General features: G+C 33.5%; 5 protein-coding genes across 5 annotated transcripts; 4 read left to right on the top strand and 1 right to left on the bottom strand.

Annotated features, from left to right (window-relative positions):
• Positions 1-5,336: 5,336 nt before the first annotated feature.
• On the top strand, positions 5,337-7,792 carry LOC114711458 (protein DETOXIFICATION 55-like). The gene is made up of 2 exons (XM_028895869.1): positions 5,337-5,480; positions 6,038-7,792. The coding sequence occupies exons 1-2, from the start codon at positions 5,427-5,429 to the stop codon at positions 7,535-7,537; spliced, it is 1,554 nt and encodes a 517-aa protein (XP_028751702.1). The 5' UTR covers positions 5,337-5,426; the 3' UTR covers positions 7,538-7,792.
• A 14,150-nt stretch (positions 7,793-21,942) lies between these two features.
• On the top strand, positions 21,943-23,057 carry LOC114711452 (FCS-Like Zinc finger 15-like). Its single transcript, XM_028895861.1, has 2 exons — positions 21,943-22,266; positions 22,396-23,057. Exons 1-2 carry the CDS (start codon positions 22,040-22,042, stop codon positions 22,607-22,609), a joined length of 441 nt encoding a protein of 146 aa, XP_028751694.1. The 5' UTR covers positions 21,943-22,039; the 3' UTR covers positions 22,610-23,057.
• Positions 23,058-25,726: 2,669 nt separating this feature from the next.
• On the bottom strand, positions 25,727-30,512 carry LOC114711319 (dynein light chain 2, cytoplasmic-like). The gene is made up of 3 exons (XM_028895698.1): positions 30,148-30,512; positions 29,909-30,014; positions 25,727-26,008 (listed from the first exon to the last, which is right to left on the bottom strand). The coding sequence occupies exons 1-3, from the start codon at positions 30,322-30,324 to the stop codon at positions 25,926-25,928; spliced, it is 366 nt and encodes a 121-aa protein (XP_028751531.1). The 5' UTR covers positions 30,325-30,512; the 3' UTR covers positions 25,727-25,925.
• A 6,984-nt stretch (positions 30,513-37,496) lies between these two features.
• Positions 37,497-44,706, top strand: LOC114711426 (peroxisomal fatty acid beta-oxidation multifunctional protein MFP2). The gene is made up of 18 exons (XM_028895825.1): positions 37,497-37,847; positions 39,203-39,274; positions 39,555-39,620; positions 39,721-39,774; positions 39,862-39,929; positions 40,011-40,092; positions 40,539-40,594; positions 40,734-41,036; positions 41,120-41,206; positions 41,891-42,065; positions 42,182-42,303; positions 42,406-42,569; positions 42,656-42,910; positions 42,989-43,110; positions 43,244-43,365; positions 43,458-43,606; positions 43,687-43,825; positions 44,459-44,706. The coding sequence occupies exons 1-18, from the start codon at positions 37,745-37,747 to the stop codon at positions 44,492-44,494; spliced, it is 2,175 nt and encodes a 724-aa protein (XP_028751658.1). The 5' UTR covers positions 37,497-37,744; the 3' UTR covers positions 44,495-44,706.
• A 4,029-nt stretch (positions 44,707-48,735) lies between these two features.
• Positions 48,736-50,374, top strand: LOC114711453 (uncharacterized serine-rich protein C215.13-like). The gene has a single exon (XM_028895862.1). The coding sequence runs from the start codon at positions 48,772-48,774 to the stop codon at positions 49,957-49,959; it is 1,188 nt and encodes a 395-aa protein (XP_028751695.1). The 5' UTR covers positions 48,736-48,771; the 3' UTR covers positions 49,960-50,374.
• The last annotated feature ends 7,434 nt before the right edge of the window (positions 50,375-57,808 follow it).

Here is a 57,808-nt window from a genome sequence, read left to right as displayed (position 1 = left end):
ATGTAATATCATCTTTAAAATAACATTACTAATTATATATATTAACTATAACATGAAACCTTTAATATGTGTAATTATTATAGGGACTACTTTAAAAAATAAATAAATATGAGAGACAAAATAGATTAAGATTTTATATTTAAAACTAAATTAAAAGTTAAAATAGCTTTTATATTAAAAACCGTAGATATTATATATATGATTATGTATTTATATATGTGCTCTATATACCATACTAGAATGGTTAATTCAATGAATATGACTCATTTTTCAAAATAGCTAGCTAGCTAGAGGACGCTAATTTACACAAAGCAAGCAACGTTCAAACCAACGAGTTGACCACAAACCAGGAAGCATTTGAATATAAATATAGTATCACAACAATATGGTGGTAGCTAGCCAATTTTCTGTGTTTGTGTTTGATGATGATGATGGAATATAGCACTTTTCACCCACTGAATTGTTTGACCAAAAGAAATTCCCCCTTTTTTAATCAAAAAGATGCAACAATAGCATTTTGGTATCATAAACAATAACTAAAAAAAAAGTGGTAATATTTTTAGACTTATAGCTTTGGTCTTTTTAACTGTAGCCAATTCTGATTCCTGCTACTAAAGCCTGAAGATTTAATTAGTCAAAACACCCAAGGAGTACTAGCCAACCTTAACAACCTATCATACAAAGATATGATGTTTTAAACGTTGTGTGAACTTTGAAGCAATTTAAATACTTCACACATATCAAACTAAGAAACACCAATATGCCTGATTTATATTAAAAACATATTATCAATATAATGTCGGGTACTGTTTAAACACTAAATGTGTTAAGTGTGTGAATTTATATAATATTGTTGAAGCATCTTAATCTTGAAGTCATTGGATTGAAAATTTGAAACTCAACAGCAAATGAGGTGATGGAAGAACTGTTACAACCTGTTGTTACTCATAGAGGGGAGAAGGAAGTAAAGCTGTCGGTTGTTGGAATTTTTGCATACAAAGCGTAAGAATTAGGGACACAAACAGTGGACAACGTTACTGTGTACAAAACATATACATTGAAAACTAGAACTATGAGGTAGATGTGACGCTTGTTGGATGTTTGTATATATATTTTATGATCAATCCTAATTGGTTCTTTAGCCACAACCACCAGTGCATGATTAATGGATGAGAGATATGAAATGGGGCTTTCGAAACGGGAGATATGGAAATCTCATGTCAATAATTGTGAATCAGATTCGTGCAAAGATTAAAAGTAGCGAATTGTCGACAAGATAATTGAGGTGTGTGGGGAATGATGAGGCTGATGAATCCCTGTAGGTAGGGCATTTGGTGCAACTAGATTTCACATGCTTGGTTCTATTAACAGCTAGCTTGTAATGTGTCATCTTCTCCTTTCAACAGTTTAGTAAACAGGGACACAGAAACACAATCAGAGAGAGAAGAAAGTACACCAGAGAGAGAGAGAGAGAGTAATAGCACATGATGAACGAAATCTGATATATGATGCTTGATTGTATATGTGAAGATGGTGCTGCAGAAAATCACGGGAGAAGACAATGTTTGACTGTAGTAGTGTCTTCACATATGGCATTCGGTGTTCTAAACCAACTTTTTTATGTCTATGAAATATTTTTTCAGAAACAATCAGTTATCTAAAATTTAAGGTATTCGTTGTTACTGAGAAAAATATTTTAAGGATAACATTGTACCAAAAATTACGTAGGATAACGGGGTAATACTAGAAAAATACTTTATGACACTAAAAATTAGTTTAGAATACTAAAAGGTATTGAAAAAAATACTTCTTAACTAACCTTGGGATCAACAAGCAAATTAAAAATTTAGTATAGGAAGTCCGTTATGAATTTATTCCTTTTTTTTTTTGAAATTCAGCCTTTAGTTAATTTAGTTGAAAGTATTAAGCAATTGTGTTCCTTATGTTCTTTAAAAATTACTCTTTCGGTGTTGTACGTTTGGGGTTCCACTTGTCAAGGAAATAAATAAATTAGGTCTTAACTAAGAATGATAACTTTTGACTTTTGCAATACAAGGACTTTTATTATATGCAACAAAAGTAATTAGGTGGAAGCAGCAGTCAAACAAGGGTAAATCCTAGAGATATCTAATCGTAGCATGCTGTTGTTCTAGAGGGGGGCAAAAGATGGAGTTGAAATCTAGTAAAAAATTTTTGTCGACGATCCATTTAAAGTAGAAACACGGAGTTTAAAAAAAGAGAAGGTACAGAATGTGCTTCTAGTTCAAAAACAAAAAGAATTGTGCCTGCTGGTTCAAAGAAACACGCTAAGGAAAAGTTGTAATGATTCTAGTCGGTGGTAAAATGTTTGACAATAAGGAGCACTTTCTTCCGTGGTAACTGGTAACATTGAATCTGAAGAATCTATGATACATAGATGGCTTTTAGACTTTTATATTTTGGACTCCTTCAAAATCCACTCACATCAACTTTGAACTTGCCAAAAACTTATAGTCTAGTGTCATAAAAGCTCTTTTGTAAATAGGAAGTCGTATATATATTCACCAGCATAGCCAGAACTTATTTGGGGTAGGTGATTGAGATAGCATATATATAAAGTTTACATAATATACATCCATAACCGTGCAGTTTCTAGGCATGCTTGTGTCATAAAGCAACCTCAGTCCCCAAAAAAAAAAAAAAAATCTTTCCACCCACCGCCCCATCTTCCTATCAATGATGGATTTGTGTAAAATCACTCTGAATCGCTTTAGTTTCTGTTGGCTATCGAGCACCTAATACAACCCTTTTCTTTTATCCGGATTAGGACCGGCTATAAAAATCATATATAGAGACATCTTAATGAAAATTGAAGAGTTATATATGTGCTACTACGACTCCCCGTAAGTATCAGCAGCTTGTTTCTTATATCAGCTGACACCACTGATCAACAAAAAATACCATGCAGCAGCAAGTAATAATATGTTGATGATGATTTATGCGTATGTACATACATGTCTGCGCTGGCGTTGTACAATGATGCTGTTTGTCTGAGATGATAATAAGGAATAAGAGTGTAGAGGATATGTGGAGGTGGTTTTTTGGTACCCAAAAAGCACGAACTGGTTCTGCCACAATAATTTCAAAAGGAAGAAACAAACAATATAAATCCATAGGATTTACGTACTGTGGAATTGCAAGCTGCTGGGTGTAGTAACTTTAATGGACAAGGTGCGTGCTTTAATAGGAAAGGTGGGGATGGCTTCTAACAGTTGTGTGATTTTGGATGTATCCTAAGCCTTTATGTGGCCACTGACATGTGCCATAAAAGCAAATTTTGCTTCCAATCCAATCTTATTATTTTCACAATGTCTACCTAATTAATTAATTATAAAGGTCCCCCAAGGCAAAAAAATCCCTAATGTTTCGTTGTTAGTTTTGAAGGCCCTACTGTCTCTGTAACTTACTGAAGTGACCTCGTCCTAACAAATTATTGGAAGTCATTAACTGCCATATTTATATATTCTAGATCTCCAAATTAAACCCCACCTTTTCCTACTTCATCAGTAAATGTTATTATCCTATTGTAATCATAATATTAGCTTCATCAAGGTCTTTTTAGGGTAGGTAGTAGTTAATCCCTGCATATAGTAGATTTTTAGGAGGATTACTGTAAACTCCTACATAATCAATCTACTAATCATTAAAAATTCTTATAACAAATAAAAAAAATATGCAACTTATCGTTATTTTCTGTACTGGATCTTGTCATTACATGCTACTCACTTGTTATGAGACTTTTTAGTAATTAGATTATTTATGTGGAATTACACGGCATATTATTAGTATGTCCTATAGGCAACAAAGACTAATCATCCCTCAAAATACAGATTCAATCATCCAAAAACATCACCACCTTGTTCACCCCTTTTACATGGTCTAGATTTTATTTGATGGTTTATGTTTTACGTTCTGTATTTTCAATAAAAATCGTAATTATTTTTTAAGCTAACAGTTATTCACAGCTAATTAAAACCCATCAAGATGAAATGACACGTTCATGTGAGCCAAGCCATAGATATTGGTTAAGCTAGGTATATATATTTTGATCACTTAATTAAGGAAAGTCAGTTTATACACGGAAAAGAAATTATAGATAGTGCAGTGACAAGTAGCTAATTAGGCATACACGTGTTATTAAAGTATGTGAGCTTAAGTGAGGAGCCGAAAAAAGCCAAACATGATCTGAGTATAAGAGCAATTGCGATCGCAAGCTCACATGCACAATCACAGACTGGTAGCTAGTGTTTCTGAAACGTGGATATCAGAATTTTTGGTATATCAGCAAATATTGCGTTGCTTTTTGGGCAGAGAAGATGCCTCTGTTCCCACTATTATGAAGAAAATTGACAACCGACGATGCCAACATATGATTCACGCGCGCGCACCACAACGTTTGAAGGATAAACATAAAGCACAGAGTTCAATGTCAAACTAAACCTATTCTTATGATTTTGCTATAATCATGCATGTTAATTGAAACTTAAAGTAATGTTAATTCAAAGGGGGTGTTGGGAAGGATTAGCTTCTTATAAGTACTTTCATGCAAGTTGAGATAAAACTCCTCTCATATTTATCTCATGCACCATTAAATTACTCCTAAAAAGCTAATTCAAAGCTATAAGGGCCGGTGATGACAACCAATGCAAAATTAATAAGATCAAAATCAACACAAAAATGGCAACATATAGAAACATATTTTGAAAAAAAAAAAAAACAACACACACACACACACACACACACACACACACACACATACACATCAATTCTGAGTAACCTTTTAGGTTCACAAAAGTAATATATAATTTATTAAACAAATGGGAAATGATCCTTATGTACATAAAAGAAAATGGAGGCTTTCTTTTAATTGAGTTTTTTCAAGTTTGGTTTTCAGCCTAACCTTGTTGTAATCGGACTCGGTCTTGTTTACAATTAAAAAAAAACTATAAAAAAACAAAATGGAGGCTTCATACACGATGCAAAGAATCAAATTTGACATGAAAGTATATATCTATGTTAGGGTCAAGATAAAGCAAGTACTTTATGATATAGATGAGATAAAGCTTTTGTGAGTTATAATTAATTAAAAAAGTGTAGAAATGCAATGGTAAAGCAAGGGATAGATGGATTCCCCACCATCTCCAAACCTTATATAAAGGCATAGATGGTTTGCTTCTCTTACCCACTTTGCTCCTCTCATCAGTCTACTTTTTCCTCATCAAATATTTAGTAGTGGCTTTTGTAGGTCATATGTGTGTCTGTGCACAAAGAACAGACACCCACTATCTCCTTCTTGTTCTTCATCATTAAACCACCCAAATACCACACATACGGAATCAAATCAAACAAACGCAAAAGCGAAAGCTAAGGATTTTATATATCAAGCGATGATGCTTGCAGCGGAGGAGAAATCCCAACAAGCATACGCGACATTTGCTGAGGTACGAGGCCTTACAATTCCCTTTCTATTAACTTGTTCCCATTCTTTCTTTTCTCCTTTTATCCCCACACAAGCCCACAACTTGCACTCTCCGGCCTGTCTCTCATAATAAATTACCGTTTTGTACCCTCCAAACTACTCATTTACTTGGTTTCTCTTAAAATTTAATCCCATCCTCTTACTTTAGTCATTCTAATCATGAGAATACGTATTATCGTTTATAGATCATCCGCTATATATATATATATATATATATATATTTAATTATGTCCATTTAGATATTGATGACATGCATGACTAGCTATAGCTTGACGTGAAGCTGTGATCATTAAACATCCAATTAATTAAATGAATATTGTTCATATAAGAGCTGATCATATAAGCGCTGATCTTTTAATCTAACTACGCCAGTCCCAGTATTTGTCGCTACATATATTTTGATGTCCTACCTCGCGTGTTTTGATTCGATTATATAGCTGAGATTTTATTTACTCATGATAGTTTAATTGTGTACACTGAATTCAAAATCTGATTCTTTGTTTGCAATGCGCTTTTTAGGTTGTGGAGGAGCTAAAGAGAGTGGGAGACATAGGGTTCCCAATAGCAGCAATGAGCCTGGTGAACTACCTCAAGAACATGATCCTAGTCGTGTGCATGGGCAAGTTGGGAAGTCTTGAGCTCGCCGCCGGTTCTCTAGCCATTGGCTTCACCAACATCACCGGTTACTCCGTCCTCTCTGGTCTCGCCGCCGGCATGGAGCCTCTCTGCGGCCAAGCCTTCGGTTCTAGAAACTTCTCCTTACTATCACTCACGCTTCACAGAACCATCCTCATGCTCTTATTAGCCTCCCTCCCAATTTCTCTCCTATGGATAAAGCTCGAACCTTTGATGCTCGGTCTCCACCAAAACCCAGACATATCCTCAGTGGCTAGCCTCTATTGTCGCTACGCCCTCCCAGACCTCATCGCCAATAGCTTCCTTCACCCACTTCGCATCTATTTACGTAGTAAAGGCACAACTTGGCCTCTATTGTGGTGTACTTCATTAGCCACACTTGTTCATATCCCAATTATCATCTTTTTGACCTTCAAACTCCAACTTGGAGTACCAGGAATCGCGATCTCATCTTTCGTCGCCAATTTCAACACCCTCTTCTTCCTCCTTCTCTACATGTCCTATCCACGAGCCGCCGCCTCCAGCAAGGTGGAGCCTTTAACTTTGTGCACACCTCTCGTGATGAAACACCGTTCGTCGGGGAGTGAATGGGGTATGCTTATAAGATTCTCCATACAAAGCTGCGTCGGAGTCTGTTTAGAGTGGTGGTGGTACGAGCTGATGACCATCCTCGCCGGGTACCTGAAAAACCCTCGCGCGGCTCTGGCCACGTCGGGGATAATAATCCAAACCACATCGCTCATGTACACTCTTCCGAACGCACTGAGCGCGTCGGCGTCAACAAGAGTCGGGAACGAGCTCGGAGCCGGTGAGCCACGAAAGGCGAGACTATCAAGCACGGTGGCCTTAGGGTTGGCAGCGGCTAGCTCGACGGTGGGGTTGGTGTGGACCACGGTGGGAAAAGAAAGATGGGGTAGGGTTTTTAGCAGTGACAGAGAAGTGTTAGAGTTAACGATGGCTGTTTTGCCTATAATTGGAGTGTGTGAGATAGGGAATTGTCCACAAACAACAGGATGTGGGATTCTGAGAGGGAGCGCGAGAACCGGGATAGGGGCAGGGATAAACCTGTACGCGTTTTACTTGGTGGGAGCACCGGTGGGGATAGTGTTGGGGTTTGTTTGGGAGCTAGGTTTGGTGGGTCTTTGTTATGGGCTATTTGCGGCTCAGATCGCCTGCGTGGTGTCTATTCTCTTTGTGGTGCACAACACTGATTGGGAAAAGGAATCCTTGAAGGCAAAATGTTTGGTGGGAGAGAATTATTATGCTTCTTCATCATCAGGACATCAACAACAACAACCAGTGAAATGTGACGAAGAAAGTACTGTGGTCACTTTTATCCAAGAGAAAAACAACAACAACAACAAGAACTCTGAACTACACTGAGACAAGAACAGCAAATTAATTGATCTGATCTTATCTTTCTGCAGTTTTATGTGCATTAATTATATTCATTCAAAAAGAATACAAATTCTCTGTTATGATTTATATACAATTACTTAATTTGTAGTTCTAGCTAGAGGATGGATTAATGGAAATTGATCACATGCTTGGCCGGCTCTCAGCATTAGTTAGTTGCTATTAACTATATTCAACTGTAATCGCAGGCAGTATTATTGTTTAATGTATTTAACAAACGTGATTAATGACATCGATCCTTTATTCTTCCTTTCTTTATTTCATTTCATCCAATAATTAAGTTATAATTGTAATTGTTATAATTACTAGTTATCTACTACAGTTCTTAATATAAGAGATAAATGATTAACTTGGAAATATTAAAAAAATTAGTTAAATTAGCTAAGTATAACAATTATGTGTTGACTTCCTAAATTAATCATCATATTTAATCATATGCAATAAAACTATCCCTTAATAGAAATTCTTACGCTCAATAGGGATATTTTAAAAAAAATCATTATAAATTTGAAAGACAAAGTTAATTGAGTTCTTATATTTAGGACTAAATCTAATTCCAATTAGTTCTTATGTTAAAAATCCAAGTAATATATATTTGCGTAACATAACCCATACACACACACACACACATATTTACATTTTTTCACTAAAACATGGATATCCTCATATTGAAGATAATTCTATTTAAGGTATTATTGAGCACTAAATTTGAGCACCTCTCCTAGCGGGGATTTAAACTTTGGTTTGTCACGTTATAAGGAGTTAGCCCTTTATGCTACATTCAATCCCATTGGTACACATATATTTATATTTATCAGAATGACCGTGTGTTTGGGCTGCTTCATGCATGATTAGCAAAATTTTATGTTTGAAACTTGCTAGGTAGATTCTTAATGTAAGATGAATCTTCCCGACATCAACACATGTCTACTTTAAGAGACCAAACTGTCTTTGTAAAAGAAATTTTTAGTTTGTGCCATCATGTGTGTTTGAGTGACATGATTGTGTAGATACATAATTGATTATTAATATTGAATTACTCTGTCAGATCCCTAATATCAGAGCTTGTTAGGAGTGTGAATTTGATCATAAATATACAATCTGAATCTATTGTCTCTCATATTTATTATATTTTAAAATTAAATTGCTTAACTATTATAAACCGATGCATATGATCAAGTGTTACACAGAAATATTTCGGGGAGATTAGGTCATAATCATTATGATTAACTAATTTATCTTATTTCTTTAACTTATTCAAATCCTTGTTTAAAAAAAAAGCTTTTTCAAATTAATTAAGTCTTATGTTAAAAATCAGAAAAAGTATCAACTTACGGAATGCCAATAATGATCATAAATAAAAACTACGTAGAAATCGGAATGTTTTAGACTTCTTTCTTGCGTGCGCACAAAATGCACCTAATAAAGGAGTAGAAATTGGGCAAATATGTAGATGATTTTTCATTGATTATTTTTTCCTTAACATATTTCCATTTGAGTGTGCAAAAATTGTGATATACATAAAAATTAAACATACTATCTCACCTAGCTCTTATATTACGAACCGAAGCAGTATATAATATGCAGAAATGAAAGAGCTTGAAGAAAGAAGATCGTGGAAGCATGTGTTTTTGTGGGGAGGAGGAGAGCCATGCATGTACCAAACACATGGAGAAGGAATATAAAGGTACTTTTGATTATTAATTTAACTAACCAGAGATATCATTGTCGCTGTATATATCTTGTGCTATTTAAGGTAAGGCCTAGTAAATATAGTGAGATGCTTCATATTCTAAACAAAGTAGTCTATGATTTTGCTTCCAATCTTATCGGCCTGTCCTTCTCCCCCACCATGCTCTTATATGCATCACTTCCCTCTGAAAAGACCACACATCCTTCCATAATAATCAACCAAGTTTGGCACTTGTACCAATTTATTTGTTGTAACATGCATGCATGGTCCTCAACCTACCAAAACATTTATTTATTTATTTATTTTGTTTATCTTTTCTTCTTCTTTTTATCTCACCTTTATTTATGAAAGACTGTGTAAAAGTTTGATGATTTCAACTATTTTCAAAAGGTAATTAAAAAGCGATGTAGGAAGGAGAGGCGGCCCCAACCCTATAGGCAATGGGTCAATGGCATGTCATGGGAATACCAAGAGAGACTCACCCCGTCTAGTCGTGTACCTATTTATTCTCCCTCGGTTTCATTCATATTTTATAATATAATCTAAAATATTAAGAAAAAATTGCAGTAAGATCTCGATCAAGATAATTAGATACAAAAAAGTCTATTAAAATCATCAAATTAATTTGAAGTTCTAAAGGACCTCATGATAAGATTATATTTGTTTAATTACTAACTTGTCTTTTTTTTTTAGTATGCATTAATAACGGAAAGAATAGTTATTAACAATTTAAAGCATAATGATTAACAACTATTGTGTTACATATTGACAACTCATACGTTTTATTTTTGTAATGCGCTAAAAAAATATATTGTTAATACCTGCTATGATAATTGTTAATCGTCACACCTAAGTTGTTAACGACCGCTCTTTCAGTTGTCAATACATATTTTTTAAAAAAAAGACAAGAATAATTTAGTAATTAAACAAATAGAATCTCTTGTAATGAGGTCACTTGAGACTTCAGATTAATTTAATAATTTCAAAAGACCTTTTTGTATTTAATTGTCTTGGGTAAGACGTTATTGCAATTTTTCTAGATATTAACTTATACATTAAAGTACCTCAACCTCAATTGATAAAAATATTAGGATTAACATGCAAATTTCCGAAAGTTTTTCTTATACAAATTTGTCCCAAAAATTCAAAATCGTAATAATATTGTCCTTACATTATTAAAATTAATGTTGATTGTTAAAATAATAACATTGACCGGTAATATTTTTAACAACAAAGGATAATATTGCTACGATTTTAAATTTTTTGCGTAAATTTATGTTCAAAAAAGGTTTTGGGTACTCAACGATTGTAAATAAAATCTTCCAAAAGAAATTTGGACATTAACCCAAAATATTATTATATTTTAATCCGTATGCAATAACCTTAAATGACAAATATAATAAAATAATGGTCAGGATCCTACAACGAACCCAATGACACTAAATACTTTTCTCAATCCTTTATTAAAATTGAGGTTGTGAATTCAAGACCAAAATAATAATAATAATAATAATAATAATAAAACACTAACGCGGAGTAATATTGGACGCACAACAGTTTGAACTCTTTAGCTTTATGTGTCTCTAAGCAGTAATTAAATACCCGCACTTAGCGTTATTATTCCATTTAAAAATTACTACTTCTTGGTAATAGGAGCATGAATTCGGATCAGCCGTAGACTGTAGTTGACGATTTATACTAAAAAAAAAATTAGGTAGTCAAAGAAGGGGGAAATTACATTAATTATATTTATTTTTAAAAAATATTATCTCATCAGTTTTTATCTTTTTTTTCTCTTAAATATAGAAACATAGAATGTGGATCATGTTATTCCCCAAGTCCGTTGGCCAAAAAAGGACATAAATTATTTTTCCCTCTTTTTCATCATTCTTTTAATTGAGCTGAATTGTTGGCAAAAAAGGACAATTGAATTCCCATTTTTCCCTCTTTTTCTTTTACATTTGAATTTGATAACGGAAAATTAGTTGCTTACAAAAAATTAATTATATAATTTTAATCGCTTTAAATCGATTAGTAAATTATTTTTAAATATTTTTAAAGAATCTTGCATATATGTGTGACCAGGACATGATCTCCGCCACCTTACTAGTTCCCAGGGCAACAGTAGGATAGAAAATTATGGGGAGAATTGCAATAATAAAGTTTCAAGTAAGAAAGTTTCAATAATAACATAAGAGTTTGTAATAACAGATTTTAGAGTAGTAAATGACAACTACTCATTTGTTATTAGAACTTACTGATAATTATTTTTGTTATTTAGGATCTCGTTGTAATTCCTCCAAAATTATATGTGCTCGACACAAAAAGTGCGCATATAGTTTTTGACTTTCTAATTCAAAAATCCATAACATTTACATTTTTTTTTCTATAAATGACTTGCAAAATAAAATTATGCAAAACTTGATAATTTTTTTATTGTTTTTAATTTTATTTATTTATACAGCATTATTAATTAACACATGAGCTTATGGTTTAAATAAACAAATTGTTAAACTGTGGATCAAGTATCAACTTCTTATAATTTTTATTTTCATAACTTTTCTACCTACCATCTTATTGCCCTGAGGCAAATTTGATTTGGTCTAGTGACTTGATTTTAAAAGGAGAAAGGGCAAAAAAAAAAAAAGGTTTTTAATATGTTTTTGCTTGTCTAAATGGACCTAATAGCACGTGTCCAAATGTTAAAGCCTCTGAACTCGTCAAGTTCAGTCCAAAATGCCAAACACGTCCGGGTCATAAATAAAAGGCCCGATTTTAGGTTCTTTGTGTCTTTTTTTTTTGGGCCAACAAGTGTACCATTTTCAATTTTACATATCCATCCACATGGAAGAAACGATGAGCGACAGTTCAGCTAGATTTTTGGCGTAATAATAATAATAATAATTCAGCTAGCTTACAGTGTCATCAGGATAAGCTAGGCATATGTACTCCTCTGGTCCTATTTATAAGGGAGAAGGAGAAATTTTTTTTATCCTATTTATAAGTCGCTTTATTAAATTTTTAGTGTGAACGTACTATTTCGTCCTTTATTTATTATAGTGTAAATAATTATCTTTTTTGAAAGATATATATTAAATAAGGGTAAAATTGAAAAGTTATTATATTTAACAGAGAGTTAATGTATTTTAAAGTTTTTCTTAATTTATGTGAAATATATTGAAAGTATCTTATAAATAAGATCAGAAAAGTAATAATTAGGCTAGGTTGGTTTTGTAGATTCCCCATTTAGGTATTTAGGGGGAAAACCTAATTGGTCTTTGTCTGCCAAAGCTGATCTCCTGTTTCTTCCTTAAATAAATCATTTGACATTTCTCATTCATCTCTTCAACCTAAAATAAGCTTGTCTTGACATGACAGATTGAAAAAAAATTCTAACCCAACGATTTAGTTGGTAAGGAGACAGCTCATAATTTATAAGGTTATGAGTTTAAATTTCACTGCTAATGTGAAAATCTTATTGATAGGTGATTTGTAAATATCTTTATAAGCGGTTTTTAATTTTAGAGACATGCTTGACCCTAAAAAGTCTTAGAACTCAACTCACATCAACTTTTTTCGTATAAATAAAATTCTAACATAACTCATTCCTATTATGATTAAATTTTTAAATTTGTAAATTAAGTTTTGTTGTTTTTATATTTTCATAAATTTATGATTAAATTGATCCTAAAACCTAAAAAAAATGCATAGTATGTCTTATATAATCATTCTATTAACTTGCGAGTCCGCCGGCTAACTTATGATGCTTTTAAATTCAGCTAAAAAAAAAATTGCTACTCTTAAATGGGTTGAAAATGTTTTAATACTTTTGAACGATTTGATGAGCTGACCCATCAAACCTAACTGATTTTATCAAGTTTACAAAAAATCTTGCATTCATGACAACGTCTTTCCATCCTCCTCCTCTTTGTATGTCCTTTGGAAAATTACACCGTCTTAGCCAACATAACTTTAGAACAATTACATCTTTGCACCAAAATACCCTTGCACCTGCAGCCTGTAAAGGACACACCAATCAATCAGTATATATACACTACGTGTACTATCCTTAATATAAGCGTTAGTTCATCAATTTGAATAGATTAAAAAATTATTTAAATCAATTATTTATAATAAATAGATATTGTCTTTCTTAAAATATCATTGCTAATTATATGTATTAGCTAGAATGACAACTTGATAAAATTTTTAATATGTAAAATTATTACAAATATTACTTTAAAAAATAGATAAATATAAAAGACAAAATAGATTAGAATATTATATTTATGACTAAATTAAAAATCAAACTAATTTTTATATTAAGAAAATAATATTATTTTGTGATAGTCAAATTTTGAAAAGTCAAAAGTTAGTGGGAACTGGGAAGGTTGAAGCGGTGAAAGGTTGTGCTGTAAAATCACAATCATTCAAAAAAAAAAAAATCACAATCCGGGTTTGGGTTTCTACTTTCCACACTTGAGAGGTAAAAAGAAGGCATCTTCTTTCTTGTCTTCCCTTGGGACACGCAAGCCCTTCTCCTGAGTACTGAGGGGCCACCAAACGCACAATGACATTTTTGTCCCTACCTTTGATGCAATTTTTTTCCCCATCTCTTTATGTGACTCACTGTATCGCCCTCTGAATTATTACAATTTGCATTATTGAAGGCCTTTCACTTTCAGTCTCGGGGTAGAGTTGGGACCTCAGACCCTCCAACACCATTTTAATTTTAAAGAAAAATTAATCTGATGTTTTTTTGCTTAAAAAAATCTAATCTTTAATTTTGTTATGTGCATATTTTGAAAAATTATAACGCATGAAAAGTGTTTTTTTGGGGAAAAAAAATTCTCCGTTTTCTCATCATTTGCCCTACCAAAAAGGGCCTTCTGGATCACGTCACCTCAAATTCTCCCATTATTTGTCTTCGGATCCGTCGCGCTCAAAATGCAGGCCCCCCACGCCCACTCTTGAGAGATTATTAAGAGTTCTCTGGCGGGCCAAAAAAAAAAAAAAGTTCACCTCATTTAAAATTGAAAAAATTACAAATAAAAACTCCTCAATATATAAAATTACAATTTGGGATCCTAAATTTAGAAAATAATAAATAAGAACCCGGTCTCACTTTTACAAATATGAAATATCTAAAATGCCCCTTAGCCAAATTGTGATTTGGTCTGCTGGAGTTATCATTCGCTAAAATAAACTTGTTATTTTCTATAGTCAACTCGTTATTTGGCATATCCTCAGCCAAGTTGTGATTTGGTCTACTGAAATTGTCATTCGTTAAAGTAAACTTGTCAATTCCCATAATCAATTTGTCATTTGGCTGAGAGGCATTTCAGACATTTCATCACGATTTCATATTTACAAAAATAGAACCGGGTCCTTATTTGCTATTTTTCAAATTGAGAGTCCCAAATCATAATTTTAAATATTGGGAGTCTTTATTGCAATTTTTCCTTTAAAATTATGTTTGGGAGAGAATTGTCTATAACAAGATGATACACATATATTTTTTTATTAGAGATATTATTAACGCTAAATACGAACTACTCTTTCAGTAAAAATTCAAAAAGATACTAACCCTGTCCACAGTTAAATTTCAAAATAATGCAAATTACCAATTCCTTGAATTTATATTGGCATACAAAATTTGTATAATGTATGGAAGTATAGAACCACCGAATCACTTTTCCGAATAATCTTAAACTAATTAACAATAAAAGATTTTCTGACACAGATGTTTATTAAGTCCAAACTACCTTATCCTCAGGGATAATTATTATAGGAGACACTCATATTTTATATAATTGATCCTTGTTGATCATGTCATCTTACTTCTTGTTGTTGTTATTGTATTTTAGATTTTGCTGTTATCACTTGAACAACCCTTTTTATGCAAGTGATAATAGAATAGCGTACGCATCTTCAACTGAAAAAAAATGTATTATTTAATGAAATTAATACATTTATGTCATCTCACATCACAAAATTGACACGAGTGAGATATTCAACAAAAAAAATTTATGTTTGTACTATATTATAGCTAATTCTTTGGAACAGACTTTAACTGTAAACGTGAGAATCACGCTATGCAACATAAAATCACAATTCTCGACTAAGCAGAGGTGAAGATATTCATGAAAATTTAGATTATATTTTATTTTTTTAAAATTATAAAAAATTTATTACTCAGATTTTTTTTTCCAAGAAGAGGATACAACATTCGGAATACCTTAAAAACACAAAGACAAAACATAGCATTCAGCAATATAATGCTTCAGCTTCACTCAAAAATGATGTTTTTCTTTTTTAATCATAAAAAACAAGTCTCTCCAAAGCTAAATCCAAATAGTTGTACCACAAATCTATAACCAATAAAAATTTATTTGGTTGGTAAGAATTTTACCTAGAATTTATAAAATTGTGAGTTCAAATCCCGCTATAAATATATATACATATTAGAACATTATTAATATATGTGATCTAAGTATTATTCCGACCCCAATGTATATGCCCCATATATAGCCAACTATTTTTAACAAAAAAAATGAAATACCATTTGTATAACTCATTAGAATATGCCATATGACTGGTCATTATCAGCAAAGTCTCAAATGTCTGCACATAATTTTTCTTCCATCGCTTAAACCACACTCAACTATCTCTATCTGGTCTGAGAACCTCTATTAATTACAAAAAGATTTACAAAAAAGCTTTTGAAGTGATAAAGCTTTATACTTCTCCACTTAATTAGAGGATCGTTTGCTTCAAAAGATCGATCTTCATCCACATGCAAGTTGTTCTTTTGTTTATTAGCGTCGTTATCCAAACTGCATGATTTTATAATGTAAAGACACACACACACACACACACGACACATCGTTTTCACTTCCAAGTAGATTGCTAGTAAGAATTAAAAAAAGAAGATATGATTAAGATAACGTTAAACAATTATTGACAAACAAGAAAGTTAAATCATCCACTAGATTAATTAATCAATGTAATATATATACGTGTATACACACCTTGTTTAATACTTCTCCGGTTCTTAATATAGAACCCAATTGTTGAGTTGGTTTTGGTCCTAAATATAAGACTCATTTATTATATTTATTAATTTTCTCTAAATTACCCCTATAAATACTCCATCAACCATAATCAAGTAGAAGAGGAATATGAGCTATCAAGAAAAATGATTATGATATTTTAGAAAAAACGTGTCATATTTCTTATAATTAACTAACTTACCTAACTTTCTTAATCTAATCAAATCAATTAAATAGGTCTTATATTAAGGACAGGAGGAGTATTATCTATATTCTTGATTAAGCGGCATCTTTCATTATCAACCACGGAGTGTGTGTGTTGGCAAATATATATATATATATATATATATATCTATATATCCGCTGGCAATATACATCCAAATTATATTGTGAATAATTAATGAATCTTTCGGAAAAATTAGACAAGGTCCAAGCTTAAACGAAGAATAGAGTTGCTTTTTTTTTTTTGTGTGTGTGTGTGTGTAACTTAGAATATCTCACTTAAGAGTCAAGACTAATCTCTATGGGATCAAAAATATTGAGGTTAAAATTCTCCCAACTAGTACAGTTTCTGGGATTTAAACTTGTATTTTTTTCTAACTAACTCAAAATCTGTCTCTAACAAGATAATAACGTTACGGTTGAAAATTAAATATTTCATTTAAGGATTAATTAGGAATTGAAGATAATGACGTGCGCGAAGGATATGACTTGGGAGACTGAAGATAAGGGAAAAAGAAGGAAAAGGGCAAAATGATGAAGAGGCTCTATGGTGTTCGAAACTGCCATTCGCGATACTCGGATTAGACCAAATTGAGGCTAGTCATTTTACTCCTTCGATCTTTAATATAAGACCTATTTAACTAATTTGATTAGATTAAGAAAGTTAGGTAAGTTAGTTAATTATAAGAAAAGTGACACATTTTTCCTAAAACACCATAATCATCTTTCTTAATATTTTATCTTCCTCTTCTACTTGACTATGTTTGAGGGGTATCAGTAAGGATAATTTAGAGAAAATTGATAAATATGAGAAATGAGTCTTATATTTAGGACCAAAATCAACTCAAGAATTAGATCCTATATTAAGGACCGGAGGAGTAATATTTTTTATTCCCACAATCATTCATAGAAAAATCGTTCGATCTTTTTTTTTCTTCTCCCTCCCCATCCAACCCAACTTAATGAAGGTTCCAAGAAATAAAAACTTTAATGATGAGTCATTATGAGAGAGGGAAGCGTTAAATGGCAAGTGAGGAAGAATAAAGCTGGGTTTACTAATTACGATGGCTTTTGATATGCCTTTTACTTTGTGTTTACTCTTCTTTTCCATCATCATCTTTTCCAGTTATCTTTCTGTTAAAGACCATATCTGTATTGGCTCTTCAAGGGCAAATCATTACTTCTAGGATAATATCTTATCTACCTCCCTTTATTTTCTATATTTATCTCTTGGAAAAAAATTGAAAAGTTACACCAACCACCATAAATTTTGCATGGCACGCGACTTTCTTAAGGTTAACTGCTCAATGCACGTACGTACGGTGACATTAATTTTCATGCGTACAAAATTTACGTATAAATATTTCTTTGTAGACCCGAACAAAATGGATGTAATTAATACTACTTTCTTCTGAGAATTCATTTAATTTTTATTTTAATCTTAAGATTATATTTTATTTTATCTCTCATATTTATTTTTTTAAGATAGTCTTTGTATTAATAGTAGTATTAACCAATACACTTGATTAGTAAGAATATTTTAGAAAAAAACAACATATATTTATTATAAATAACTAACCTAACTACTTTTATTAATTTACTCAAATTAATCAACTAGCTCTTATATTAAATACCCGTGGTATATTAATTAATATCCAAATGTATTTTAGATATGGACTAACTACAGTATATTTGGCGGTATGCTCTGTCTAAAACCTACAACTACAAGCACTAGAGCCCTCGTAAAAATGAATAAATAAAAGCATCAGCGCAACATTTTAAGAAAAAATTAGGGGTAAGTTGAAAAATTTAATTAGTAAATAGGACTTAAAGACTCTGTGTAACTTAACTTCTAGTATGTATAACTTAATTTCCTTTATGTGTAATTTATCTTTCCTTATGTGCAATAGTCTTTTTTTGTACAATGCGTAACTCAATTATATTTTGTGCAAATAAAATTCTTCTATGTGCGAGTTATCTTTCCTATATGCAAATTAACTTTTATATCCAAATAATTTTTTGTGCAAAACATCTTCCTTTTATGCAACTTACCTTTTTTTATGTGCATCTAATCTTCTCTTGTGTAATTAATCATTCTAGGCACTATTTGCTAATCAGAAAGGAGGGATTCATCCCCAATCTTTCCGTGCTTTAAATGCTGGGTGCGAATATTCAATTAGCTGCGTGGCAATGTCCAATTGGATCCACAAAATATGATTTTAAGAATGTACAAATGGAACAACCAGGATCTCCCAGTATCTTCAAATACTATAGTTAAAAGATTAAAAAAATTAAACAAATATCTCTATGTACTTGTTTTCCTGGGATCGCGTCTCATAAAATAACCCCAGTACGGCCGCTATAGATTAGCATCACGAAGTTATTGTGTCGAGAGGGCAGTACCTTTGATGCGCCTCACATGGCGTGATGGGGCATATTATAGAGTTTGTGTCCTTAAAAAAATAAATCAGGATTCTGCGTTCGGCAAATCATGAACGTGTTCTTAAAAAATGTTTTAATGTAAATCAGAGAAAAATTTCTTTGCATATTTAAATTATATACTATAAGATTACTTTTAAAATCATGATTTGGTTTTCATCTAAACATCATAAAATAAATTAGAAATATTTTATGACCATTAGGTGATAAACTAGAAAATACTTGCTAAGTAATTTATATTACATTATGTCCTTAATATAAAATCTAGTCATATTTAATTTGGTTTTAAATATAAAATTCTAATTCATTTTGTCTTCAGCATTCATTCGTTTTGTCTCCAAGTAATCACTATAATGATTTCACATGTTAATGAGTTTCCACTAAAGGATAATTTTAATACATATAATTAATGAGAATATTTTTGGAAAGACAATGTCTATATGTTACAAATAAATAATTTAACTAATTTTCTTAATATTTATAAATTAGTTATCTAATTCTTATATTAAGAACAAAAAAATGATATTCCTCGGATCCTAAATATAAGGGTCTTATATTTAGGACCGGAGGAGTATTAGTAGTTGTCAAATTTTATGTGTAGGCGTAGAAATAATCTTGTGGGATCCAAAAATACATAATCCAATGATAGATCAAATAGATAATAAAGGGGGCAAAGTGTATTCCAAGAGTTCAAAGAGCTCTTATTTGAAGCTCGATTATTCTCATTTAAATCCCAAAAGTTTTCTAAGATCAGACTAAATTCACTTGTTAATTAAAGAACACAATAAATAAAAAATAAAAAATCGCTCATGATTGACAGTCTCATATATATATATATATACTGAAAATTGAGATCGCATTCTAAACTTCACTGCCAAAAAGAGAGGATGCCAACCACAAAACGGACCATGAGGCCCCCAGGGTACAATAAGAGAATGTCAAGCCTCCACAAAACTATTATCAAAATTTGATATTTACAATGTGGCAAATGACTTTAAGTGACTTTAAATCTCTTTTTATAAATGAGGGGTTAGGGATTTGACATGGTTTGTAATTTCAAACTTGTACAATACTCCTCCGGTCCTTAATATAGGACCCAATTGTTGAGTTGGTTTTGGTCCTGAATATAAGACTCATTTCTCATGTTGATCAATTTTCTCTAAATTACCCCTAGAGATACTCCCTCAATCATAATCAAGTAAAAGAGGGAGAGGGGGTATTAAGAAAAATGATTATGGTGTTTTAGGAAAAACGTGTCACATTTCTTATAATTAACTAACTTACCTAACTTCTTTAATTTAATCAAATCAGTTAAATGGGTTTTATATTAAGGACCGGAGGAATACTATTTATCAAATTTGTTTGTTTTTTTTAATAATGCAGCAAATGACTTTTGTAGCCTAATGATACAAAAATTTTTTTAATAAGAGGTCATGAGTCTAATTTTGCTTGTACAAGATTATCATTATTTGAGCAAAACATACTTATAATAATAAGTTATCAAAATTTAATAAATCATATTGTTTGTATTTATATATAAATCAATTTAACATTTAAGATGCCAAGAATAGGATATGAAGTGGGGGGAATGGGGGAAGGAAAAGACAAAAGGGTGAAAGAGAAGGAGAGAAAGGGCTTGAGCAGGTCACCTAAAAGGTCACACAATGGTTAAATCAAATGCGACACAGCATTCACCTCGTTAGCCATGACAAGATCTGGAGACGCATATGTATGCACCCACTTGGCTTCTACCAAACACCCATCAATGCTACCCGACAAAATCTCCTCAACATATACTTTCACCAGTCCATACATATACTCCTTTTTTTTTTTACCTTATTTCTATTTGGCATGTTATTATTGCTGGTCGGATCAAACCCAAATACTGCATGTCGTGAATCACACTTAGGATGTGTTTGGCTCAATAAAAAGAAAGGGAGGGGAGATATTTTAATGGAGGGAAGGGATGGGGAGGAGAGTAGAAGAATTTTAATATTACCTTGTTTGGATTTTTTAAAAAAGAGTGGAATGGAGGAGTTTTAATATTACTTTGTTTAGTTCATGAGAGGAGAGAAGGAAAAAATATTTTAACATAAATAATTCTATCCTTATTTTATTTAAGAGATGGGTATAATAGTCACAACATGACAAAATATTGCCATTTCCTTTCAAAACCTCCCAATTTTGAAGGGGAGGTTGAGGAGGGAAGGAAGAGGATTTTTTTTTAATTTTCTCTTTCCTTCTAAAATTTGTGTGTTACTAAACAAGAAAAAATGATTAAAATCTTTCTTTCTCCTTTCCAAATCCCTCATACCAAATACGCCCGTAGAGGTATTGGGCCAGGAGGCCTTTGACTACATAGTGCATACATACGCTCTGAAGTAAATTTTTTTATTTGGAATCAGAATCAGCATATAATATACATATGATTGAAATGTCAGTATTGTTCATTATGTTTAGATAGAATTAGGGTTCAAGTTTAATATTAGCGTGTTTGTGTGGTGATATTTTTAATTATATAAAATTAAAAAAATCAATCCAATTATATAGATAAAAATGTTGGTTAAAATTGATAAAAAAAATAATTTGTTTATTTCTTACATACTAAGAAATAACACTTAAAAGTCATTAATTAAGTATGTCTTTCTTTTTTATGCTTTTTTCAGTAAAAATTAAATATGAGTAAAATTAAAAAAATATTATTAACAACTTTTCAATTCACTTATATTTAAAGATCAAATTTTTTTTCCGGAAAAGTGATTTTTAACTGGAAATATGTAGCGTATCACCTATTAAAAGGAATAAAGGACACCAAAAAAAAAAAAGGGACCTATACGTGGCACTCCCACAGCAAAATCAGTCAAATCGTCGTCTTCGCTAATCGTTCTTTCTCACTGCTCCATAGCTGTAGGGGTCCCACTCGTACTATCTCCTATTCCCTTTCTTCTTTCTCTCTGCTATTTATGTAATTCCCTTAAAATTGTTCTTCTTCCACCAGAGATTCAAACCCTCAGACCTGTGCGAGTGGTTCTGAGAGCGAGAGCGAAAACCAGATCATGAACGATGGTGGGTCTCAGTGTGGTACTGGAAGCCCAGAAAGTTAGTGTTCTCAGCGACAAGAAGAAAACTCAAGTCATTAACAAAGCCACCATCATGCTCGTCAACAACAAACCTTCTTCTTCGACAGTTTCGCCTCCGAGTTATTCCCATCATCAGGCACTGCCTTTTCTTGATCAGTGCTTTCTCTGCAGAAAGAGACTCTTGCCTGGAAAAGACATCTACATGTACAAGTATGCCTTGTTTCTGTTCGTACCCAGATCTTATATATACTATGAATAAATCACCCAGATCTGTCGAAAGGCTTATTCTGGTGTTTTTTTCCAGTTTGGTTTTGGATAATGGAACTTGAATTTTTACAGGGGAGACAGGGGGTTTTGCAGCGTGGAGTGCAGGTGCAAGCAGATATTCATGGACGAGGAAGAGAGTATTCAAAGAGAGGTTTGTTCTCTGGCAGCCATGAAAAGTCCCACATCGTCTGCTTCACCGTCGTCTTCGTCGTCGTCGTCTTCGCCGGCTTCTTCTCGCGGTCATCGGAAAGGACCCAGAAGCCGGGCCGGTGGGTATGCCTGCTGAGACAGTGAAAGAAGAACCACCTTGTTATTATCATCGAAGACACCGAAAAGTTTTTGTTTCTCTAGTTTAATGAGTTTTGTCTGTAATTTCACTTTTTTAACCCCGTGTCTTTTGTTTTCGTGAAATCTTTGTCCTGGTGCTTCCTAGTATGAAGCCAAAACGTCCTTTTTAAACTCTCTTTAATTTGGCACCAACCTGCAGAGAGAAAGCTCCTAACCTGTTAACTCTGCAGCACAGAAGCTACACAGCACCACTTTGGCCATGCCTCCCTCCTGCTAGGTAACCCAAAGGAGGAGTTAGTTAATATTGGAGATGTTTCCTACTGCTTTCGAGTGATATACTTCTGAGAGGGGCATTTATGGTATTTCACGACTACTGCATGTTAAAATTTTTGTTCCTAATTCTATATAATATGGTATATAGACATGTTACCCTGAGTTTGGTGTTATGTGATGTGTGTGTGTGTGTGTGTGTGTGTGTTCTGCACATGGATGGTTGTGCCGTATTTGCATGAGTGCGTGTGAGTGCGCAGTATAGTGTGATATGGGTGTATTTGCGTGTGCCTAGTATTGTGTCATCAATATTTGTATTCGTGATGTGAGCCCCTCATGCGTTTTGTTTTTTTGCGTGTGTGTGTGTGTGTGTGTGTGTGTTAACTTTCTAATGTTTAATGATTTGTTTGGTAACAATGTTATAATAATCTGGATGGGTGTGTGAAATACTATCTGATGCTTAATACGACGGTTCGATAGTTAATCTGACAATCCTTTGTTATCAATATAGATATTTTGAGGAAAGATAGAAGATGAAATACATTAAGGTTTTATATTTAAGATTAAATTTAGCCTTCCCAATTCATTTTTATATTAAAAATCAAATGTGGCATTAAAATAAAGTGATAAGAAACAAACAAGAGTTGAGGCTTTGAAACTAATTTAACTAAAATTGGAATTCAGGAGGCATGCGCATTTAGTGCTTTAGAGGTCTCGAACATGAAAGTTTTAAGTGTGGCGTAACTCCAACATTTATGATGCGACTAATTATTTATTTTTAAATTATTTGTAAACAACACTTTATGTTATAAGATATATGTGCGTGTATATTAAATATTACTGCTCTGATACTTAATATAATAGTAGTGCTTAATCAATTAATTTGAGTAGATTAAAAATATTAATTAAATTAGTTAATATAATATATATTTTTAAATATCATAAGCATCTTTTTTAATTTTTTTCTTTTTTCTATTTGATTATTATTGGGAAATATAAATAAGATTAATTTAAAAAATAAATTAATAAATATATGAAATAGATTCTACATATAAGATCAATATCATTTGTCTAGTTGGGTCATGCGTTAGCCACCGAATGAGTATTATATACTGATACTATGAGTTTTGTATTATTTGTTGATATTGATAAAAAGTCTACACTCGTAATTGTTTCAAATGGTGGAATGATGTAAAGTAATACTTAAGTAATACTTTAAGTATTACTCCCACGACATTTACCCGATAAACGACAGATATTTAACAGAACTTTAGCGAGCATTTATAATTTTTATTAAAAAGCTGGCTAAATATCATTTTTAGTTCATAAAATTTGACTTGTTATGGTCCTTACAATCTGAAATAAGTAATTTTGACCCCCTAAAACTTTAAATTAATGGTTTTTAGTTTATAAAATTTTGCTTTATTTAAATCTGTTTTAAATTTGACCAAAATTATTGGTTTTAAATTTCAAAAACCAAAATTAGAATAAAGTCAAATTTAAGGGAAAAAAAAGTTTTCTTTCTTTCTTTATTTATTTTACTTTTTTGGTGGAATATCAACCAGTCCATGACTTCATTAAAGATTAAACAACTAAGTGCACGCAATGGGATCCTGACGGCAGCATGCTAACGTGAGGAACTGGAAAGAGGTCACCATTCTCCTTTTTATTTTTTTTAAATAAAAATACTATTTTTATCTTTTAATTTTATACTCCTCTGATCTTTAATATAAGACCCAATTATTGAACTAGTTTTGGTTCTAAATATAAGACCCATTTCTTATATTTATCAATTTTCTCTAAATTATCCCTATGGATGCTCCCTCAACCATAATCAAATAGAAAAGGGAGAGAGTATTAAGAAAGATGATTATAGTCTTTTAAAAAAAACGTATCACATTTCTTATAATTAACTAACTTATCTAATTTTCTTAATCTAATCAAATTAGTTAAATAGATCTTATACTACCTCCGGTCCTAATTATAAGACCCAGTTGACTAATTTGAGGAAATTAAGGAAGTAAGTTAAGTTAGTTATTTGTAATAAATAAGTATTGTCATTCCTAAAATATCCTTGCTAATTAAGTGTATTGGCTAAAACTATCATTATTAGAAGGACTATTTTGAAAAAAAATACATAAATATGAGAGACAAAATGGATTGGGGTCTTATAATTAGGACCAAACAAAAAGTCAAACAGGGTCTTATAATAAGGACCGGAGGTAGTATTAAAGACCGGAAGAGTATTAGATTTTACCTTTAATCCCTTAATTTTATAAAAACATTTTTCAGTCATCCAACTCTAATACACGTTCACTGATTTGATATCCAGTTTTACATGAGTTTAGAAAGCGACTAGAAAATGGTGACATTAGTTTTCAAAAGGCACAAAATTTCTGAAATCATACAATTTTAATATTGATTTATATGATAACAATAGTAGCAATAGCAACATTAATATTGGAATTTAGGTACAGTTTGAGAACACTTGGAACAAAAAAAAACACAATTTTATCTCATAAAACATAAAGTGATCCAAGCATCCACTTGATCACGATCACTTAATACTATATCAAATTTCGAATCCAAGAAACCACCATAGCCCGAGCTCTGTCCGCCGCCAATCCATTGCCATTCCACTTAACAACAACGGGGCTCCAGCAGGAATAAAGCTAGGGAAAATTACATGCAGTAATCTTCAATTTTTCAAAAATGTACCCTTGAGAAAAACATAACAAGCGGTTTTTATGGACTCCAACAAAAATTCTCCTTACCCGTAAGTTAATTGGAAGACTCGACCAAACATGTGAAAATCCCACCACCAAATAAACAAATGCAACGAAGATGAACAAATGGGAGGACTAGAATTGAGAACTTGAAATTCAAAGCCAGACATCAGATCCAGTTTACATGAAAAATATACAAGCACAAAAATGTCCTGAAACGAGTTTGCGAGCCAGTGAATTCCATACATACAGGAGTTAAATATAGCAGCTTAATCACAAGAAACTTCCTGTCCATCCTTGTCACCCATATAATACAGCTTAGCCTGATTTAAATAGTAAAACTGCTTTCTGATCCAAATAGAAATAAACGAAGTGGTTTGTTTCGTGAGTCACGTACGAACCTGCAAGAATAGGGGCAATGCGTTTATATGGGTTTTCCATTCACAACATTACGAAAGTAACAGCAAGCATACAGCTAAGCAGCAAGACAGAGCAATTGTCCCTTTTCCTCTTGGGCTCCAACAAACCAAATGAGGGACAATGTTAAGAAAATTGAAGCTGCCCATCCAACCAAGTAGAGCATCATCGAATAATTTGGCGTGTCTGTGAGACAGCACTCAGCGCTTTAGTGAGATGATTGTTATTTGAATAAAACTTGCACAAGATGTTTTACTCTTCAATGTTCCGTTCAGAAGAAAGAAAATTATCAAACACTAAATTGATTATACCTATCAGTCATATTCTGCTTGAAATGTGTCTGGTAACCTGATAGGACCCTCTAATATAACAGGACTTAAAATCTAGAAATAGATAACAAAGACTGGAATGACTGAAACTGATTATAATATTACTATGTAATATGCCAGATTACAAGATGTAGGGTGATTTAAGTCACACAGATCACACTCTCACACTCACATACACGAACACAATTAACTAGCAGCCACACACTCAAAACACAGACCACAACACAATGATACCACAAGGTTGCCAATCTTTCGAGAGGTTGGCTCTCTCCTTCCCCCAAGGGCCAAGTTCAATTCCAAATCTCTCTCCCCCCTGGCTGAATCCAAATGGGACAATTTATAGGCCCCAGATATGACTTTCACACTCTCCAAAACAACCCATTGTAGCCTTTGACCTTAGTCTCCCTACAGCCACCCTATTTTCTACTTCTTTCGCCAAAATAGGAAGTCAAAGCTCTGACCCACAAAAGCACCCCTTCCTTTTTTCATGTATTTTCCCAAGTTTATAAAAAAAATAATCCTAACATAACCTAAATTGAAAAATATGGGGAGAGATCAATCAGACCCAAATGGCATTTCTCCTGAATGCCATGATGGCCAATTTGCTAAAATATTGACAACTCATATCTCCTTACAACATTATTTGCCACCTATGTATTTAAAAAAGAACAAGGCCAAGAGAAATTTCTGATGTTGCAGTGAATACCAGTAGTTGTATAGAACTTTGACATAGAAGAACCATGTATGTGATACTAAGCTATCTCGTTAAGTGGAAACCTGAAGAAAAACTGATTTCCTAAATCATATCGATTCAATAAAAGCGAGTTTAGTGGCTATAAACGGCCACATTCTGAAGCTTTTCTTTCACTTTCTTTCCCAAGATTATTTCAGTCACTACACTGCTACAACTCTTAAGATAAGCACTAAATGTCTAAAGCCATGAAAATCAATTTTAATTTCACCCCGTGACTTGGTATATGAGGAAACTTCAAATGGATTTATCAAAGTAAGAAATGTGGCAAAAACCAAAATATCCGTATCTGCTTCATTCACTCTCTATTTGATGGAAACCAGAGTAATATTGTATGTTAGTTCTGCATTTAGGATAAAAATGCTCAACGAGCACTGATTTTCGCACCTCAATTGCTAGCTTTTCATGAAACAGTTCTCCATTATACTTCGGTGCACATCACTCTCAAAATTAAAATATACCACTGGTATCTTTTCCTCTGCCATTTTCTCATCAGCCAAACAGAGTTACAACCAGAAACAGAAAGGTAAAATAGGAGCACAGCAGGGTTTCTTAGAGTCGTGAACACATGATCCGCTATATCAACTCATGCTCAAATATAATGGAGCATTAAAATTATGTTCGAATTGTGTGAGTGTGTGTGAGAGAGGGAGGGAGGGAGGGAGAGATTTTCTAGTTGAATTCAGATACGATTAAGATGAAGCATTAGGTAAGAGTAGATAATATTGTTGAAGTTCTCCGCAAATAATTCACTCTCATTTACCGATTGTCTACACGTTATGGAAGTTGCCTGAGCTTTGGTGAAGGAGAAAGAATAGAAAATCTATGGCACCTGAGCTCATTCATATCAAAACGAGGAATGTAGAAAATCATAAACTCAGGCTTCTAATCAGGATAGCAATTTCAAGAGCAACCAAATATTGAGGAGAATCAAGAATCCAGTGAAACATTTTAAAACTTGGTCTAATTATGCTCAAATCATGGCTTAATTAGTCTCCCGAATGAGATTTCCAGGGAAAATTAAAGAAGCCCTTGCACCAAAGAACACCTTAAGGGCTACTTGGGATGGCATCAAAAGGTAACACTTTTAAGGCTTTCTTACTTGGAACATGGGGGGATAAGAAGGCATAAACTTGAGCTCATATAAATCAAACAGATACGATGAAATACAAACTATAGCTTAATGTTTACAAATATATTACTATAAAGAATGAATAATGCATAATATCTCTTTATTCCAAAATCAAGAAGACAGCCCTCTTCAAAAATTTCCTGTTAGCAGGTTAATGATATTGAGACGGAGAAATGACTTCCTTTGCCATAAACCCATTAAAAGCATATTGATGAACACTAAACACATTAGAATTTTACTCCTACAAGTATTACAATACATCAATTTAAAAACTTGTCTTTGCAAATTTAAAAGAGTTTTAAATGTTTTGTAATACTTGGATTAGTTTTGAATAATGAAATTTAGTAAAGCATAAAGCCAGGGCAACAGATGACAGAGGGAGCATAGACTAACTGATCATATTGAAGCTCTGTTATATTTCAATGTTCCTGTACTCTTCTAATGCACTTGATGCATATTATAATGAAGTAAAAACTAAAAATATAATCTTGAAGTTACAGACAATAGATTGCTTCAATTGTAACGTCCCTCCTAATCTATTAAAAAAATCATAATTGGCCCCCCCGATTTCTTGGCTACATTGCAACAATCCCCCAATCTTTAAAATTTTTAGCTGTATGGTATTACTAAAATGTTCTTCCCATTTGAAATTTCATCTTAATATTCTAACCCGTAGCTAACTTACTGACACAGTACTACATTTCTACAGGCATAGCACCTAGAACGTGGAAATAGAAATTCCTTTGCACTGATGTAGCCATAGTTACACCTCATGTCCAGTTGCAGTAATTTCAATAGATTAGATAAGATATTGCAATTGGAGCCAAAGACTAGAGTGAGCAAACACAATTTCCTCTAAATTTCAAAACACCACATACTGATCTAAAAGTAGATTCTCATCCTTATGAACTGAGAAACAAGTCAAGCAGAAAGTTTAACCACTAAATCCGAAGTCCTCCTATTTTATAGGCCATTCTAGCGTCAAAATCACATTTCCTTTGCCTAGTGAATTATCAGTTCTGAGGGTCTCTAATCATAGTACATTGGAATGGAGCACCAATATCTAATGTTGCTTTTCATGCAGGCAGTATTTGCCTTGTATACCAGATAAAAGGTTAGCCACCCATTGGAGAATATATTGCTTATTTGCTTCATCATCACCTAGCAGGCTAGCAGGCAAACAAGACTTGCAAGCTAAAAGAGAAGGAAATATCATTAACTGCAGATCTGCAGGTCCCGTTAAACGAGTCATGAGGCAGTTGAAACCAGATAGCAATTGTGGTTTGTCCATCAGCAAAGTGCATAAGTTGATAAGTACGTAAAGAAACAAACTAAACCAGATGCCCTTTTACAACCTTTCAACTTAGGCTTTTGTTTGGGAAGGAGGAAGAGATATAAAAATAAAGCACAGCCAAATTAGTAGGACGAAACCGCCAAAAAATTATATACAGAGGGAAGGGAAAGAGAGAAAAGTGGACAAAGTAAGCCTTAACATTACTTCTAACTTGTAATTCTGAAGAAAAGCAACGGAATTTGCAGCGCAGAACAACTAAGGATGAAAACGACGACCTACTTGAAGCTTAGATCTACTCCATTTTTGGCAAGGGGAATGAGATTAAACGCCAGTCAAGTCCAAGAAGGAAAATTTTAAAAAAGTACAGAAGAAGAGTACCGAAATTACGGCCAACGATGCAATGCCAAGTGGGTCCATGTCTCTTATCGAACTCCTTCTTTATATGCTCGGCAACATCTTTCTCTATGTTGTGCTTCTCAAATGCCTAATTCACCCAAAAAAGCAGGAATCTTGAACCCAACAGAGCAAAAACAAAGCAAGCCCAGAGAAAAACCCCAGAAGAAATTACACAAGAAGCAAATGTAGGAAAAACTGAAAGAATCAGAAAAGGAGCTAACATTGACGGCGATATCTACGGCCTCTTTCTGCATGTCGGGCAACATATCAGCACTCTTAATGATGACTTTCTTGGTTGGGGTGGGTGTGGCCGCCGCCGCCGATGACAGCTTCCGATCTTCGGAGTTGGGTTTCGCCATAAGAGGCCCCGCAATGCTCTTCTTCGTGTCGTCGTTCATCTCTGTCTCTCTCGGCACTTTGATTTTCCCTTTGTCGTTTTTTACTGAAGCAAAAATGAAGGGGAAGAATGCCTCAGGCTCAGTCTCGTTTTATTGCGATGCGATGAGGAAAGGAAGGATGAGTGAGTCTCTTTGATTGTACTACTTGCGAAAGTTCCAGAGCAGAATAATTTGATTTCTAGTGATTCTGTACAAAAATGCAGTCTTTGCCGCACACTGGAATATATTGCTTTTTCTTATTTCCAAGGTCTCTTCAAATTTTCTCCTGCAATTTCCTTTGTTCAATTTGTGCTCCTAGGAACCAATCGGAGATGGAGAATTAATTTAGCAAAGCTCATCATTCGCATAAGAATATGTTGTTTATTCTATTTATTTATTTCGGGATGGATCATGTGTTACCTGATCTTTGGGCACATACGTAAATCATAACTTATTTTCAATAAATTGTTGGTCAAAAATGATTTTTATAATTTTTAATATCTGAAATTTAATTTCATTTTAATTTTAGTCCATAAAACTTAAAATAAATATTTTTAGTTCTTGAAATTCGCTTCATCTATAAATTTTAATTTATGGAAGCTAAATATGGTTTCAAATATCATAAATAAAAACACGGGTTTCAAATTTTAGTAACTAAAATAAAAAATATTTTAAATTTTAAAGATTAAAATTATATTAACATTTTAGAATACGTAAGATGGTTTTTAGCCTTGAATAATTTTTCATTATTTATTAATTTGATAACCAAATTTCTTTTAAAATATATGCGCACATATATGGACAAGTACGAAAATATTTTAAGAGGATTTATGACCCTTAGCGTGTCAAGATTCATGAGTAAAAATATATGGGCAATGCCAGTAAATATATTTGTATATAACATTATTTTAGTCGGAACAAATCCAAAGAGAGATATTCTTTTATTGGTTTATAACAAAAAGAAAGGTCTCAGTTGGGCTTATTGAGAATATATTCCCTAAAAAGAGTAAGAGAATATCTTTGACTTAGATTTTTTTTCCTTTTTATTTATTTTTTATTTTTTTACTTTCAGCCAATCATAATTGAGTTATTAGTGCTCCTGCTTTACCATTGCCTTTCCTGTTGGTATTGGTATTGGAGGCCATTAGCAATTCTAAGCTTGCTCTTGTTAACGACGTTGTTGGAATTTATTGGAGACTGTATACTTGTTTTAACTAATTTTTAACATGCAATAATCATTTTTTATTTTTATAGTTATATTGAAAAACTTGAAATGTCAAAATTTAAACGATCATTCACGGCGTTAGTGCCTTTTTTGGTTATACGTCAAGGGATAAATGTTTTTTTGGTTTTAAGGCTTTCACGTAAGGGTTTGATCACATTTTCATTTTTCATCCATTAAATTAAAGGATAATCACTTCTTCAAGTCCAATATAAGAAAACAAGGGAACCGTTCAATCAAATAAGCAAAGCACAACCAATAGGGATTTGGTCTAGCAAAAGGAACTAATCCCTCACGAAATGACGAATCAAGGTTTGAATCTCCGCTGGGAGAGGTACCCACATTTAGTGTCTAAAAGTGTTTTGAATAGAATTTTCTCTAATATGAGGATACCTATGTTTTAGAAGAGAGGAAAAAAAAAAAAGCAAAGCACAGTGACATCCGAATAGAAAACAAGTAGGGTTACAATTGGGCAAGAAGAAAAGGGCATCACCTGGGGAAGCCCATTACGGGACTCTATTTGGGCCTGTCTTGCGGAATGGTTGAATGGCCCAATGAAAGACATAGAAATGAGTGCAACCCCGAAAATGTCAATTTTGCAATTTGCCACCCTATCTAGTGAGGCCTCGTTTGGCAAAGCGATAGAAATTTCCTATAAAGATATTTTACGTAAATCGAGATAATTTTTTTCATATACTTAAGTCGTATTTGGTAAATAACTATTAAAAAGTAGCTTATAAGCTGTTCCAAACAGGCCTTGAGTGTCTCATGTCTCTTTTTTTTTTTTATATGATAGTATGATTATTTGATTTACTTATATTTTGGTAGAATTTCAATTAACCCTCACAGGAGAAACTTATTTTTCAACAGTTTCATAAAATTCTAAAATTTCATCGCATTCTAATGTCCAAAATAAAATAAAATTTTATAGGCAAAAAGATGTTATTGTCCTTGATTACTCTAGTTGTAAACTATCTTAATTCTCTTATCAATTACATTTCACTTGTAAATCTTAACTTGTTGACTTTATTAGGAATGCTAGTTTCACCAGTAAATGATCTTAGTCCATCTTATCGTCTTATTATAGTTGTAAGCAGTCCTTCTTTTTTTTTTGGTGAATTCTTCTGTTCTATTTGTAAATTCTTCGTTTATCTGGTTTTTCTCTTTGTAAGCGCATTCTCGCTTGGCAGGGGTGCTTAATCTTAACCAATGATACGACGCCACGAGTCACGAAGAATGTAAGTAAAAGCGCGTAAGTATCATTCGCTGCTGAAAGCACGTGAGGTTAGCATTTGGCAGGATGGCCTTCCTACGTGGCCAAGTGTTACAGGAACACGATAGCGATCGAGTCGTCAAAATCGAGGTAGAAAGGGATCGATATCCAATCCCGCGTGGCACGTTTAGCGCGTTGGACTGGGCACCTCCCGAAGGTTTCCTCACTTTATTACAGGCAGGTAGAGGCGTAGGGGTTGAAATCAAAGCATATATTATTAAATTAATTTTTTATAAGTAATAATAAATCAAAACATTGATTAAAGTAGTTAAAAATATAAAAAAAAATGTATCAGAGATGCACTATTTTTTTATTAAATATATTCTCATTTACAAAGCGGTGATTGAGAGCGGGTGAAAAAATAAAATAAAAAATAAGCAGATAATTGAGAATAAAAATTAAAAAGTGTATTAAATTTTGGGAAAAAGACAGAAAAATACACCTCCAACTCCAAAAGCCCAGAAACGTCCGCCCAATTCCACAAATTTTGGTACCATGAGACCAAATTGGGATTATTATGTGAAAGGAAAAGACCACATTGCCCTTCATTTTAAATATTATTTTTAAAATATCACAGCCCCTACTGGCCGGCAGGTCACCGGACCTCCGGCAGCGGCGGTCACCGAAGCTCCGGTGACCAGCCGACAATTGGTCACCGGAGCTCCGGCGGTCGGAATTTTTTTTTTTGAAAATTTTTACAACTTCAATATAGCAATTAACAACAGCTTTTCTGGGAAATTCAACAAACTCCGGCGACCGGAAACAATTTTTTTGAAAATTTTTACAATTTCAGTATAGCGGTTAACAACTTTTGTAACCCTATTAACAACTTCAGTATAGCGGTTAACAACTTCAGTATAGCGGTTGAAAAAACCTGTTGTTAACCGTTATACTGAAATTGTTAATATGGTTACAAAAGTTGTTAACCGCTATACTGAAGTTGTAAAAATTTTCAAAAAAATTGTTTCCGGTCGCCGGAGTTTGTTGAATTTCCCAGAAAAGCTGTTGTTAATTGCTATATTAAAGTTGTGAATGGCATTTTTGAAAATTTTTACAACTCCAATATAACGGTTAACAACTTTGATATAGCAGTTAACAACAAGTTTTTAAATTCAAAAAGTGACATTTTTATAACTTCAGTAATGCCTTTAACAAACTCAAAAACCTGTTGTTAACCGCTATACTGAAGTTGTTAATAGGCTTACAAAAGTTGTTAACCGCTATATTGGAGTTGTAAAAATTTTCAACTTCAGTATAATGTTAACAATTATGTTTTTTTGAAAATTTTTACAACTCCAATATAACGGTTAACAATTTTGATATAGCAGTTAACAACAAGTTTTTTGAAAAATTCAAAAAGTGGCTTTTTTATAACTTCAGTAATGCCTTTAACAAACTCAAAAACCTGTTGTTAACCACTATACTGAAGTTGTTAATAGGCTTACAAAAGTTGTTAACCGTTATATTGAAGTTGTAAAAATTTTCAAAAAAATGGTTTCTGGTCGCCTGAGTTTGTTGTTGTTAACCGCTATACTGAAGTTGTTAATAGGGTTACAAAAGTTGTTAACCGCTATACTGAAGTTGTAAAAATTTTCAAAAAAATTGTTTCCGGTCGCCGGAGTTTGTTGAATTTCCCAGAAAAGCTGTTGTTAATTGCTATATTGAAGTTGTGAATGGCATTATAAAAGTTGTTAACGGTTATATTGGAGTTGTAAAAATTTCAAAATAATTGTTTCCTGTCGCCGGAGTTTGTTGAATTTTCCAGAAAAGCTGTTGTTAATTGCTATATTGAAGTTGTTAATAGCATTACAAAAGTTGTTAACCGTTATATTGAAGTTGTAAAAATTTTCAAAAAAAAAAATTCCGACCGCCGGAGCTCCGGTGACCAATTGTCGGCTGGTCGCCGGAGGTTCGGTGACCGCCGCTGCCGGAGGTCCGGTGACCGGCCGGCCAGTAGGGGCTGTGATATTTTAAAAATAATATTTAAAATGAAGGGCAATGTGGTCTTTTCCTTTCACATAATAATCCCAATTTGGTCTCATGGTACCAAAATGGGATTTGTGGAATTAGGCGGACATTTCTGGGCTTTTGGAGTTGGAGGTACATTTTTCTGTCTTTTTCCCTTAAATTTTTGGGTAAAGGATCAAAAAATCCTCATAGAAACATATCAAAAGTTCATCTAATATCATAAACTTTTTTTGAGATCAAATATACTAATCAAAATTTAAACAGAGGTCAATATTGACAACACTATTAAAATAAACTAACGTTCATTTTTTTCATAGTGGGGCCCATGAATTTTTTCCTGAAAGTTCTAAAATACCCCAATCAAAACAAAAAGAATATAAGGATAAAAAATATACCATAAACTTGTATTAAAAGTTCATCAAATACTATATAATTTTTAATAAGAGTATCAAAATACCCCTAGTTTAGGGAAAAAAAACCATCTCCCTTTAACCTCACAATGGTCTTCTTGATTTGTTTTCTTTTCAAGAAAAAAACTTACAGTCTTATAAAATAGATTGAAATTTTTTATTTCAATCAAACTTTAGAGCATTCTCATCTAATTTTTTCAAGATTTAATTATAATTTTTTTAATTGAATCAAAAATCTAAAAACATCAAATGAATACTAATCAAATGATTAAAATGTAAACATTTGTTTTGTTGATTTTATTTAACAATTCTCTGAAATTAAAACACTTCAGGATAAGTAATAATAGTGTTCAAGTATACAACACGATAAGTTATAAAAATATTTAACTATTATGTATGATATTTATGCTATTAAAATATTTTTAGTCATAACAATTAATATAATAACTATAACAATTGGTTCTTTCTTATAAAAGGAAAAAGTTTGGCTGAAAAAAAATTATTAAAAACATTAATGGTGTGTTTTTAATTATAAATATTGGGGATATAAAAAAATTATTATGATTAATAACCTCCAACACATTTTAATGCAATAGCCTTTTGAGATTAAAGGTATTTTGACACTTTTATTAAAAATTATATGGTGTTTGATAAATTTTTGGTATAAGTTCATAGGTATTTTTAACTATTAATTTTTTATTTTAATTGGGGGTATTTTGATATTTTTATTAAAAAAATTGTGAGTCTTGCTACTAAAAAACAGATGTTAATTTATTTTAAAGGCGTTGGTATTATTTACCTTTTTTCAGACTTTGACTGATATATTTGACCTAAAAAAATTTATGGTGTCGAGTGAATGGATATTTTTTTATCCTTAATTTTCAATTTCTAAACACACACAGTTTTTTTTTGACCAGCAATAAACACGCAAAGTTTAACCTTTATATACAGGACAAACAGCATGCCAGAGAATATTATTTATACACAGGACAATATAAGTGACAATTTTATTCTTAACCTGTTATGTAAACTATTATTATACACACATATATATTAAATAAAAATGGAGTTAAAAATTATTAAACTTTAACATATATTTATTAAAGTTTAAAATCTTTTTAATTTCAGTGAAACATATTATAAATATTTTATAAATAGAATTATAAGAATATATTAACAAAAGTATAATATATTTTTTGACAGGGAAATCAATGATTTTTTTATGTTTTGTGCCATTTTCATTTCATCCTACAACTTCACGAACCAAACGGGGTCCACATCTCATCTTCACAATAATAGCAATGATATTAATTATGGACAAGACATTTATCTTATTTGGTCCCCATATTAATAAACCACATTAGATTTTTATCCTCCTATTTTATTTTTAACCTTGAGGCCATACGTGGCTCAAGGTGCCCATTGTTGGGTTGCGCCCCAATGAATCATCATTATTGTTGTCATCAGCTCATAATTGGTTATAAGCTACTGTTTCTGGTCTTAATTATAAAAATTAGTTAATTAATTTGAGAATATTAAGATGATAAGTTAAATTAGTTATTTATAATAAATATATACTCCTCCAGTCCTAAATGTAAGACCCTTATACACACTTGTATAAGGGTGTTATATTTAGAACTATAAGGGTTTTACATTTAGGATAGGAGGAGTATTGTCTTTCTTAAAATACCTTTGCTAATCAAGTGTATTGGTTAGAACTATCATTAGAAGGACTACATTGAAAAAAAATGCATAAATATGACAATGGATTTGAGTCTTATATTTAGAATTGAAATAAAAATCAAATACGGTTTTATATTAAGGAGCAGATGTAGTATTACAAACATATCTCTTAAACACTCACATGAAATTTTACAATGTTTATTTAAATTTTTAAAAATAATGAAAATGTTTAATTATTTCAAGAAGCTGTAGATATGGTAGATGGGAAGGAATGTGATAAGAACAGAAGATACACAAAAATACCATAAATTTTAAAAAAGATTTGAATAAATTATTATTATGAACAGAAGTGCATACAATATTATAAAATCCGAAATTCACTGAATACTAATAATTTTTTTATAATTGTAACCAATCATAATTAAAACCATTCTCATCTTTTTTGATAAATGTAAGAATTATTTATTTTTTAAGATTAAATCAAAGGGGCCAAATTCCACAATATCTATTCTATAGGCAGATAATGCAGATAATATCATCAAGGAGTTTCCCCACGCTCTCACAAGCGCGCGTATATTTAGCACTGAGCATCCCTCTCATCCGGCTAGAGATGCAGACTGACAGGTGAAAGCCTTCATTTCATCATTCATGATTATCTGACCGTCTCAAATTTTACGGGGCAGAGTCTTACCATCTCAATCTCAATTTGCTTCTAAATGTTGCCAACGTCGTTGTTCACTGTCGTTTACGGAACCGCCTCCCTCTAAATTCACACTTTAAACGATCCTCTTTCTCATTTGCTTTGGCGAGCAAGCATCCCTTCTTCTCCTCGACGGATAGTAAGGACTTCTGGATACCGATTGAGTCAGTTAATCGCCGGAGAGAATGAACAGCAGAGCCAAGGGACGAACGGTCTTGGAAGTTGGAGCTGATGGTGTGGCTGTCATCACAATCATCAATCCTCCTGTCAATTCCCTCTCCTTTGATGGTATTCCTTTTCAATTCCATTTTTCGCTCATGATCTGTCGCCTGTCGGTTTACTCTTATCCTCATCCCACCTTTTTTGTTTTCCGTGTTCTTTGAAAATTTTCGGCTTATTTTGTTTTTGGCCAATCATGTGATCTTTTCGTTTTAGGAAATTCCTCTGAATCTTTGCTATTGGGGATCACTGGGTAATCGATATTTAGCTCTGTAGAGAAACCAGGATCCTTGGACCAGTATGCTTTGATTGAATTAAGCCGGTAGAGCACCATAACATGTTTAAAAGCGGAGTGAAAAACTCCTCCTTGCAACATTCAGGCCCCAGCACGTTCAAGCCCCGATGCAATGATTTTGGAGATAAGAAGTGGCGTGTGAGGTTCTTGATAACAAATTATAAAATTAGGCTGGTGTTATTGAATAATGGTGATAATAATAATACAATAAATGTAGCATATTTGACCTTATATAATAATATAATGAATGTTGCATATCTCTAGTTGAAAGAGGGAATCCCTTTTGCATGAGATATCAACTAAGGCTTTAGCGTCTACTGAGACGCTCAGGCCAAAAATATTTACCTTTTTTTTTATTTTTTAAATTGTGTTCATGATATCTTCGGGTAATGTCATCAACCACAGTGCATTCAGAAATAATTCTTGTAGGTCTGGGGGTTGAACTCAAATAATCTCGGTAGGGTTCACACTTCGTTGACCAATAGGCTGACCTTTTGCAGTTGGGCTTGGCCAATGGTTTGTTGAGCCATTAATTGCATAGGAAGATACTGAGTTTAGGGAAGGCAATGGAACGCAGCAAGAAGCGTGTAGTTTTTTTTTTTTTTTGGGTACTTAATAAAAGAAAAATACTGTTGTTTAAGTCACAGAAGCAAAAATCATTTCCGATTGTATATACTTTCATAGCCACTAGCCACTTATTCGTAGCGGAAGCTTTGATGGCAGTCAGCTTGATTAAAGAAAGTGAGTTATGCGAACAACAGATCATTTTCTTGTAGATTGTTGAGATTTTTCATCAATTCCTATTTTGTATCCATGTTTTTATTTTCTTGGCTGTAGCATTGTTGTAAATCCATTGTAATTTATTTTCTTAAGATTAAGGTGGATGCATGTGAAGGAAGAAGAATTAAATGTGTGTTGGAGTTAATTTCTACCACCTGTTCACGGCTAAAGTACAATGAACGGCATTTTAATTTGTTTTCTTTCCTCAATTACTATACAGAGATTCTGAGCAGGTGTAGAGCATGAATTGAAATATATACCACAGCTTGCTGTTACTCCCTCGTTCTAAATTTCTATTAAATAGATTAAATTTTATTGCTGGTTTGTCTGACCCTGTGTCTCCCTTCAGTGTTGAATAGCCTCAAGGAAAGTTATGAACAAGCTTTACGGAGAGATGATGTCAAGGCGATTGTTGTTACAGGTATTGCAAAAATATTTGAGTTGGTATAAACGGAGTTTTTGGGCTTGGAAATTCCTTATTCATACAATGTCTAGCATAGATTATTTTCAACCAGAGTATTTTGTACAATTTAATTGAAATGTGTGAATACCATTAACTTTAAGTAGTGACACTAGATCGAAGTTGACGTAGTAGAAAACTGAAATCAAATAGAACGCCTCTGTTGAGATTTAAAAGAAAATTCTTGTCCAGCTGCTCTATATCTACAACATCACAGCTGAATCTTTTGTTGCTGTACCAGGTGCAAAGGGCAGATTTTCTGGTGGCTTCGATATTTCTGCATTTGGTGGAATTCAGGAGGGAAGCGGTACTTAAAATATTTCTTTTTTGGTCCTTCTGTTATGGTAAATTACAAATACTTCAGCAGCCCTCCCCACCCATTCTCACACTCTTTTTGCTCTCCACAGTGCGTCCAAAGCGTGGTTTGATATCAATAGAAATCATCACTGACACTTTAGAAGGTACTTTTGTTCTATTATTTTTTCAATTGGAGCTCCTCTTCATCATTTTGTATTGTACAATGTTAAATATTCATTTTGTTTTTTCAGCTGCCAGGAAACCTTCAGTAGCTGCCATTGATGGACTTGCCTTGGGTGGTGGATTAGAGGTTGCAATGGTAAGTTTTTCTAATTATATAGGTTGACAAATTTTGTTTCTATTATTTTCAACAAAATATCACTAATTCTTCCTCTAATAGGCATGCCATGCCAGAATATCAACTCCAAATGCACAATTAGGGCTCCCTGAACTTCAACTTGGAATAATACCAGGATTTGGAGGTATTTAGTCTGTCTCTAATCTCGTCCATAATAATTAAGTGATTCTTTGGTATGCATACATGGACGAAAATGGCTCTCAGTACCGCTATACAAAAATTAAAAATAAAATGTCGAGAAAGAATGCACCTATATGTCATCGAAGTCTTTGGAGTGCCAAATCCATACTCTTTTCGTTCCCACCTGTGTAAATGGTTTGTATTTTTGTTAGCTGACTTAAAACTCTGAAAGATGGAAACCTACTTACAGAATCAGCTTTAACAACAATGCTTTTGACAATGAGAATTCATAATAGAAATCATGGTTCAATAGCTTATGTGGGCTGGGCCTTGAATAACAGTGCTAGTCTAGTGACAACGCTCTGTATAACATTAGTTCATGATAAAATTCTATTGATTATTGTTCTTGCCATTTTCTATTATTAACCTTGAGTTGATAAATTGTCTTAGGAACGCAGCGTCTTCCCCGTCTTGTTGGTTTGACAAAGGCCCTTGAGATGATGCTGGTATGCTGCATTGCATACTTGTTTTCTTACATCACACACACACACATATATAAAGAAAAGTTAAGTAATCGCACTGACGTGCCTATCCTGTGACTTCCTGTTAATTGCTCTATCACTTCCGTTGATTTCATGATTCAAGACATCAAAGCCTGTTAAAGGGGAGGAAGCTTGTAGTTTGGGGCTTGTAGATGCTGTAGTGTCACCCAATGAGTTGGTGAACACTGCACGTCAGTGGGCCCTGGATATTGTAGAACGCCGAAGGCCATGGGTTGCTAGTCTTTACAAGACTGATAAAATTGAACCCCTTGGGGAAGCCAGGGAGATATTCAAGTTTGCAAGGAGTCAAACTAAAAAACGAGCTCCAAATCTTGAACACCCTTTGGTTTGCATTGATGTCATTGAAGAGGGAATAGTTTCTGGTCCCCGTGCTGGTCTATGGAAGGTTGTCAACTATTTCCATAATTTCCTTCCCCTTTTTCGTATTGTAGTTAGAGGCATGTGTGACACTGAGTCTGATATGGGCAGGAAGCTGAAGCCTTTGACGGCCTGGTGCAGTCAGATACTTCAAAGAGCTTGATTCACGTATTTTTCGCTCAACGAGGAACATCTAAGGTTTGTTGAATTAGTGTCTGGATCATTTCCCCTCTTTTTCTCCCCTAGTGAGAAAGAGGTTTCTGTTGGATTTTACTGGTTAGTAAGAGGAAAGGAGGATAAAATTTACTTAGTAGCTTGAGGACGCACTTTGGACTTTGGTTCCTCGGAATCATTGTTTGATACGTATTGATTTAAATTTAATGGAAATTTTAAAATGTAATGCAGTTTTTACATTTAAGTTTAGTTTGATATTTCTCTAAGTTATGCTTTGGGCTTTGGTTTTGTAGAATTGATACCATTTGATATTATGTTTCATTAAAGTTGATGGAACTTTTGGAATATAATGCTCTCTATGCATTTAAGTATTTTAGTTTTAGACTTCTAATCTTGTTGTAGATTTTATATTTTTTTAATTTATTTTTCATCTTATGCCTGCACTGCTTTTTACTGATGTTTAAATTCAAATTTTCATTTAAATACTGTTTCATTTATTGACAATGAAATTTATGAGCCATGAGTCATCTTGAACCTAAGCACATAATCTATGTTGTAATTTTGTTCAGTACTGTGCACTGGCTTGAGATTTCGTTTTAGTAAAGAAAATATGTTGTTTGTGAATCCGGAATGTAGCTAGACTATTTCTGAGTTCTACCTTTCCTTGTAAATTCCTTTGTACAAATTTTGAATACTTGGCTTGGATAGGTACCTGGGATAACTGACCGTGGTCTGGTACCAAGACAAGTGAGAAAGGTTGCCATCCTTGGTGGAGGGTTAATGGGCTCTGGAATAGCAACAGCACTAATTCTTAGTAACTATCCTGTCATATTGAAAGAAGTAAACCAGAAGTTCTTGGATGCAGGCATTAACCGGGTTAAAGGTTAGAGTTGAGTCATATTTCTTGTAAATTGGTTCTCACTTCTCACTGCTCAACTTTAACTAAATTCTTTATTCCTTTATGTTTTTCTCATATAGCATTTATTCCTCTTTGTTCAGCAAATTTACAGAGCCGTGTCAAAAAAGGGAATATGACTCAAGAAAAATTTGAAAAGACTCTATCTCTGCTTAAAGGGGTCCTTGATTATGAGAGCTTCAGAGATGTAGACTTGGTGATAGAGGTACCTTAGGGCACTCGAGTGTTAATTTCCTTGCTGATAATGGTTTGACTTTATCCAAAATGCGGACAAATTATAGACTCTGCATATTTGATGTCTGAACAGGCTGTTATTGAGAATGTTTCTTTAAAGCAACAGATTTTTGCTGACCTTGAAAAGTATTGTGCACCTCACTGTATACTAGCAAGTAACACTTCCACGATTGACTTGAATCTAATTGGGGAGAAGACCAGGTCTCATGATCGTATTGTTGGAGCTCATTTCTTCAGGTAGCGTTGCGCATGCGTATGCCATTCTTAATTGTTGTGGCCTGTGGTGGTTTTCTGAGTAACTAATCTGACTTGTGCTAATGCAGTCCGGCACATGTCATGCCCCTTCTGGAAATTGTGCGTACTAAGCAGACCTCTCCCCAAGTAATTGTTGACTTGCTAGATATTGGAAAAAAGATAAAGAAAACTCCAGTGGTGGTTGGAAATTGTACTGGTTTTGCTGTCAACAGGATGTTCTTCCCATATACGCAAGCAGCTATCTTGCTTGTAGAACATGGTGCTGATGTCTATCAGATTGACAAGGCAATAGTGAAATTTGGAATGCCCATGGGGCCTTTTAGGTACTTCTGCTGAGATACAGTCACGCTATTAATGGTTGCTTCTTGAAAGCTCTAATTTGTCAAATATTTTTTATGTAGATTGGCTGACCTAGTTGGCTTTGGTGTGGCGGTTGCAACTGGAATGCAATTCATTGAGAACTTTCCCGAGCGAACTTATAAATCAATGCTTATTCCACTTATGCAAGAGGATAAGAGAGCTGGTAAAGATCATTTCTCATTTGTTTCATATCTTTTATTATTTAATCCTTAGGAAGTCATCGTCTGGGATATATATATATATATCTCCAAAAATGGATTCAAGTGCACCTTTTAATAATCCTGGGGTTCTTACAGGTGAAACCTCTCGCAAAGGCTTTTATTTATATGATGATAAGCGCAAGGCTCGTCCTGATCCTGAGTTAAAGAATTACATTGAGAAGGCTAGGAGCATTTCTGGTGTCATTGTTGATCCTAAGGTCTTTTACCTATCCTAGCTGTAAATTATGCTATATTGGCTAATGGAAGATAAAACTTACTGGAAATGACTTGTGGATCTGGATTTGGACAGCTTGTCAAGTTACCTATGAAGGACATTATAGAGATGATTTTCTTTCCTGTGGTGAATGAGGCATGTCGGGTACTTGACGAAGGTATTGCCGTTAAGGCAGCAGATCTTGATATATCAGCTGTTATGGGCATGGGATTCCCGCCATACAGGTTTGTCACTTCAAATTAGTTGGAACACTGTTCCAGAACTTTGTAATTCTTGTCATGACTTACGAGATTATCTTTATTAGGGGAGGTATCATGTTCTGGGCTGATTCGCTTGGATCCAAATACATATGCTCAAGATTAGAGGAATGGTCAAAGTCTTATGGAGAGTTTTTCAAGCCTTGTGATTACCTGGCTGCAAGAGCTGCCAAGGGCATTCCTCTGGTGAGAAACTTGAGCCTCATATGTTTTCTTTAAATGCTTGACTAGTGACGACACATTGTAGGAGTGTTTACCCAGCTACATTATCAATTTACTCATTGGCATTGGTCAGGCGTTGCCTATAATGGATCTTTTTGCCTGAATATTAGTTTCACTCATAACTCAAGAATAGGATACCAACTTCAGGAAGTTCGTAGTTAGATGCACGGACTACTTCTTTAACACATATAGTGCGTGTACTACTAAAAGCTAAAACCGTCAAATCCTTTTTAAACTCGTTGACTGCTTTAAATCGGACACTTAACTAATCCTTGTGGAGCAACAAGACTTATTTGTCTTAAAATCACATTGTTGGATCTTCAAAATTTGTTAATACAGTTTCCAACTAACTAGAGCTGTGCTATTCATTTAGTACTCGTCTTTAAGGTACAATTGGCTAGAAATTATTCCCTAGCTTTTGCATCTTGGCGGTGTTCTGATATCTCAGTATAAGTTGAGTTTCAGGAAGGCAGGCTCAAGCGCTAAGTTCTGCTTGCTTATCTATCGCTTTACCACGTGACACTTCTAGTATTAGTGAATGCCCTTCGCCAGTCATCAGTGTCGCCCTCTAATTGCATTTGTGCTTTTGCATTGCAGAGTGCCCCTGTGGAGCAAGTTAAGTCGCGGTTGTAAGATATAGATGACTCATAACATGTTCGCGTGATCAAACTACCGCTGTTCTTTAGTTTTTATTGGTAAATGAAAAGAATATGGGTCAGAGAACAAAATAAGCTTTGATTGGAGAATTTGGGTTGGGTGGAGGAGAGTTGTTGGATTAAAATAAAGTTCAGGAGGGGATGTAATTTAATTTCCTTTATCTCGTGAGAGAAAAGTATTACGGGGAATAGAGTGTGTATGACATGTGCTTGTCTCTTTTCACTCACTCTTGTCTTCTTTCTCCGTGCCTTACATTGAAAGCATTTCACAAATTTTTAATTTCTGAGAATCTATACTTCTATTTACTCTTGGGTCCATTTGCCACAACGCATTGAAAAATGAGAGGTGAGAATTTGGATTAGAATTGAGAAAAAAGTGTTTGGTAGAAGCAATTTCTTGTTATATGGGATTAAGTAATCCCATACGGAATGTCATCTATTCTCATAGTATTTTCCAATTCTATGAATATGAATTTTTCCAATTGAAAGTCACAAGCAATCACATATGCTAAGCACTCTTCAACATATTTTTTTAATCTTGATCCTAATTATTACTTTTCATTTTTAATATTTTGTATCAAATGGTACCTTATTTCTCACCATCTTATTAATAGCACCTACAGCGAAGTGACGATTTTACTTCCCATTTTTAACATATATCTTTCTCTGTTTCTAGAATTAATAGTACAAGTAGGATTCCCTCTTTTTCCCCCTCTATCGTATGTGGGGGATGAAACACATTTACAAGTTTTTAATTTGAGATAATCTAAATCTATTTACTCTGATTTCTATTATCCTGGCTCAGGTATGTGCCACTCTTGGTTATGGCCATTAATGCTAATTTAAGTGGTAGATGAGTTAAATAGAAATATTATTAGGTAGATTTGATTTATGAAAAGCAGGCTATTCAGACCAGTAAGCATATTAAGCTGTGTTCTAGACGTGTAGGTGTTCATATGGTATTTGTTTAGAGCAAGTTCAGGGCTATAAGCTATTTCCAGCTCATTGGTCAACTCCATTTAGATCTGGCAACTTGAGAACCGCATGGAATAGTTTTGGCCGTCTTCTCTGCTCTTTAACATGTAATAAAAAATAACAAGATTTCTTCGTTTCAAGAGATGGTATCTCGCGTCAGTCAAGAATTAGCCAAGTTGTGAGGATTCTGTTTTATGTCTCACCAGATTTTGGCTCATTCATGTGATTCCTTTCTTTGACATGACATTTCATTTTACTTTTCAGATAATGAAATAACCAACCATATCAGGTTTGTTTTTCATTAATATTATCAAAATTTGAAGATAAAAAGGTTATTTGTAATTTAATCAAGTGTATATGTTTTATGATTATCAATGACACTTGTCTCCATTTGCTCGTTATATCATATAAATATGTACTCCTCCGGTTCTTATTATAAGACCCCATTTGACTTTTTATTTGGTCCTAATTATAAGACCCAATCCATTTTGTCTCTTATATTTATGTATTTTTTTTCCAAGATAATCCTTCTAATAATGATAGTTTTAGCCAATATACTTAATTAGCAAGGATATTTTAGGAATGACAACACTTATTTATTATAAATAACCAACTTAACTTACTTCCTTAATCTACTCAAATAAGTCAATTGGGTCTTATAATTAGGATCGGAGGAGTATATATGCATGCAAGAGTAGGTAAATAAATTTTAGTTGCACTGTCTCTCAAAAGTAGGACTGCTTCCCTAACACACGGTTGTCGCCGAGCGACTACTCTCCATTTGGAAGCATTGTTTATTTATTTGATATAAAAGCTCTTCAACCGCTTTCGCCGCTATGTTTAAATACTCCAATAACCTCTCTCTTTTTTGTTGGCGGAAAAAAAAAGAATCTCTCTCTTTTTTAATCATCTCTCCTTAAAATTTTCATTATTAAGTGCTCTGCCTTGTAACCTATAAAAAGATTAATAGTCCCTCTTAATATATGCCTTGCACAAAAGATTTTGTTTGACATTTAACTTCTCATTTTCTCTTGGCCAAAAAAAATCTCATCATTTACGCCTCTAACTCTTTTTTTTTTTTGGGTGCAACTAAGAGTATTCTTAAATCAATTTTAGATTTGAGATTAATCTTTTTTAGATTGGGAGTGTTAATGTTAAAATCCTTCCAACAAATGCGCTTCTCAGGATTTGAATTTATATTCTCCTCTATACAAGTGAGACCGCTTACCATCTCAACTAACAGTTTGTTATAAAAAATAAATAAAATCTTAAATTTGTTAACTCTGTTTTAAAATTTAATAATTTTTAACTTTATCCCTATTTTAATATATGTATTAAAAAATAATAGCATACAGAATAATAAATTAAGTAAAATTAACTTATATTAAGAATTAAAAAAACATTATCTCTACTGTGTAAATAGGAACGTTGGAGTATTTTAAACTCCATGACGAGGCGCAAGCATCAGCGATGTTATACTGTGCTATTGCCGTTTAACTGTAAGCCTTGCGCTGTTCTGTTGTTTTTCCCCTCTGAACTCATGACTTGTCCTTCGATAACAAGTTTTGAGCATCTTTGACAAAGGATGATCGAGGAGGAGGAATAAACCTTGTAGGATTATCATAAAATAATAACAACATCAATGAGAACAAGAAGGATTCATTAAACAAAATAAGAGTCCAACCACATTCCACTTGGCTTCCTCTTACGTTTTTTTAACTTAACACATAAACAATTAGCGTGGATCTCCATGCACTTCCATCGCTTCTTCCTATTTATTCTCATTTCCTTCATTTATATTACTCCTCTGGTCCTAAATATAAGATATGTATAAAGGTTTTATATTTAGGACCAGAAGAGTAATTACTAACTACTCCTTTCTCTGCCTTTTTTCCTTTTCTTTTTATATTCTGTTTTTCACCACACAAAAAAGAAACTAACACACTCGTTATATTTTCATAGAGGTATTATACTCGTGATCTCATATTGAAGTAAGATTTTAAAAAAAAATGTTTAGTTGGACTAAATGCCCTAAACATCTTCCCCTGTTTTTTTTAACTCTATTCATGAGTACTCACATGTAGTACTTAATAATATTTCAAATAGAATTACTCATATTAAAAGAATACGTGAAAAAAAAAACACTCCATTTCTTTCATTTTTTTTTCCCTTTTTGGGGTTAGTGTAACGTTGGAGGGGCAAGGAAGGAAAGGAATGGGAGAACCAAAGAGATAAGGTTTTAGGGTTTAAATAATTTCTGACTGCTAACAAACAATACCACTCTTCTGCACATCTCACGTACCCAAGGCCCCCCCCCCCTTCATCCTCTCTTGCATAGAGATTCTTCCTTCCCTTGCTCCTTCGTACCAGCTGCTTTTACCCCCTTACAAAGATTTCTTAATGTTCCTTTGATTATGTGAGGCATAGTCTAGATAAATGTATCCAGATTTTTTGTATACAGTAATACAATAATGAGCTATAAATAGAATCTCAATTATTCCTTCTTGGTTTTATTTATAAGTTTTAATTTGGATTGTCTTGACATTTAATATAATTTTTTTTAATTTTGTTCTTAATTATTTTATTTTTGTCATATTTTCTCTTATAACATTTTTTCACACATTCTCTTTCATCTTTTCCTTATTTATTATAAGAACATATTTAAAAATAAAATTTTATTTTTAACATATTTATTAGTAATTGAAATACTAGAGTACTTATTTAATACTACCTCCTGTTTCTAATGTAAGATTTTATTTGACTTTTATTTTGATCCTAAATATAAGACCCCAATCTATTTTGTCTCTCATATTTATATATTTTTTTTCAAGTTAGTTCTTTTAACAATGGTAATTCTCACCAATATACTTGATTAGTAAAGATATTTTTAGAAAGATAATATCTATTTATTACAAATAACTAATTTAATTTTTTTAATCTTATTAAATTAATCAATTAACTTTTATAATTACGACTAAAAATAGTATATGAAAATTAATAACCTCTCAGACAACAAAAACTGATAATTTTATTTTTAGATAATCAAAGAATGATATTTTAAGACATAGGAGAGTCAGTCATGCACGTGCTGACCTGAAGTCTCCGTCCCTCACTTCAATGCCTTCACTTACTTCACTGTCTCTCTCTTCTGTCCTCTGTTCGCCCTTTCCCTCTTCACTTCACTGACCCATCTCTCTCTCTCTCTCTAACGTACTAATCACCTTCTTCAGGCCATCAGGTGGTTCAGGAAGCAGAAGCAGCAGCAGCAGCAGGTCAGACATGGAAGGTGGCGCCGACGACGACATGGCGGACGGAATGCAATGCAGCGACCATCCTTACAGAACCAACCCTCACGGCATCTGTGCTCTCTGCCTCCAAGAGAAGCTCGGCAAGCTCCTCTCCTCCTCCCTCCCTCTCCCTCTCCGTCCTTCCTCCTCCTCCTCCCCCCCTTCTCCTTCCTCCTTCAGATCCGACCTCCTTCCTCCGCCCTCCTCCTCCTCCTCCTCCTCCTACTCTCGCCATCCTTCTTCTTCCCTCTCCCTCCCTCAATCCCAACCCAACAATGGATATCATCACCACTCCCACCGCCCTCGTCTCCTTTTTCTCTCTACCAAGAAGAAGGCCAAGAAGAAACCTTCTGTTGCTCCTTCTTCTTCCTCTTCCTCCGCCGCCACGGCTTCCTCCGACGTCGTCTTCAAGCGAAGCAAGTCTACCGCCACTCCTAGAAGAGGCAGGCTCTTGGATGACCCAGGGGATAGCCCTAGAAAAAGGAACGGGTTCTGGTCTTTTCTTCATCTCTCTTCCAAGTCATCATCCTCCTCTGTTTCCGGGAAGAAATTAGACGCCAAGAGCCTTAGAGACGGAAATATCAGCTCCTCCGGGCAACAGAAGGAGAAGTGCGAGGGATCGTCTTTGGGAGCAAGAAAGATTGACATTGTTGTGGAAGACGACGAGACATGTAATAGCCGGCAAACCTCTGCTTCTTCCTTCGAGCGCAAAGTTTCGAGATCCAGATCTGTTGGTTGTGGAAGCAGAAGCTTCTCTGGCGATTTCTTCGAGAGAATATCCACCGGCTTCGGAGATTGCGCTCTCAGGAGGGTCGAATCTCAGCGCGAAGGGAAGCCCAAAGTCGCCCGCGGCAGCAGCGGCGGCGACCACCACCACCACCACCATTCCATGAAAGAAAGAGCGAGGTGCGCAGGATTATTCAGTGGCTTCATGATGAACTCGTCTTCGTCATCATCATCATCTTCGTCTTACCTGGTTTCATCCTCGAACGACGATCAAACCACGGGCAGAAAATCAGAATCTATGGCTCTGTCTCAGAGCAGAGGAAGGTATTGGGGCTGGGCATTCGCCAGCCCCATGAGAGTCTTCACCGCCAAACCTTCAAATTCCAAAGACGTCAAGAACAACGCCACGCCAAATCTGTCTGCTATTCCTTCCTTGCTTGCTGTCAGAGGCTGAAGAATCCAAAAAAGGAAAAAAGAAAAATCCATCTTGGAGTCAAGATGATTCACGCTTACTACATCATATATCGTTACTTAACCAGCATGTTAAATTCTTAAATTTTCGCTAATTATGTAATGCAATACTCTCGTTTTCCATGCAATTTTCTGGGAAAGCTGTTACCTGTTTGTTCATATTCAGATGGTTATGATGGGTGTGTTTGGAGAATGCGAAAATAAAATGAGATGGAAATAGGAGATTGGGCTGAGCGTGATGGATTTAGCAGTTTACTTACAAATGGTTGTATGTATTCATTGGAAATTGCAGAAAGTTTAGTGGGAAGTGCATGTACGGTTACATGAATAGTGCCTGGGAAATATCCCCAAGGTGCATGATTCAGCCCTCAGCGTGTTAATAATCATGATGTCTCTTCTATTTTGCCTACAAGAGTTTCATTTCTTCTTCTTTTCTTTTCTTTTTTTGTGTTTTCATTTCCTTGTCTTGATCCATCTTCAGGTATCTCCCTATTCAATATTTCGATGTTTATATAATATTAGTTAATATGTACACAACGCCTGTAGCATTTCTGGATAATCCTCTGTATTCGTTTTTCATTTAGAGGATTTTCTAGTAACATTTAGTATCGTCTTTTTCAGTGGCAATCAGTATTCTGAATTTAAATATTAAATATTATTGAAAAAATTATTAATTAAAATTCAATAATTTTTTAACTTTAAAATCATTTAATATATATAATTTTTAAGAGAAATAATAATTAGTCATGGATAAAATTGCAGATTCTTATCATAGATTTAATGAGATGATTTTTATAAGGAAAAGTCTTTAAATTTCTTATAAACAGGATGAGACAAGTATTTATTAATCAAATTATTTTCCAGTAATGCCGGAACTTGTCTAGTCTGGTTGGCATTAAAAATAGAATTTGTTTATTAATTTTTTGCCTTGTTACTTGAATATAATACAATACTACTTATTCAGAGCTAACGGGCATCCTAAGCATCCAAAGACGATATAAAATTTATAAAAAGCAAAACATTATTTACAGACCGTAATATGGCTTTCCTTAAAGAATTTTGTTCGGCATTGTAATTTTCCTAATGTTTATTTTTTTTTGTTTTTATAGTAAAATTTACATATTAAAAAAATAATATAATTTTAACAAAAAATTTGATTTAATACTCTTCTGTTTTTAATGCAGGATATACTTGTTCAGTTAATCTTGATCTTAAATATAAAACCTATTTATCATATTTACTATTTTTTAAATTATCTTTATTGATACTCTTTTAATCATAATTAAATAAGAGAGAGAAGAAAGGTATTAAGAAAAATCATTATAATATTTCTTAAAAATATTTTTATAATTAACTAAATTATGTAATTTTTTCAATCTAACTAAATTAATCAAATAAAATTTATTTTAATAACTGGAGCAGGAGTATTATTAAACATAAATGTGCGTAGATGTCTTATTTGTGGCTACCGTTTCTATCCACCTCAGTCTGACAAATGACCACGCTCCTCAGTATTTTTCTTGTCAGAATTGATGTTTTCCAAATAAAACATGAAAAAATGAGGCAGGAAAGGTTAAAAACGTCTATATGCATATACTCGTATGATATAAAATCATGAGTTAGGAGTATTACTTTAAAATTAAAATTCACATTAAATTTTTTGGTGACAAATTAAAAATTAGTCGGGTGAGATAGGGTGATGCATCACTGTAGCAGTGCAGAGAGCGGGTAGTGTGTATCGTCATTGTCATTTATGTATTTTAGCAGTAAGTGATAAGTGATGACGAAGCACCAGAATTTTACCCCCAACCTTTTCCCCTGCTCTTTATTCTCATGTTTTTTTTCCCTTTCATATTTTTTTAAAAAAAATAAAATTCTTAGATCTAGTTTATAAACATAATTTATACTCTTGGAAATCACAATCCCACCCTTACAAATCCATGACAACAGGAGAAAATTTTCTATGAATCAGATTTATGGGCTAATTGAACAACCAATGTTGCAATAATAATTCCCCCCAATTTTCCCAATTTTATTTTAGAAATTAAAATGGATAAATTAAAAAATATTTAAAAATAAAAAATAATTACAATAAAAATATTAGTTTATTAATTGACAATAATTTTATCAGATAAAATAATATATGATTCGGCATTGCATAAATATTTAAACCTAAATACAAAGGATAGTGTGCTGGAAAAAAAGTTAATATAATCTGTAATTCTTTAATTTTGTTCTCATTTTAGTTTTGGTATCTTAAATTTTAAATCATAAGTTTTAGTCCCTCAAATTTTTTATTTAAAATATTAATTTTTATAATTTAATAAAAACCTGAATTTAAAACTTGAAAAACTAAAATAAAAATAAAAATAAATTTGAGAAGTTATAAATTATCTTAACAAAAGAAAAACATATAAAGAAAAGAAATGTCGCGCAGTGCGGAGGGTGCGAATGTGTGATTATTTATTACAAATTCTGACAAAGGGGTGATTATTAATTGGTGGGACCATTTTGCACTGTTAAGTTTTAACTTTACCGTATATTGCGTGCATACGTGAAGTAAAATCTATGAGCCCCTGTCTCGTCATTCCCGTCGGATTTTCCTTATTTTATTTTTACCCTTTCATACAACGTTTATTTTCATATTCCTCTCAAACTTTTTTAACCACTACAAAATAATATATTAAATAAGAGACTTCAAATATAAAAAAAATGTTTATTCTAACCTTAATCAGAAAAAAATCTGTTTCCAGTTAATATTTATATATACTACTTCTCTGATTCTAAATATAAGACCTATTTACAAAATAGGTCTTAAATTTAAGATCGGAGGGAGTATATACTTATGAGTTTTAAGCATATATCTGCAACTATTTGTGTTATTTTCTCTCTTTCTGGTCACATTTTATTGTTAGAGAACACCATGGGCTTATTTTTCAACATATTTTTTTTTCCTAAAAAGATTACTATGTGGAAGAAGTGGGCCCAGAAAAAGCTTCTATTACTCTTCAAGAATTTAGGCCACTAATGATGATTAGTGAAGGACACAATTAATTTGGACTCGAGCTTTGTTATCTTCACTATTTTGTACTTTCTAGGCCCACAATCATTTGAAAATGAATCAATCTTCCGAAAAAACAAAAAACGCATCACTGTATACCAAAAAAAAAAAAAAACGCATCATTCATTCCAAGACTTCGCACACATGCGTGTTTGAAAAGATGGACATAATTTCCCTCTTAGATCTAAATCCATATATTATTTGCTACAAGTCTTATATACCACCTTTTACCCTTAACATAAAAGTTAGTTTGATATTTAATTTAATTCTAAATATGAGATTCTAATTCATTTTATCTCGTATTTACCCATTATTTTCAAGATGGTCTTTGCAGTATTAAATAGGAGTTTTAACTAATATACACAATTAGTAAGAATATTTACAAAAAACATATATTTATTATAAATAAATAATTTAGTTAGTCTCCTTAATGTATTCAAATTAATTAATTAGCTTGTATATTAAAAATAAAAGGTAATAAAAATCATGTGTTTATTATTGTATTATACCCGTACGCAAATTTTAATATATTTTTAACTAAGATATGAGAAATTCGGGGGAAAAAAAACCCCATTATTTGACGGTGCACGTGAGGATATATATCAATCAAATCAGTTTTGACTTTGAAAGAGAGAGACAAAAAGCTCCAGGCTGTAACATGATATGTGGGGATTCCTTAATTCTCAAATCTATGTCTATACTTTACAATACCTAATATGACAAATGTTGAATGCTTAATCCGAAGATTTAAAAATATATATATATTTTGCGGCCACAAAAATAACAACACAACTATAACATTATTTCTTGCAGATTTATAGAATTGTTGTTGTTTTAATTAGACCCTCATGATATATGTCTACGGCAGGGCCCCAGGGTATTATTGGCAGATCAGGTCTAAGTGTTGGCCAAAATAAAAATCATGATTTTTTGAAAAATATTGGTTCCATGGCCCTCTCGAGTCCTGAGTTTTTATTTAAGGTCATAGTAAATTTAGTTGTATATGCAATAGGGTTTTAGGTACTTAATTATGATTAATTAGGATTTTTTTTTGGAATATTTTTGCCCTCAATGTAACAACCATATTTCTCTCTTATATGTAACAGTTTAATAATAAAATTTGGAAAGGAAAGGGTAAAGATTATTAGATTCTTTGTTGCGGAATTAACAACTTATTTATTCATGTTTTTCGTGTTTTTGGTGGGTCAAAATAAATAATACATATAATTTCAATTTAACTAACATTTTTTTTTAAATGAAAAAGATGTCATTGAGATATGATAACACCTTATCAACCATGTCAACCACTATATATAGCTTAACCATATCAACTTAACCGTTTAATTAGTAATCACACCACAGAGGTAAAACTACTCCCAAATCAACTATGCAGCAATCATTAAGCAAACTCAAACACATCACAAGTTATCAACTACTCCTCCGGTCCTTATTATAAGACCCAATTTGACTTTTTATTTGGTCCTAATTATAAGACCCAATCCATTTTGTCTCTTATATTTATGCATTTTTTTCCAAGATAATCCTTCTAATAATGATAGTTTTAGCCAATATACTTAATTAGCAAGGATATTTTAGGAATGACAACACTTATTTATTATAAATAACCAATTTAACTTACTTCCTTAATCTCCTCAAATAAGTCAATTGGGTCTTATAATTAGGACCAGAGGAGTACTAAACTTCAAATGCTGTATAAGGAGGCTTATTTGGTGAGAGGGCAACTACATACAGCCTACAGGTTTTTACACATAGAATGTTCATATATAAAATGAATGTCTTTTGTCTTGCGAGACAAAATTTTTTGTACATACTGATCTCGTACAAATTATTTAAACGAGTGACTTGCTTAGTTTCTTTAACATACACTAATTACATGGTGAGTCTCCAAGACAGGGCTCATCCCAAAAAAGATCTAAGGGGGTGTTTGACAATTGCTCCAGAAGTGCTTCTGGGTCCTAAACCATGGTTTGGGGAAGCTGATTGCCAAACACCCTTTTTTTTTTTTAAAAAACCATGGTTTCTGGCAAAACCTTGGTTTTGGCCAGGAAAACCATGGTTTGCCAACAAGCACGAGGGGGTCGCTTCTGAAGAAGGAAAATCGGTCGTTGGAGTAATTATTACTCCTGTCAGTAGCTCCAACGGTGAAAAAGCACCAACTCTCTTCTCCCATTCATCAGCCATTCTACCCGGAAGCCTCTTCTCTTCCATTCGTCCTGCCATTGCCCTCATAACCACTTGAAGATCCGGTCTTGTTCAACTCACTCGAAAATATCGAGCTGCTATGAGTTGCTCATTAGAGAAGAATCCGAGGAAAAATTCCACCCCATTCTGCCCACTTGAAGATCTGGTCCTGTGCCGTCGCCCCTTCTGAAGAAAGTCTAAAAATTTCTTCACACCAGTGAGATCATTCACCGCTCAGGAATATCAGTGCCGATGAGGTGTTTCTAGGCTTGCCAGAACAAGACCGCGCATTGGGTTTGCCCGATCGAAGCCTTCCATTTCTGATATCTTTGCTGTTTAGTCTGTCTCAGGTCGCCTTGTCCGGTTCCATCGCTCATATCCAGAACTCAGGTAAGCTGTCTCCTCTCATTTGCGAACGTCCGGTTAGTCATTTTCATCACTAATGCGAACATCTGGATCTGTTGTGTTTTCAAATTTCCTCCCTGGTCGATTTTTTTCCCACACAGAGGTTGGTTTCACCGATTGTTTATGATTTGTTCACTTCTACTGGCTTCATTTCGTTTTCCTCCCACCTTTAGTTGTTCATTTTGTTTCACCGTTTGCTTTTGTTTCACGGTAATGTATTGAGCAAATGAGAATGAGAGACAGAGCAGAGGCATTTCATTTTGAAATTCTGGTTGTGGCTGGATCTCTGTTTCGTGTGTGTGTGTCTTTTTTCCCATATTCGTATGTTGTGCTTTTGGAGACAGAATAGTCAAACACTCTGTATGTGTGTATACAGTTGGATTATGGGTGCTTGTGCTGCTGAAATTGTTTTTATTTCTCTAATCGAAATCTCATGAATGAGTTAACTAATTTCTCTGTTCCAAATTTTGGTCAGTTAACCAATTGTAATTGAAATCCCACTGGTCAGGGGAATTCTTTTTAGTGTTTGAGTGGTTACCAAAATCTGTTTGGGATTTTAATTAGTAGTTGTACTCAAATTTTGGTCAGTTAACCGAAAAGAATTCCCTTAAATGGTGGGGGAAAAAATTCATCCTTAATTTTGGGATTTCGATTATTAATGAGACCTCATTTTGCTGGAAAAAAGATCATGTGGCTATACTTAAATACTATACCTGTTATATCATATCTCCGAACTGAATGGCATGCTTTTTCGGTTGAACTTGTGATGACTGAAGTGTTGTAATTGGTTTATAGCATAATGAGTAAAAAAAAAAGGCAAAGCTTCATGGGATATAAGAACCACAAAGGTCTTTATTGACCTGTGCATTGAAGGAGTTGAAAAGGGGGAAAGAAAAGGAACTAGCTTGACAAAGCCTACTTGGACAAGTATTGGGGACAGCTTCACTGCAAAGACTGAGAGAGTATATACGAGAATCCAATTAAAGAACAAATTTGATGCCCTGCGAAAGGAGTGGCAATTATGGGATAGGCTGCTCTGTGAGACAGGTTTGGGGTGAGATGCTGAAAGGAATACTGTTACTGCCCTTGATGATTGGTGGGAAAAGAAAATAGTGGTAATCATTTAACTTTATTTGAGCTTGCATTTTCTCCATGTTAATGGTTTTTGTATAATGTATAATATTTTTGGTGTTGAATGTGCAAGAAGTTCCAGGCTACGAAAAATTTAGAGAAAGAGGGCTTCAATTTCGGGCTGAATTAACTCAACTCTTTGGGTCTGTAGCTGCAACTGGACCACAGTCATGGGTACCTTCTTCCATGACACTTCCAAGCGAAGGAGTTCTTGAAGATGATATGGAAGAAGGGTCTGGAGATAGTGATGAAATTTTGGGGGCACCAACTGGCATAAGCAGGGAGTTTAATTCGGTCACATTCAATGACAATAGTGGAGGAAGTAGAGGCAACACTAGGATGAGACAGGAAACCATTCGTGGAGGTAGAAGCACAGGTGGCAGTCGACTAAGTAGCTCATTAGGGGTTAGAAAAAAAGTTGAATCCATGAAGAAGAAACCCACTACCACTATGAAAATAGCAGATGCACTAACTAGGATAGCTCAAGCAAATGAAAATGATTCTCAGCGTGAACATGAAGAGATTTCAGAAGCACGTACTAGGAAGCTAGAAGAAGAGGCACGTGCTTATGAGATGTCAATTGCTGGAGTCATGGAGCACCTTAATGAAGTTGATGAAATTGTTGATGATCCTGATCTGTTTGGCCGGTGCATAACACTCCTTATAGACAAGCCAGTTGCAAGGGAGATGTATGTGGCTTTGAAGAACAAGAAGGAAAAACTCTTGATCTTCTTGAAGCATGCAACTAAGGATTGAGACTTCATTTGTGTTGCTTATTATAGTATTTGACTACTTTTTGTGTTGCTTAGAAGATGACTGCGATAATTTGTATATATTTTTAGGAATGATGTAACCAGCACTATTGTATTATGTAACTACTAAATTTCTGTAGGAATTAAACAACTTATTTTCTTATTAAATGTTTAGTAATTTCATATCAGGGTTTCTGAATTTTATATCTATGTGCACAAGACAAGACAAAAAATGGCCGATGAAATTAAAATTTCGGAAAAGTATTGTAAACGACGGAACA

The sequence above is a fragment of the Neltuma alba genome, unplaced genomic scaffold (genome assembly GCF_004799145.2).
Source record: "Neltuma alba isolate B1F8T4 unplaced genomic scaffold, ASM479914v2 tig00011289_pilon, whole genome shotgun sequence".
NCBI classification, from domain to species: domain Eukaryota; kingdom Viridiplantae; phylum Streptophyta; class Magnoliopsida; order Fabales; family Fabaceae; genus Neltuma; species Neltuma alba.
The sequence above is the reverse complement of the archived record's forward strand: the minus strand, read 5'-3'. Positions and strand labels throughout refer to the sequence as shown.

Coding starts and splice junctions, on each gene's coding strand:
- LOC114711319 (XM_028895698.1), bottom strand. CDS start 30,324: ATGAACGACGACACGAAGAAGAGCATTGCGGGGCCTCTTATGGCGAAA. Junction 30,015..30,147: donor CCGTAGATATCGCCGTCAAT/GTTAGCTCCTTT, acceptor TGGGTGAATTAG/GCATTTGAGAAGCACAACAT. Junction 26,009..29,908: donor CATCGTTGGCCGTAATTTCG/GTACTCTTCTTC, acceptor CTATTCTTGCAG/GTTCGTACGTGACTCACGAA.
- LOC114711452 (XM_028895861.1), top strand. CDS start 22,040: ATGGTGGGTCTCAGTGTGGTACTGGAAGCCCAGAAAGTTAGTGTTCTC. Junction 22,267..22,395: donor AAAGACATCTACATGTACAA/GTATGCCTTGTT, acceptor GAATTTTTACAG/GGGAGACAGGGGGTTTTGCA.
- LOC114711453 (XM_028895862.1), top strand. CDS start 48,772: ATGGAAGGTGGCGCCGACGACGACATGGCGGACGGAATGCAATGCAGC.
- LOC114711458 (XM_028895869.1), top strand. CDS start 5,427: ATGATGCTTGCAGCGGAGGAGAAATCCCAACAAGCATACGCGACATTT. Junction 5,481..6,037: donor CATACGCGACATTTGCTGAG/GTACGAGGCCTT, acceptor TGCGCTTTTTAG/GTTGTGGAGGAGCTAAAGAG.
- LOC114711426 (XM_028895825.1), top strand. CDS start 37,745: ATGAACAGCAGAGCCAAGGGACGAACGGTCTTGGAAGTTGGAGCTGAT. Junction 41,037..41,119: donor CCCGTGCTGGTCTATGGAAG/GTTGTCAACTAT, acceptor TGATATGGGCAG/GAAGCTGAAGCCTTTGACGG. Junction 43,826..44,458: donor CTGCCAAGGGCATTCCTCTG/GTGAGAAACTTG, acceptor TTTGCATTGCAG/AGTGCCCCTGTGGAGCAAGT.